The 60,948-nt window shown below is 38.0% G+C and overlaps 1 protein-coding gene across 1 annotated transcript; it reads right to left on the bottom strand.

Moving 5' to 3' along the window:
* Positions 1-15,372: 15,372 nt before the first annotated feature.
* On the bottom strand, positions 15,373-46,505 carry LOC139762407 (N-chimaerin-like). The gene is made up of 10 exons (XM_071687264.1): positions 46,373-46,505; positions 43,580-43,633; positions 42,334-42,532; positions 41,634-41,880; positions 37,754-37,902; positions 35,054-35,190; positions 33,339-33,521; positions 28,151-28,288; positions 26,310-26,415; positions 15,373-20,390 (listed from the first exon to the last, which is right to left on the bottom strand). The coding sequence occupies exons 1-10, from the start codon at positions 46,386-46,388 to the stop codon at positions 20,198-20,200; spliced, it is 1,422 nt and encodes a 473-aa protein (XP_071543365.1). The 5' UTR covers positions 46,389-46,505; the 3' UTR covers positions 15,373-20,197.
* Between the last annotated feature and the right edge of the window lie 14,443 nt (positions 46,506-60,948).

Here is a 60,948-nt window from a genome sequence, read left to right as displayed (position 1 = left end):
GCATTCTAGGACGGTATCAAGGAAGAGAATATGCATTGCAAAGAGATGAATCCATGGTCAGGTTCCAGACAAGAACTAAGATCTATTAGCTTTACCACATTAGGCAAACTTTCATTTGTTATGCTGGCTCTCCACCATTATTTGTTACTAACCTCCCAGGCAAGATGTGGCTGCTTAATCTTGTGCCTCAATGTATAAGGAATTACACTTGTATATACTAACAAAGCATTTGATTTGTAGCTAGCTCAATGACTGTTACATTAACTATGAACTACAATCAGGTTTTAATAACTGCCAGAGCACCAAATTAGCCTCCCTTAAATTTCATAATGAATACCCTTTCATAAAATCAGCGTATCCTGATCCCTACAGTATTTAGTAAACCTTAATAATGCAACCCTATAATGTATAATTTATTTCAATGTGCTACAAGCAACTACAAGAACAGACTATCTTTGATTAAGCCCGACTATAACTTCTTAATGTAGTCTTCTGAACCAAGCACCTATCATGTGTGGCTTTTTTTGTTTAAAAAAAAATCGTTTTGTTAGCTGCAGTGAAAAGATTACTTACTCCTAATTACTGTAAAAAAAGAAAATAAAACAATGTTACAGTGAAGGATCAAAGAATGCAAGTCATCAGCTGGGATAAGCTAGTTAACATTGCCAGATATATTAATTGAACACCACCACTATCTCATGATCTATGGTAGGATGATGTTCCTGGAAACTGTCCCTAGTCAAGGTGTCATAAATTAAGCAAAACACATTATATGATAAGGGTTATGTTCCTCAATAAAATTTTTCTGTAACTTTTAAGCATTGAATATACATGTAACATCTTAAATTAAGAACAATATATTACATTGTCTGTAGAGATGAGGGTGTGGTGTTGGTGGAATAGAATGGGGTGGAGTGAGTATTATTGGGATATGTGTCATCCCCTAAATTACTTGATTCAGCAGTTGCTTCAATTGAAAATGGAGGCAAAATTTTCCGAAGTGTTTTGAAAAAGCTGTCTAATAAAAACTGTGTGGCACACCTCTTAAATTCTCTACAACTCTTCTTGCAGCTATTTGAAGGAGCTATAACCTCAATAGAAAACAGCAGGACACATTCTTGGTTGGGCTCCATATCATTACAGAGGACCACAGCCTTGTCTAAGAGACTAAACTCTTCTGCTAAACCTTTGGTTGCAAAAACACTTGTAGTAAAAGATTTTCTCACTGGTAAAGTTATCAAAATGTAACTCCAGCAACTCAGCCACATATTCTTTTCAACTTGAAAATCAACATTTTTGGCAAATCATAAAGTATGGGGTACTGATTCTGTCTTCTCAAAACCTGAGAAACCATACAAACACTTAGGCCATAGCTTATCCCAGACACCATTAATTGTTCTAGATGAATTCCTGCCAGAACATAAAAATGTTAACAGAATTCATAATTTTTCCACTACTCACTTATCAAGGGCTTACCCTCTTCATCTTTACATTCAAAGAGTTGGGAGAATATCCTCCTCAAGTAATATGACTTTAAGTGGCAATCATGCCTTGATCCACAATTGTTGATGATAACCTGGTATTTTGTCAAGTATCAATGTTTTTAGTGGCTAAATCTTCAATGGCAGAGTTGCACTTTACAGCTGAATAGAATGAGCCAGCTTATTACTGAAAATACTATAAGTAAAGCAAGCCTTCCAGCTAGAATACAAGTCCATGAACAAAGCCTGGGATTATCTGACTGAAAAACTTAATCTTAAAATTCTCCTCGTGACTTATGCCAGTTGATGCATCAAGTGATTTCTGCTTGCCTTGAACCCTGAAGCAATGTTTTCTTCCTAGCTAAAGAATGCTCTGGCTGGCATCCTTTTCTACTTTAACCCAATGCATGATGTGTCTCATATTGTGTATATGCCACTGTGTGAACTTATTCCTCATCTGTTTCCTTGCACTACCTCGCTAACACGAGAGATGGCAATCAAGTATAATAAATAAATAAAATACATATATATATGTATTTTGAGAGAGAGATTTAGTTTTCTAAAAGACAAAAATATACAAGACAATATAGTAGATCTATACTCATGTGTGTGATAAGGCTCAAAGAAGAATAGCCAACAGCCAATTCTGTCAGCTGTACGATGCACCCCTCACCATTTGACGCAATATGTATGCACTTACTTTACTATACCAACATTATAGTTTCCTGACAGTCATACATATATGCAACTTCTCTATACAACTGTGCTATTTCTTCTATTGTAAATGACTGATGTTTCAGTAATTAACTCTCATATATATGTATATTTACATGCAATACTTGCATAGGTACATCACAATCAGCACACAAGTAGTACCCTTTTCTTCCCTCAAGTGGTGTGGGCAGAAGCATGACACCTGTGCCAAACTCTTTCCTCACTTGTCATGACAATGACAGGGCATGGAAAGTGTCTTCCCACCAGACATGCTTGACTTATACCATTATGATGACTGTGTTTCTCTGATCATGTTGAATCTGTCAACCAATTGATGACTGCGTCTTACTGAAGTCCTTCTGTTTGGCTTCTGGTGAGTCTTCACAAATTTCATATGGAAGACATTCAGCACTGATATATCTAGATACATCTAACAATTGAAAGAGTTTGATATACCACGTGCTATTTCTCACACTCAACACAGCCAATGAAAAAATACTCATTTCTTGATTGTACTCCACAAAGTTAGCTATCTTTTTTTCTCACTTTCTTACCATCATGCTTTTCACTGTCTAATATCATGCCTTTATGGTTTAATTTTCTGCAGTTTTTTGTTACTCCTAAGCCTCTTGTTGTCCATAAAATGAAGAAGTCTAAGAACCAGCAAAAAGCAATCCCAGGGCATCATTTTCCTGATAAACTTCCACTCATACATCTCATTTATAGTCTAATATTCAGTTACTTCATGTTCCTTCTTGTGAACCATCATCATACACATAATCTTATAAATTTCATCTCATGCAGTATCAAAGAACTAGGACAGCCTTCTGCTTGGGGAGGTTGGATAAGTTTTCTTTGCAAAACCATACCAGTGATTTGCCTCAGTCATTATCATGCCTTTCAGTTCTTTATCAAAATAATCTAAGAATCAGTCCAGCCCCTCAGAATTTTCAGTGACAGTAGACAAGCGCATTTATACCTGAAATACTTTTATCAAAAAGAAATTGTTCTGGAGTAAAGTTGGCAACATCAGAGCCCATAAGGCAGAAGGCTTCGGACTTCTACATCTTCACGAAAACTAATTTCACTTGATTCACTCCCATAAACTGTCCAAGTCAGGCGTATCTAGTAAATCCATGAAAGGATTTGGTTCTCCTTCATTGGTAAAGCTGTTACACTGTACACTTCAGCCCTGTGATAGTCACTCGCCATTCAAGCAGAAAAACATGGACAAACATGGAAATACCCTCTGATATGCCAGTAAGTGAATTCTGACATATCAACACCCTTATTGCTGCATACACCCTTTTGAAAATTAACATGACACACAAGGGATACTTGCAGTCAAATCCCAGAGGAATAGCATCCCATATATGGAATAGCAGTCAATGGGTCAACACCTGTTGAGGTATAAAACCCCCTCTAAAAACTCTGAGTACTGCTGTGCAGTCTCAGTATCAGCAATGACAGCCTCCCTAGTCATATTATTGTTGTGGAAAGCATGACACTTTTTGAACCTCTCAAACCACCCCTTACTTCCAAGAAAGTCATCTCCTTCCTTGTTTCACTTGCCTCATTCTTAGGTCACTATATGATGACCATTTTACTCATGGTATGTTCCTCTGATCCTGGTCATCATTCCAAATGCTAAGGAGGTTTTCCATGTTCTTCAACACAGAACTTTATCTCTTATACATTTTCTCAGCAATTAGAGGAGTGGCACATAAAGAACAAGATCTTACTGTCTCTCTACATTTCCTCACTGACATTCTCCATAGACACAATGAAATGACTACATTTACTTTGCAAGATATAAATAATAGCAAAGCAGGTACTGGTAGTTCACACAAAATGTGGTATGTATCACACATTACTCATGTCTATAAGCTGACCGCTGGCAGGTGGGTTACAAACTGAAATGCATTTTGCCATATGGTGGGATACAAATTGAATAGCATTTTGCCAAGACATCACTATAAAATACGAGTACAAAAATACTTTAAAATATCTAATTCTTTTACACAAAAATATTACTTCAATGAAGGAAAACTTTTCATATATCTCACAAGTATGAGTCTTCACGTGTAGCAATTCAAGCCTGTACCCTAATTCCCAATTGTCTCTAGTGCAAAATATTATATGTCAAAACACCAAATATCAGGGGATTATGGTATCAAGTTCTTCTTCTCTCTATTAAACAATTACAATGGTATATATATCAGTGTTTCTTTTAGCACACACCAATTTAAATTGATATTCATTTTGCATTAAAAATTAAATTTGAAAATATCCAACTAACCCACAAAATGGTAAAAATAACTAATATGTGGCAACAAATAGCTGGAGACAATGGACAACATCAATACTACTATTTACATTCCATCGTTTCAGAAAGTAAGAATCCCTATTTGTGAAACCCACAATGAACCAAAATAGTATGAGACCATATATATACCAACCACAATGAAAAGATGATATACAGAAGTGAAAGATATAAGTACATATAATCAAGTGAAAATGAGATATAAGTATATATAATCAAGTGAAAACTATTTCCTATTAAAAAGGACAGCATTCTTCCACAAAAGAAATCAGCCTGTCTGAGGCATTTGAATGATGAAAATCCTACCAGTTCTCAACCCAAAGTATCAGCCTTAACAAACCCATCACAAAAGACTGAGACCTGGATCCTCAATTTGCAAACACAGCATGCTACAATTCCTTCATGAGATTCTACATCTGAAATGGTTAAATAACTAAATGCATAACCTGCTATTTACAGCATTTGTTAATTATTCATATTTTTCCTTCCCACTTTATCCATTTACTCAGTACTCTTGCAGAAGATAACTGGGATATTCTGTTACAAGTGTTTCTTTGCCTTCTATGAGAACCACAGACTATATCCTAATTAATTCTATCAATCAATCAAAACAGAGCATAATAGTTGCACAATGTGAGCTTACTAATTCCTTGAACTCATTTTAAACAGCATATAAGCTTTACTCAAGGCTATCAAAGATTTCAAGAAAAGGAATATAATACAACCATTACCAGCAATTCCTAAAAGCGAGGGAAAATTGTGTACTCTTCTAATACAAAAATGGATAAGAAATTTTAGCAGAAGCATTACAGAAGACAGAGGCAAGATTACACTAGATCTGTATATCCACCAATATCCAGTGAGTCATGTGGGATACATATCCCTCATAATCAATGAAAGCATGTAAATAAAAACTTTATATTGTACAATAAAACACCAAAAGACAAGGATACTGTCTTTCTTAATGCCCTCATGGTTTTCATATGCAATCCACAAATGGACTTTTTACCCTTTCCAGGTTTTCATGCACAAATAAGTATGATCGACTGCTGGTCATAAAAATTACAGTCTAAATGCCTGTCACTACTGTTAATGTGCATATACCATACCAGAACAGTTTTACTAAAGCATCTGGCTATGAGCCACATCTACAAATTATCCCTGCTAATCTCATACTCCATCCAGTTTGTTCACACTTGATTTCTTTATGATTGTTTATTTTCATGCAGCTGTTTCCACATTATTCATCCTTATATATCTGTATACCCCAAAACTGAATAAATCCTATTCCTACATATTAAGAAGGATGGGAGCAGGTGGCTAGAAATCCTTCCTTCCTGTATTATCTTTCAAAAGAAGGAACAGAGCAAGGAGCCAAGTACGGAATTTTCCCTTTAAGACTATGTCATCTGTTCTTGATGCTACCTCACTCAAGCAGAAAACAGTAAGCATGGTATGAAGAAAAGAAAAAAGAAAAGAAAGTAATTCTATCCAAATTTGTAATTGCTATGCTTTCTTTATAACTCAAGTTTTCATGCAGAATTGGGGTTCTGGTTCTAATGAATTATACAAGACAGAAAGAGAGCACTACCTCACTGTGCATGAAATGGTGAACTGTGAAAAGAAAACTACTGAAAAGAAATTCAAGACAAACTCAATTATTCTGGAACATTTTGGAAAAAAATACTTTTTATTACAATGTATGTCACAATACATATGTAGATTTTTTGTGCTAGCTATTAGCACATGGGTAAGAGGCGAAGGATGAATCTTGAACAGGAGGGCAGCACACTCAACTTAGAATCATAAAAGTTAAATTCTATTAAAAACTTTTTTACAAAGCTTTACAAAAAAAAAAAAAAAAAAACGACTGGTGTCACTCGACTCCACCTGCTTGTGGTTACACTGCAAGTGAAAAGTCACACTTGGTGAGGATTTATCTTTTTTTATTTTTAAATAAATAGGAGTGCGAACTTGAAGGACTTCCAACTCCAAAGGAGTCCATCATTTCCTTGCTACTTGATGAAGAGCAAACCTAATGCTGCAGGACCCCCATAAGTGAAAGGAGTCCTGGAATTGAAGGGGAAAAAAATGATCACCTATGGAATATCAATAAAAGCATAATGTTTCAAAAGGTCAAGTGCATATGTCTGATTTCAAAAATATATTATATAGACTAGAATAATTCATTTTCTGTACTTGTTTACATTATCACAAATCAGTCTAGTTATGAACAGAGACATTATGATAAAGACTGGTTTACCACAAGGACTTTAAGTGTTTAACGTCGTGAAACATTCATAGTATGTGGCAGTTTATCATATGTTACAGAAAATAGTATAAGGCATCCAGTAATGTAAACATATATATTTTGCTACAGTTATCAATCTAATTAATCAACTACTGCAAGCTGTTATCATATATAAGACACATTATAAGTAAACACATCAATGTTATAATACTGAACATATCAAGACAAATGTGACAGAATTAAGTCTAAAATTCTTATCTACAAGAAACTAACGACATAAATTCATAATATAAACAAATCTATAAACAAGGTAGAGGAACACATCAAAATGTTTGATAACATGATATCCATTTGCTACATAATGTCTAAAAGAAATAATGTGGAAGAAAACTACAAACATTCAACAGCCTGAATATGACTTGCTTAGTGGTCTTCACTGTGAACCAACCATCATTAAAAACACTATTTACTTTAGTAATAATATCAGACCAATTATTAAAAAAGGCACATATAACTTTTAACTCCTCCAAATTCTATTTCTTCCCCTACATAGAGCAATAACTCATGCCTAACATTCTTTTCCACAAAGTGTATTACACATACTATCAAAAGTATTATAACACAGAAATCTAATCATAATACATGAACAAAATGCAAAGCATCACATGTAAAAAGTCATCTTTGGTTAAGTTGTATTGTCATGTATGTTAATAAAGGACTGAAGTCTCATAGAGGAACTTCTCAGTCCAAAAATTTTCATTTACCTACCCCTGATTACAATGCAGCTTCAAAAACCCCACAAAAGGGGTTCAGGGGTTGTATAATTATTCATTATGTTATTATTATACTTAACCGCTGTTTCATGCGCCAGGAAACAGATGAAGAATGGCCCAACCACTCAGACACACACAAACATTTTTTTTTTTTTTTTTGCCGCTGTCTCCCACGTTTGCGAGGTAGCGCAAGGAAACAGACGAAAGAAATGGCCCAACCCACCCCAATACACATGTATATACATACATCCACACACGCAAATATACATACCTACACAGCTTTCCATGGTTTACCCCAGACGCTTCACATGCCGTGATTCAATCCACTGGCAGCACGTCAACCCCGGTATACCACATCGATCCAATTCACTCTATTCCTTGCATGACTTTCACCCTCCTGCATGTTCAGGCCCCGATCACACAAAATCTTTTTCACTCCATCTTTCCACCTCCAATTTGGTCTCCCACTTCTCCTCGTTCCCTCCATCTCCGACACATATATCCTCTTGGTCAATCATTCCTCACTCATTCTCTCCATGTGCCCAAACCATTTCAAAGCACCCTCTTCTGCTCTCTCAACCACGCTCTTTTTATTTCCACACATCTCTCTTACGCTTACGTTACTTACTCGATCAAACCACCTCACACCACACATTGTCCTCAAACATCTCATTTCCAGCACATCCATCCTCCTGCGCACAACTCTATCCATAGCCCACGCCTCGCAACCATACAACATTGTTGGAACCACTATTCCTTCAAACATACCCATTTTTGCTTTCCGAGATAATGTTCTCGACTTCCACACATTCTTCAAGGCTCCCAGGATTTTCGCCCCCTCCCCCACCCTATGATCCACTTCCGCTTCCATGGTTCCATCCGCTGCCAGATCCGCTCCCAGATATCTAAAACACTTTACTTCCTCCAGTTTTTCTCCATTCAAACTTACCTCCCAATTGCCTTGACCCTCAACCCTACTGTACCTAATAACCTTGCTCTTATTCACATTTACTCTTAACTTTCTTCTTTCACACACTTTACCAAACTCAGTCACCAGCTTCTGCAGTTTCTCACATGAATCAGCCACCAGCGCTGTATCATCAGCGAACAACAACTGACTCACTTCCCAAGCTCTCTCATCCACAACAGACTTCATACTTGCCCCTCTTTCCAAAACTCTTGCATTCACCTCCCTAACAACCCCATCCATAAACAAATTAAACAACCATGGAGACATGGTTGTTTATGTATATACATGTGTATGTGAATATGGCCATTCTTTCGTCTGTTTCCTTGCGCTACCTCGCTAACGCAGGAGACAGCAACAAAGTATAATAAATAAATATAAAATAAATATATATATAAACATAAACGTCAATATTCATATATTTATTTTGCTTTGTCGCTGTCTCCCACGTTTGCAAGGTAAATAAACGTCAATACAAGCACATATATAGACATATATATATCAACATATATGCCCATACAAGCATATATACATATCAACATATATACACATGTACATATTCATACTTGCTTGCCTTCATTCATTCCTGTCGTTAACCCTACACACAAGAAACAGCATTCCACTCCCCCCCTTCAGCAAGGTAGCACCAGGAAAAAACAAAAAAGGCCACATTCATTCACACTGTCTCTACCTGTCATGTACAATGCACTGAAACCACAGCTCCCTATCCACGTCCAGGCCCCACAGACCTTTCCATGGTTTACCCCAGATGCTTCACATGCCCTGGTTCAGTCCACTGACAGCACATCAACCCTGGTATACCACATCATTCCAATTCACTCTCTTCCTTGCATGCCTTTCACCCTCCTGTATGTTCAGGACCCAATCGCTCAAAATCTTTTTCACACCATCCTTTCACTTCCAATTAGGTCTCCTGCTTCTTTTTCCTTCCACCTCTGACATATATATCTTCTTTGTCAATCTTTCCTCACTCATTCTCTCCATATGTCCAAACTATTTCAACACACCCTCTTCTGCAGGATCCTTTAACATTGCTACAATCCATACAGGACCAGGAAAATAAAGAGGTCTTTCAGAGCGAGAAAGTCTTCAACTAGACTCTGCTCCTTTCCATTCATGAAAAATGATACAGCCTTGCAATAGGTGCCTTCTGACTCAAGGTGTCACTGCAAGATACCTAATAAAGATGACCTCCACCCAGTCATATACAAATATAATAAATTCGCAAACAGAAGAAATGAGAACTCAGAACAATCGCTGTCTGCTCAGAGAACTCTGAGCAATTATTGGCTGCCTAGCAGCTACAAGCACTCAACATCTACATGATGAAAGAAAGATTCTCCCTGCATAATCCCACTGCAACAAGCTTAGCCTTAATTATCTCTACAACAACACTAGGCCCTTCTCATCAAAACCACTCAATAACCTACCAACAAACTCTAAGCAGAAATAAGAGACTGATGCTTGGCTTTCACAACAGCAACCTATATGCACAACATTCTTAACTCACACATCCAACTGACCAACAGACTCTCAACCCACCACCTACAACAGCCAACCTCACCAGGTGTATACCTTTTGCATAACACTACACCCTTAAAACGAACCACCTGGATCATGAACCACTGAATCTTTTCTATGCCACTTTTGGAGGCAACACAACTCAAATTCTTGTTGTAATAATGTATCTTTATAAACTGTGCAAATCAATAATTACAGTATTACAACAGAGGAATTCAGGTTGTATTGCTAGCAGAACGAATGAGGGAGAAGTCTGCTGCTAACATAGTGCCAATGGCAGATTTGAGTGAGAAACTACAATAGTTGGTTTCTGAGTTTGGAAGAGTGTGAGAAAGGAGAAAATTGTCTGAATGTGAATCTAAACATAATAATTGAATTTAGCAATCCACAGATGAAAGTCAATTGGGGAATGAGTCTGAATAGTGAAAACTTGTAAGAAATGAAGAGTTTTAGATGTCTGGAAGTGGATGTAGCAGTGAATGGATCCATGGGAGTCTGTGAGTCATAGGGTGGGTGAAGGGAGCTAATGTACTAGGCGTATTGAGGAATGTGGAAAGAGATGACACTACCTGAGAGGGCAAAGATGGTCTTGTCTGAAAGTATAGTAGCCCTGAGAGCAGTGTATGGATAGGAGGCTTGGGCTCTAGATGATAATGTATAAGGGGTTGAATGTGTCGATAAACAGATGGATGTATACACACCAAAGAATGGATTTGAACCCAGGGTAGGGCATCCAGCCAACTTGGCCACACAGAGGTTAAAAGTACCTACCTAGGGTTCATATCCAACCCATGGTGTATATGCAGAGGGTGAATGTGTAAGAAGTTAACAGTTTGAGGATATGTTGTTAGGAGGGTTGATTGAGTAAGAGATGATAAAGTAAGACAGAGGTATGGTAATAAGAAGTGTATGGATGAGACAGGTGAAGTGGATAATATTCACTGTATACATAGTAACAATTAATACTACTCAACATACATGCATCATATATACTTTTCTGACAATGAAAAAAGATTAACTAAAATCTAGGCTGTTAACTGCAGCAGGTGTTATATTTGCAGCTTATTTCAGTCTAAGCAAAAGTTCCATTCATGTCTTATTTCAACTGAAAAGTTGATACTAAAATTTTCTCTTACTGAAAAGCTCTATAAGTATCGTAATGTTCAAAATGCTTATCAAGTCTGGGCACCCTCTAGCCCTCACATATAAACCCTTCTCCACCCCTTTGAGGGAGTTCCAATTAGAACAGGCATCACAGATAGATAAGACAGATAGATAGATAGATAGATAGATAGACAGAACAGGCTTCACCCCAAAACCACACACCACAACACTCACTTGCTAAACTTTCTATTCCAGCTGCTTTATGAACCAAGGTTAGTAGTAATCATAATTAGGCCCAAAAATAATGCTTTGTTATAATTAAATAAACATTCTTCAATGATGAGTAACAAATCAAATCAAATGCTTTTTGCTAGCTTCCTCCAGCATACTCTGAAGGCCAATGTTTCTAAAATCCATAAAATTTCAAAATCTGAAAGTTGCTTGGTCCCAGGGATTACAGATTGTTGAAACTCAACCTGCAAAGTATTGAGAAATACCAATATCTAGGGGTATCATAAATATAGATATAAATATAAATATGGGAGTGGGGGGCTGGAAATCCTCCCCTCCCGGTTATAATTTTCCAAAAGAAGGAACGAAGATGTGGGCCAAGTGAGGATATACCCTCTAAGGCTCACTCCTCTGTTCTTAACTCTACCTCGCCAACGCGGGATAAGGCAAATACTTGTGGAAAAAAAAAAATATTGTTTCAAAAGTGTGACTGATTCTGTGGCAAGAACAACATGAAAAGAGATTTACAGATGAGTGTCTGAGGCATCATTTGCATAGATTAGTAATATCATGTCCTTTAACCCTCAAATGCCAGAATCAGCTGCCGTGTCCATCTAAATTTAGAAAAAAGAATCATCCTTTATGATATGAAACACTGGCATGCAAAAGTACGAGAATATGCTTAGGAAATATTATAGATACATTTGTTTCTGCTAGTCCATAACTAAGTGAGGGACTGAGAGGGCTGTGGTTGACATATCTGGCAGCTCCCAGCAGAAGAGAGGGATGTTGTGGTTTTGTAAATGAGCATATACTCAGGAATATTTTGCAACACATTAAAAAGAGTGTGCCGAGGGAGAGAGGGTGACAGATGTGGGAAAGATATCAAAAGTTTTCTTCCATTCTCCTAAAATCAGTTTCACACTACTCTTATTTCATATACAGTCACAACACTGGTGTTAAATAACATGAACTTATTCTTAAATACTACACCACTCACACTAAGAACAAGAGTGCAAAAGATACTGTAGGTGTTCTTTCTTTGAAAATTCAAGCTATTTACTCTCATCTGCTATTAACATCCTCCATCACCCAAGGGTCGCATCAAGAGGAAGTTTAATGCAGCTGCTAAATATAATTCTTAAATTTAAACAAAAAGCAGATAGTGTACCTGGGCATTTTATCCTCTAAGCTGTGTTTTATCAATTTTTTCACGAAAGACAGTGAAATGACTAGATTACAACTTGGAGCACCTACTTTCATATCTACCAAGGAAACATCCTTCTGTAACAAGAAGCATCACTTATGTGGTTCATATAGATAACACAAGTTGAAATAATGTCTCATTTTGTCTGTGATCTGATGGTAAAGTGAGTTTATCATCTTAAGAGATATTATAAACAGTTGTTCAAGAATGCAAACTGAGTTTTGCATATACATGCAAATTACAATGTGGTGTAAATCAATACATATTACAATAAGGTGTAATGAACTATAATGCATTACATCATGCTACTATATCACCAACTCCAACCCTGCTACTCAGCACAAGGAAGTACAAATTTGCCCTGAAATTATTCAAGATTCTGATAATATGCAATACTTTAAACATTCATCATATCCCTCACTCCTCTATCCTACCTACAAATGCTTCATGAATGTACCAAATCTTGATTTTTCCACATAATATATTCAGTCACCTGCATCACAAAAATTATGTACAATCATTCATAGCAGCCCAGTTATGTCTGATAAGTCAACAAGTTAATACTTGTTGATAGATATAGAGTGGACATGAGCAAATGAGGTCACTTCATCTGTTCCTGGTGCTACCTTGTGATGCAGGAAATGGCAAACAAGTGGAAAAAGGAGTCAATGAGTCTACTTCCAAAGTGAAAGCAGGATGGTACATGTAGAATTCTCCGACATTGCTCTGCTTACAAAATGTTTCTCTATATCTATCAAAAAGCACAACAGAAAATCTCGTAATATTTGTGGTCTTTTCATTTTAGATGTAATCATTTACCATTCCCAAAACTTAATACTCACATCCCAAAATCATTTCCATTTAATAGTGATATCCACAAAAAAAGGGCTAATAAACAATGAACATAACCTACATGAAAAGTTTCATAAAAATCAAGAGAATATTCCAAACATCTAGACCATGTATGTATATGTGCTATATGTTCAAAGATACAAGTATACTACTCAACATACAATCATCATCTATGGTTCTAAATCTACTTGTACTTTAAAGGGTTGTCTTTAAGTACATACTGTGTAAACCACATCATACGTATATACATGTGCATGATAATATATTTGTAAACTGGCTAATTAGAAATTCAAGAATTCATCTAAACAAAAGTAAAAACCTTTATGTACATATTGTATTCCCTCCTGTCGGTCAACTTAGTATCAATCTGTTGGCATTCAGTCAACTAGTAATGTCCAATACATCTCATTACTTGAACTAGCTACATTCAGAACAAAAGCAAAAAAATTCACATTATAATCCACATAGGTGAAAATACAGTTCAATTCAAATACAAAGTCTGCTAAAACACTAAGTGACTATAAAAATGAAATATCTAGTATTCTAAAAAGTTTACGACAATTTTAGTGATACTTAATGTAATTCTTAATAAACAATCATGATATATAGGTTTGCCCATAAATCTTCCATAACACAGACATACACACCTCTTCTCAAGAGGCTTCTGCAGCACAAGGCTATGCTACTTCCAGTACTTCTAGTACCAAGGAAATGTGGATTCTCTTGGAGTGAGAATATCACTGACAAGAATTCACTTGCAATGATAAAACTTCCCCAAAGGTGGGGTGGAGGTCACGCCAGGAACGGATGAAGGCAAGCAAGTATGAATATGTACATGTCTAAATATGTCCGTGTATGTATATATGTATATGTACTGTGCATATATGTATATGTGTATGTATATGAGTGGATGGGTCTTCCTTTGTCTCTTTCCTGGCACTACCTCTCTGACACAGGAAACGGGGTGGAATGCTATTTCGTGTATGGTGGGGTGGCAACTGGAATGGATGAAGGCAGTAAGTATGGTTATGTACATGTGTATATATGTATATGTCCGTGTATGTATATGTACACATTGAAATGTATACGTATGCATGTGTGAGTGGGCTTGTGGGCATTTATGGATATACATGTGTATGAGGGTGGGTTGGGCCATTCCTCGTCTGTTTCCTTGCAATACCTCGCTAATGCGGGAGATGGCGGTTAAGTATAATAAAAGGGGAGGGAGTGGGGGGCTGGAAATCCTCCCCTCTCATTTTTTTTTTTTCAATTTTCCAAAAGAGGGAACAGAGAAGGGGGCCAGGTGAGGATATTCCTTCAAAGGCCCAGTCCTCTGTTCTTAGCACTACCTCGCTAACGCAGGAAATGGCGAATAGTATGAAAGAAGAGAAAAATATATTTATATATTTTTTTTTTTTTTTTTTTTTTTTTTTTTTATACTTTGTCGCTGTCTCCCGCGTTTGCGAGGTAGCGCAAGGAAACAGACGAAAGAAATGGCCCAACCCCCATACACACGTACATACACACGTCCACACACGCAAATATACATACCTACACAGCTTTCCATGGTTTACCCCAGACGCTTCACATGCCTTGATTCAATCCACTGACAGCACGTCAACCCCTGTATACCACATCGCTCCAATTCACTCTATTTCTTGCCCTCCTTTCACCCTCCTGCATGTTCAGGCCCCGATCACACAAAATCTTTTTCACTCCATCTTTCCACCTCCAATTTGGCCTCCCTCTTCTCCTCGTTCCCTCCACCTCCGACACATATATCCTCTTGGTCAATCTTTCCTCACTCATTCTCTCCATGTGCCCAAACCATTTCAAAACACCCTCTTCTGCTCTCTCAACCACGCTCTTTTTATTTCCACACATCTCTCTTACCCTTACGTTACTTACTCGATCAAACCACCTCACACCACACATTGTCCTCAAACATCTCATTTCCAGCACATCCATCCTCCTGCGCACAACTCTATCCATAGCCCACGCCTCGCAACCATACAACATTGTTGGAACCACTATTCCTTCAAACATACCCATTTATATATATATTTATATATATTCTTTTTAAATCTTTTTATTATACTTTGTTGCTGTCTCCCGCGTTAGCAAGGTAGCACAAGGAAACAGAAGAAAGAATGGCCCAACCCATCCACATACACATGTATATACATACACGTGCGCACATGCACATATACATACCTATACATTTCAATGTATACATACATATACATACACAGACATATACATGTATACACATGTACATAATTCATACTTGCTGCCTTATTCATTCCCGTTGCCATCCTGCCACACATGAAATGACAACCCCCTCCCCCCACATGCACGTGGGATGGGGAGAAAGAATACTTCCCATGCATTAACCACGTGTCGTAGAAGGCGACTAAAGGGGACAGGAGCAGCAGGGGCTAGATACCCTCCCCTCCTTATATTTCAACTTTCTAAAAGGGGAAACAGAAGATACATTTTTTTTATGCATATTCGTTATTTCCTGCACTAGCGAGGTAGTGTTCCAGAAAAGATGACTAAACTTAGAGGTAAAACTCCCCACTTGCCCACCTTTTCTGTTCCTTATTTTGGACATATGGAGAAAATGAGCAAAGAAAGATTGACAAAGAAGACATATGTGTCAAAGGTGGAGGGAACAAGGCAAAGCAGAAGACCAAATTGGAGGTGGATGAAGGATGGAGTACAAAAAAGATTTTGAGCGAATGGAGCCTGAAAAATGTGGTATATTGGGGTCGACATCCTGTCAATGGATTGAACCAGGGTAAAATAATAATAATAATAATAATAAATGTATCCCTGGGGATAGGGGAGAAAGAATACTTCCCACGTATTCCCTGCGTGTCGTAGAAGGCGACTAAAAGGGAAGGGAGCGGGGGCTGGAAATCGTCCCCTCTCGTTTTTTTTTAATTTTCCAAAAGAAGGAACAGAGAAGGGGGCCAGGTGAGGATATTCCCTCAGAGGCCCAATCCTCTGTTCTCAATGCTACCTTGCTAATGCGGGAAATGGCGAATAGTTTGAAAAAAAAAAAAAAAATAATAATAATAATAATGATATTTTTTCCATACATAATCGCCATTTCCCGCATTAACAAGGTAGCATTAAGAACAGGGCACTAAGCCTTGAAGGGAATATCCTCACTTAACCCCCTTCTCTGTTCCTTCTTTTCGAAAATTAAAAACAGATGATTCTATATGTAGGATTTATGGATCTGGAGAAGGTATATGATAGAGCTGACAGAGATGCTCTGTGGTAGGTATTAAGAGTATATGGTGTGAGAGATAAGTTGCTAGAAGCAGTGAAAAGTTTTTAACGAGGATGTAAGGCAAGTATACGAGTAGGAAGAGAGTGATTGGTTCCCAGTGAATGTTGGTTGGCGGCAGGGGTGCGTGGTGTCTCCACGGTTGTTTAATTTGTTTATGGATACAGTGATTAGGGAGGTGAATGCAAGAGTTTTGGAGAGAGGGGCAAGTATGCAGTCTGTAAAGGATGAGAGGGCTTGGGAGGTGAGTCAGTTGTTGTTTGCTGATGATATAACTTAATCGCCGTCTCCTGCATTAGCGAAGTAGCACAAGGAAACAGACAAAAGAATATATATATGGCTGTGTGGAGGAGGTTGGATTTGTTGAAAATGAAATGCTTGAGGATAATATGTTGTGAGGTGGTTTGATAAAGTAAACAATGAAAGGGTAAGAGAAATCTGTAGGAATAAAAACAGTATGGCTGAGAAAGCAGAAAAGGATGGGCTGAAATGGTCAGTAAATATGGAGGGAATGAGCAAGGAAAGGATGACAAAGAGGATATAAGTGTCACAATTGAAGGGAACATGGAGAATGGGGAGACCATATTGAAGATGGAAGGATGGAGTTAAAAAGATTTTGAGCAATCAGAGACTGAACATGTAGGAGGGTAAAATACATGCACGGGATAGAGTGAATTTGAATGACGTGATATACTAAAATTGACGTGCTGTCGATAGACTGAGTCAGGGCAGTAAGTGTCCACGGTATACCATGGAAAAGTCTGTGAAGCCTGGCTGTGGATAGAGAGCAGTGATTTTGGTGCATTACACACAATAGCTAAAAAGAGTGGATGTTAGCAGATATGGGCTCTCTTTCTTTGTTCCTGGCACTACCTTGCTAACTCAGAAAACAGTGATCAAGTATAAAAAAATAAATACATCATTTTTCCCCTTTACCAGTAAATATATATCAAACATAGGTTCTAATCTCTGCCCAAGGACTAAAATCTTGTAAACTACATAACATTCAGACAACTAAAGGGGTTAGATTACTTTTTTGCTTTAAATCATGTAACATACGTAAAATATAACACATGCATAACAGTTTGTGTTCAACATTTGGAATAGTATGATTAACAGTATGAATAATTAAATTACACATTAAAGCCTTTGTGTACCCTGTTTTTATCCACTATTTCTGATACATACACATCAAAGCCTTTGTGTAACCTGTTTTATCCACTATTTCTGATTCAGAAATCTCTTTGCAAGTTGCACTGATGTAATGTTACAAACAAATAATACTTACATAAAACCTTATCAGTTCAAATAATTAATCTATCCATTCTATGATATAATATTATTAAAACAAAACAAATCAGCACTGCTCAAAAATGAGATGATGCCTCGTGTTTTCTTTGACACAAAATCTGTTATCAAAAATCTAAATCTCCAAAAACTATTAATAAATATTTTACATGCACTCAAGCTGGTCATGAAAATAGCATCCTTTTGTCAATCTATCATTCATCTGCTTTTTCTTCATTCACAGCAAACTGCTCTACGCTGAATTTCCTCAAACTCCTGAGTTGCCGACAAACATTAAAGGCTAAAAACCTAACAGTCTGGTTCATATTTGCTCATAATTGCTAAATCCTTATTTCTCTGTCATACCTGTGCAAAAATTTCTAATCAATTGGAATAAGAAAAAGTATGGAAAGCACAGGGAAAAACATCAGGGGGGGATCTTCAATCAATTCTGTATGAGGCATGGCTTTTCCTGTTCCACAGAGGACACAGCTTTCTTTGCTTTAAGTCCAGCATATTAAATGCGTACCGGTGGGAAAACTACAGTACGAGTAAGTTATCAAGAGCCATGATATGTACATTTATTGAAAGTCTGCTAGCTACAGTAACTACATCTCAAGTTCAGACACTCAAGTTTTACACTTTATAGCTCAAGACTTAAAAAATTTATTTGATTGCAATATATTGATAGATTGTATATAAATTGATGGGTAGGTGAATTCAAATCACTTACAGCACAAAATGATGAAAGTGACCTTGATGTAAGAGATTATCCTCTTATTTCCTAACTTTATCATTTGAACACACTTGTTTGTCTGATAGTGGGCTGAATAAGCAACTGCACAATACCACCAATCCCCTGATGTCATCAAAATTGAGTTTATGAGTGTTTCTACTGTGTATAAGGTTGTATTCTATTTTGCCTTTAATTGTTTTTCATGGCATCACAGTTATTAGGGTATACTTCATATTTTCTTACTTTACAAACATTCAACCCTTCATTTTTTCATTTCCCCTAGCTATCTAGCTAAATCTCTGATGCCTGTTCCAACTGGAACTCCCTCAAAGGGGAGGCCCTAGCTACAATGAAGACAGGGGGTGGTGATATCTGGTGGCCACATGGAATGGGTTAAATGGTATGGTATGGGCTCAAGAACATGTGTCAAGCCAAACATATTAGGTGTGGTATAAAGTAAATTTGGCAAATGAGAGCAATCAACGGAAAGAAAAATTCAGACAGTAAATTCATGAGAACAAGGAAGACAGATTTCGGGGAAAAAAAATCCCATTACGAAGGTAAGCTGTGATAAAGCCTGCTTAACAAACAGCTCATCCTAATAAGAGGAGTAAAATGTAAACTGACAGTCCACACATCTCACAAAGTACTTCACAAAATGATTCATAGTTATGAATGTATAAATAAACTGTTTCTCTGCTATCTTAGCATAAGCATGAATCACTATGCCCTAACCTTCTATACTGATGTAATCACAATGACAAATGGAAAAGCAGCAAACTTCATATGAAAAGTGATTTCCTGATGTTTCTAATAAAATCAATTAGGTTTATAAAAATATGAAAAAAAAATGCCTTTGAGCTGATAAACTAAGAACTTACATTGCTCATGAGACTCTTCAAAAGAAAAAAAAAAATTTCTTATGACATTCTACAGCTTTCCTAGTAGCAAAAGTATCTCAACTGTCAGAATAAGTATGGGTATACAGCGACATTTAAAATTATATCACCCTTTTTAACCTACTGAAGAACTCTATGAGTCACACTCATCATTCAGAATAGCACTTTTATAATACAGTACAGTAAATTTATTCAGATCTTTTAATCACACAAGACTTTTTTGTAACTGCTCCAAAGTTACAATAAATTCATATGTATACTTATCACACTAATAATACCCATCTCATTCATCATTTTCAGTATCAAAATCTTTAGGCCTAAAATGTAGCTATAAATTCTATCAGCATACTTCAAAGAACACTCTTCATTTTGTATGAGTTATGTAAGCTATGGGTCAAATACTTTTGTAAATTAATACTTTTGTGAGCTTGAGATTAGTGAAAGCCTGAAGAAGGCACAAGATATCTGGTGCTAATTTTCCTACCATAAGGCTTTTCAGTGAATCTTAAAATATCCATATTACAAACTTAAGTTATGGAAATACTTCTCTGTGATAAATAATGAGTACCTCCACAATTCTTGGCTCTTGAGCTGTATTCACCATGGCAAGAAGATCTGCTGGCTGAATGTCATCACCCAGAGCAACAGATTGGACGAGTGTAGGGGCAAAGACAGTACTTAAGCTGGTTGCTGTCATTTTGTTAACTGCACTATGTTCATAGACCCTTAAAAGAAAGAGAAATATTCCCATTTCAATATTCTACAACAATTTCAGGACCTAGAGAAATCCCTCCTGTAATATCTTTACCACTATTAGTGCTGCCTATAGCTCCAAAACATATACGTTATAATTTTGGCAAACAAAATAAAAAATTATCAAACAGTATGTCTATGTCAGCACTCTCAATCATACACCACCTCTCCCTCTTACATTGTCATTCCTTACGCAATCAAACCTCCCTACACCATCTAATGTGCTCAGCCATTTCATTTCCATTATGTCCAACCTCTCTTGTTCTTTTGTTAATTCAGGGCCCAAAACTCACACCCATACAACAATGTCAGAACTACTCTACCAATAAACATACTTAATATTTCCATCACACGATGTGACCTCTCTTTCCTCAGTCATCAATGCACCCAAGACCTTTGTACCCTCTCCCACCCTGTGATGAATTTAAGCTCCTTCAGTTCTTATCTGCTGTCATGCTCACTACCAGGTATCTAAAATACATCACAGGTCCACCTCATACTCAAACAAATCTGTCTCACCTTTCTATTTGACCACATTATCATACTTTATTCACATCTCTCAACTTTTTCCTTTTACACACAGTAATCTACCAAACCCAAACATAAGCTTCTGCACTTTTGCTCATGAGTCTGCCACTAGAGCTGTCATCCACACACAGAAACTGACTCACCCCACGGATTTCCCTATCCACAGCATATCATAGACCTAACATTCTCTCTAGGACTCTCATATTTACCTCCCTCATCACCTGATTCATGAACAGATTAAATAGCTATGGTGACATCACACCCATGGTGTACATCTAATGACTACAAAAAGCCTTGTTTGTCCCCCATGTATTTTCAAGGGTGATAAACGGCTAAGGTTTATTGCAGGTATAAGCACACCACTCTCAGGGTCAAATTGTCATACACCTGGTTGCTGAGATGGTGTGAGCACCAGTAACACACCACAGTGTACCTCAGGCTGTCTTGAGGGAATGATGATCTTTCTTTACTAAAGGCTGCCATGTCATTTTGGGAATTTTGCTTCTGAACAGTATATTTCTTCCACCTGTGCTTCTAGATGGTTGGCTCTCACCTTTCTATGGAGGAGAAAACCCGAATTGTTGCCTGGAAGCAGACAATGTAGGTACATAGGAGATTTCTAGGTTCACTGGGTGCTCAGAACACACAATCAGGCAGCTGCATCCTGCAACATATTAGTGCCTCACCTAATTCAGGAGATCAAGATCCTACAGAAACAAAACATGGATCTAAAATACTTCAGGAACCTTGCTAATTCCATGCCCTATTGCAGATGGTAATTAAGGCCAAAGGAGGGATGACAAAGTTAAAACATGTAAATTTGACATCATCTTTCAAAAAGTATGGGGAAGTGGACACTTTTTTTCAGGACACTGCACCTTCACCAAGACCTCTCTTTCCTTTCCACTGAGATACACACCTTACTCTCCTGATAAAAAGTCCTCACTGCATGCAATGGCTTTCTTACCACAGCATATATCTGGAAACCCTTCTAAAAGGCATCTCTCTCAACTCTAACAAATGCTTTTTCCAAGTCCATTAGCACCACACACAAATTCCTCTCTTGCTCTAATTATTAATAAAAATAAAATTCTCCACATACAGCTGGTTTCCACATCTACTTCTGAAGCAACACTATTTCTCCCCAGTTTGAGGGTGAGTGCATGCCACAAAACTCTCAACCACCTCAGTCCCATACAACCTACTAGGGAAACTCAAAAGCCCTGTGCCTCTATAATTCAAGCATTCACCTTTATTCCCCTTGCTATTATGTTATGGCACTACACAGGCATTCTATCAGTCCTCAGGCATCAAAACTTGGGCCCTTACAGTTATACCCTCAACCGTCACGTTCTCCACTCTTGCATTCAAATCACCCATCATGGGAAATATCCCTTGCATCAAAACTGACAAAGCACTCATAAAGCTCCTCCCAAAAGAGCCTATCTCTTTCTACCTCCTTTCATTACAAGATGCACAAGCAATAACAATCACCCACCTCTTTTATTACTTTTATTCTCAGCCATATCTGTCTCAAAGTCAATTCCTCATACCCTTTAACACATTCCACTAGTTCAACCTCCTCTCTTTAGTTCTAGTCCTCACACTAACTTCAGACAACACCTCCTTGGACATTCTGAAACAACTCTTCCCAATCCCCTAGAGCTTTGTTTCACAGTCAGAAAATCCTGATTTCTCTCTTCATACATATCACCTATCTTCCCCTTCTCATTTTAATTAAATCATTGCACATTCAAATATCCCAGCCTGAGCCCTCATGGTTCCCTTTCACCTGTTATACTTCTTTACTTTCCTCACCAGCTGATACATCTGACAACAATTCCTCCTCGTCACTCAGTTCATCTAACAAACTATATATTTTCTGCAGAATTTTTTCCATTGCCTGCTAGGTAACACAAACCCTCTACAAGCTACTAATTTTACCATAAATCAGCAGGCAATTCAAACAGTGACAGGAAAAGTTGAAGGTTATATGATGTTGGCTACTGTTTAAGAGGCAAGTGAAACATGAACTTTATACCTATCATATCTTCTTACTCTTAACAAGACTCATTAAATATGAATCAGTGTCTCCATTCACACCACCTGTATGAAAACAGTTTCCATTCCATCCGATCTCATATCATTCCTCTGACATCCTCATCTGATACATTCCTTAGCCTAAACAATTCTTCCACAATATACCAAAACATAATGAAAGAATGTGCGTGCATTTATTCTAAATCAAAATACAAAACTCTGACTTGGGCATGACAACTTGCAAATGTAAGTCACTTACTTTATATCAGGTTAACAGTATCAGAGCTATGCACTAGCTCTACCTTTTGGCAAAATGGTAGGAGCAACAGACAGAAGTAGTACACAGGAACTTTTAGGCAGGAGCATTAGACATTAGTAGTCAGTAGAAACATCAGGCAGAAGCTTCAGCAAACATTGGGCTAGAGTTGCCCTCTGCCAGTAGCCTGTTAAGGGTGAGGCACTTAAGACTAAGAAGCAGCACTGGAGTTCAATAGTTATGGAGACTCTATTGCCTTGGCCACCCTCTTGAGGGATTCCAGTTGGGAACAAGCATCAGAAATATAAATAGATTGAATGGATAGACATATTAACAGTAATAAATTACACAATATCTTACTTTCATTCACAGTTTTGCACTAACATCATTTACAGTAGGATACCTAGAGATAGCCTGAGGCACAATGAGGAAGGTTGCTGGTGCTCATATTTTTAGAAACACCAGTCTCATTGACCAGATACTTGCTAATTTCAAACTAAGAGTGTCATGTTTGCACCCACAGGAAACCTTGCCCATATATTGCCCAAGAAAGTATTTGGGGGGCAGGCAAGATTTTTTTGCAGAAACTGAAAATGTCCATGGACTAAATAACCAACATTTCACTTACCCAACAAAAAGTATATGGAATCACCCGCTCACATTTCAATAAAACAATATAATGTCAATATTGGACTTGATAAAAAAAAAAAAAGAATTACTAACTTCACAAAAAATCTAAGGAGTTTGTAGCATGCATTTCACTAACACAAGGGAACAAACTTACCAAATTAATCATCTTTAATAAGGTAAGATGTTACAGACTGGTCAAACCCTACTTCACGAACACAACAGAAAATATATAAGCTTAACAACCCAAACTTCACTAACAAAACAAAAAAGTCTACTGAATTAGGATTCTAGATTTCAGTTGCAGAGCGAAAGGTTTACAGACTTTCCGGCCCACATTTTACCAATAAAAGTAATCTATTCCTTTATCAATTCTGATTTCACTAACATAAAACCTTTCCAAACCACATTTATTATGCAACAAAAAATCTACATACTTTACTACTCATATTTTACCGACAAGACAAAAATTCTTAACTCACACTTCACTAGCTCTGGGGACAGAGACGTAAGAATACTGCCCTTGTATGTCACAGGGTGATTAAAAGGGACAGCAACAAGGGCCGTTATGCCTTACCCTTCTTGTACTTGAATTTCTATACAATAAAACAAAAGGAACCAAGATAGGAGAGCTCATCCTCCATGATGGCTCAAGCTGGGGTACTTTACATGAGTAGATTAAATGCAGATGAGAAGGGAGAGATATGTAGTATGTTTGGGGAAAAAACTCGATGTTCTGGACCTTACTAACACAACGCTCAAAGAGAAGGGGAAAGAATGGTAAGCGAGCATACAAGGGATAGAGTCCGAGGTTAGTAAGATGGTGAGAACAAAGGATGAGGTGGCATTTCTGATAACCACATGTAAGGAAAAGAGCTCAGGCTGATGTGGATTAAAATTAAAGTGGATTACTAAATGGGGCTGACTGTGAGTGCCTAAGCAACAAGCTATGAGAGGAGTTAAGAAGCTAGGAAAGTGTTTTAGGAGACAAGGGAGTGTATCATCAATGATGACATGAAGAATTGTGTAACAGTGATGGGTAATGTCAATGCAAGAGTGGGTGATGTGGAAGTTTGAGGTATAATTTGAGGAGCAATGGAATGCCTACTGAATTAAAATGGTAAAAAGCGTGTGGAAGTGTTTTGAAAAACTACTGATAATTGGGAGACCCTAACCTAAAAAAGGGACATACACAAGAATGCATGGGTGGGTTGAGGTAATTGTAAGCACACATTATTTCATTTTGTCTTAACTGATATGAATGTTAAAGTGAGACATTTGGATATAAATATGCTTGACATTTCACAATGAGTGAAAAGTAACTTTTGACAAGGCTGTATCATTGGGTGTAGAGCCTCATTAGAGAACTTTTTGCTCTAAAGAAGACTACATTTCCCTGGTACTGGGAGTACCTCAGCCTTGGGCTAGAGAGTGGATGTTAGCAAATGAGGCCATTTCTTCATCTATTCTTGATGCTACCTCCATAACATGGGAGATGAAGAACAAGGAAAAAAACAAATTTGCACAACATATACCAGTTTTAAATAATCAAATGAAAACTTGAAAGAGCAGATCAAAAATGCAGCTTTTATCACAAAAATGAATATGTTAATGTCAAAGAAACAAAACTGTACTTCCAGTTCAATGTTAAAATGAGACAATTTTCTTATCATGCCTACTTTCTCTGGCATAAAATATTTCTAAACATGTACTCAAGGTCACTATGACAACTATGTTGACAACAAGGCAAAGACAAGCCTACTCACAAGCAACAAGTAGTGGACAGGTCCCCAATATATTTGGCTTACGAGCCATGTGCTATTACACCGTTTAATAATTTTCTGTTTCTGATCTGTTTTCACACATTTTTCATCAATCCTGGGATTAGGGAGAAAGAAAACTACTCACATATCACCTGTGTTTCAAAGAAGGCAACTATAAGGGGCAGTTGTGTGGGTAGGAAATACTCTCCTCCCACATCAGTGCTTTTCTCAAACAAGACCACAGGAAGAAACCAAACAATGATTTTTCCTCTACGATTCTGTCATCTGTCCCTGAAGTTACCTAATTCATGCAGGAAACAGAAAAAAAAAAAATGTGAAAGAGAAGGATCTGTTTTCCTTTGTGACTGCTTTAGGATATCTCAATTTTTTCTAATGACTAAATAATGAGATCAAAATTAACCTTGAAAGCTTGGGAACACAATCTTTTTCAGAAATCTGTCTAGCTCATACTCTCCATATTCTTGCAATCTATTAAAACAAAATGATCAACAAAATGAAAATATAATTACAGAAAATAACCAGTACTTTTGAGAAGTTTCATAGGGTAGAGGTGGGCACCTCAAAAGAGCCCCAAGGGTGCTGTGGTGCACATGGGCATCTATTTGTGGAATAATCTATCAAGTGATACAGAAATACTGAGAAATGCATATACCAACCTGCCAAGGTGAGAGATAATGGCTTTAAGTGTTGCAAAGTGTGCTGGTGGAAGGGTCAAAAGGGCCTCTCGAATGCTAGACAACTGGGCTTCAGGATCACTTAATTCTGTGAAAGGAGACAGGTCATAGGAAAACGATATGTGTATATCAATTTGTTGGCTACTAATCCTATTACATTATAATTCATCCTGAATTAAATTGCAAATATAAAGCCATTAATGGTTGGGTTATCAATATAAATCTTTATTTCATCATACTTGATCACCATTTCCTGCATCAGCGTGGTAGTGCCAGGAAACAGATGAAGAAAGACCCATCCACTCATGTACACATGTACATATACATACAAGTACATATACATATCAACATATACAAAGACATACACAGACATATACAAATATACACATGTACATATTCTTACACACTTGCCTTCATCCATTCTCAGCACCACAGGAAACAACATCATTACCCACTGCTTCCACGAGGTAGTGCCAAGAAAAGAGACAACAAAGGCCACATTCATTCACACTAGTCTCTTTGGGGGAAAAGTACAACCGTCACAACTTATTTAAATCTAGTGTGTAAAACAAACTTTTATATACGAACAAACTTCATCCTTTTACTACCCTATTTTTGCATTCATTTTATCATCTATTCATTCCATATACAACTGAAAGAAATAATACTATGGCACCTACCTAATCAATTACTGTTGTTATCCTGCATCTAATATTAGGAGGAATTTATCACCATTTAAGCTCTGAATGAATGAATAACAGCTTGAGACTGAGTGTGAACAACTGTGGCCTTTTTTGTGTGTTCCTGGTGCTACCTTGCTGAAGCAGGGGGTAGCGATACTGATTTCTGTGGGATGGGGTACCGCCAGGAATGGATGAAGGCAAGCATGAATATGTATGTGTGTATATATGTATATGTCGGTGTATGTATGTATATGTGTATATGTTGATATGTACATGTTTGTATATGTGCATATATATATATATATATATATATATATATATATATATATATATATATATATAAAGAATACTTCCCATGCATGTCGTAGAAGGCGACTAAAAGGGGAGGGAGTGGGTGGCTGGAAATCCTCCCCTCTCGTTTTTTTTTAATTTTCCAAAAGAAGGAACAGAGAAGGGGGCCAGGTGAGGATATTCCCTCAAAGGCCCAGTCCTCTGTTCCTAACACTACCTTGCTAATGCGGGAAATGGCGAATAGTATGAAAGAAAAAAAATAAGAAATATATATATATATATATATATATAAATGAGTGGAGGGGCCATTCTTCACCTGTTTCCTGGCGCTACCTTCCTGATGTGGGAAATGGCGATCAAATACAATAAATAAAAATATTCACATAGATAAGAATTCATACTTGAACCAGGGCATGTGAGGCTGGGGTAAACTATGGAATGTTTTGTGGGGCCTGGATGTGGAAAGGGAGCTGTGGTTTCGGTGCATTATACATGACAGCTAGAGACTGAGTGTGAATGAATGTGGCCTTTGTTGTCTTTTCCTAGCGCTACCTCGTGCGCATGTGGGGGGAGGGGGCTGTCATCTCATGTGTGATGGGGTTGCGACGGGAATGAATAAAGGCAGCAAATATGAATTATGTACATGTGTATATATGTATATGTCTGTGTATGTATATGTATGTATACGTTGAAATGTATAGGTATGCATATGTACGTTGGACGTGTATGTATATACATGTGTACATGGGTGGGTTGGGCCATTCTTTCGTCTGTTTCCTTGCACTACCTCGCTAATGTAGGAGACAGCAACAAAGTATAATATAAAATAAATAAAGAATCTATACTTACTACAAGCTGCCTGTAATTTACAGAAGCAATCACTAGTGATGAGGGAAATAGGCAAAAGTCTCAGGTACAGTTTCAACACTCCAGCAACCACATTGATGTCTCCCACTGCCTTCTCATTTAAGTTCACCCGGTTACCATCTACAATGTATAAAAGAAAAAATAAGACAATTATTTGTAAAGTGTCATTCGGTACAGTAGTAACATACTGCATTCTCATCCAAAAAGGTGTAAGTTTACTCTCATGTTCATGCAAAGTTGGATTGCAATATCATATCTTACTCATAAAACTCATACAAAAATGACAGTATATAACTTCCCTTTAAACTTGTTGGGAGTACTTGGAAGGCAGCAACTGACCAGGGAGGTGTATTGACAGTGCTACCAACCTGGGTATCAGAGGGCTAGTGACGGCTGCCTGTTGAACCAGCACTTCAGTGGTTGTTAAAATGTACTCCTTTGACACAGGTAGCCGTCTTTTCTTTCTGACTCACCTACATGTGGACTGCTGGCATTTTTTCCAAAAACATGCAATCTCTCCTTATCATATATAACACTTGACAACACTTAAATCACACAATTCATTTCTGGTAACTCCGGAATTTCCTTCTGTGAGTGTTATGCACTACCCCTGCATTTTGGCAAAATAATAGCAGCAACATATACCTGGGGATAGGGGAGAAAGAATACTTCCCAAGTATTCCCTGCATGTCGTAGAAGGCGACTAAAAGGGAAGGGAGCGAGGGCTGGAAATCCTCCCCTCTCGTTTTTTTTTTTTTTTCATTTTCCCAAAGAAGGAACAGAGAAGGGGGCCAGGTGAGGATATTCCCTCAAAGGCCCAGTCCTCTGTTCTTAACGCTACCTTGCTAACGCGGGAAATGAAGAATAGTATGAAAGAAAGAAAGAAATATGTAAGTAGCAAGTACAAAAGTTAGACAGATGCATTAGATAGTACTAGCTGGGAGCATTAAGTATAAGCAGCAGATTGGAACATTATGTCGACACATTAAGAAAAATTGGTCAGTAAGAACACTGGGTAGGAGCCTACAAAAACACTGTGCTAGAGTTCCCCATTGCCTGTTATATGTGAGGCACCAAAGGCTAAGAAGCAGCACTGGAATTCAACAGTCATGGAGACATTTTTTTGCTGTAGTTTTCCCCTTGAGGGAGTTCCCAAAGGGAAAAGACATCATAGATATAGACTGATAAATATATAGACAGAGACAGGAATTCTTTTGATACATATTCGCCATTTCCTGCATTAACAAGGGAGCATTAAGAACAGAGGACTGAGCATTACAGAGAATATCTTCACTTGGCCCCCTTCTCTGTACATTCTTTTGGAAAAGCAAAAATAAGAGGGGAGGATTTCCAGCCCCCCAATTCCCTTCCCTTTCAGTCACCTTCTACGACACGCAAGGAATGCGTGGGAAGTATACTTTCTACCCTATTCCCAAGTTTAAGAAAGACAGGGATACGTAGATTAACATTGTAACTAAAGTATACGTCTGTTTCTTGAAATTTTAAGCAAAATTTTGGGTGAAAATTAGGTTGAGACATCTCTCCCAGAAATATTTCTATCTTATTTTATATTCTATTTCATTATACTTTGTCGCCGTCTCCTGCGTTAGCAAGGCAGTGCAAGAAAACAGACGAAAGAATGGCCCAACCCACCCACATACACATGTATATACATAAATGCCCACACACACACACACACATATACATACCTGTACATTTCAACATATACATATATATACATACACAGACATTTACATATATGCACATGTACATATTCATACAGCTGCCTTCATCCATTCCTGCTGCCACCCTGCCATACATGAAATGGCACCCCCCTCCCCTAGCGTGCACGGGAGGTAGTGCTAAGAAAATACAACAAAGGCCACATTTGTTCACTCTAAGTCTCTAATGCACCAAAACCACAGCTCCTTTTCCACATCCAAGCCCACCAAACTTTCCATGGTTTACCCTGGACGCCTCACATGCCCTGGTTCAATCAAGTGACAGCACATTGACCCTGGTACATCACATCATTCTAATTCACTCTGTTCCTTGAACGCCTTTCGCCCTCCTGTATGTTCAGGCCCCAATCGCTCAAAATCTTTTTCACTCAATCTTTCCACCTCCAATTTGGTCTTCCACTTCTCCTCATTCCCTCCACCTCTAACACATATATCCTCTTTGTCAACCTTTTCTCATTCATTCTCTCCATGTGACCAAACCATTTCAATACACCCTTTTCTGCTCTCTCAACCACACTCTTTTCATTACCACACATCTCTCTTACCCTTTCATTACTTGCTCCATCAAACCACCTCACACCACATACTGTCCTCAAACATTAAATTTCTAACACATCCACCCTCCTCTGCAAAACCCTATCTATAGCCCATGCCTCACAACCATATAACATTGTTGGAACCACTATTCCTTCAAACATACCCATTTTTGCTCTCCGTGATAACGTTCTCACCTCCCACACATTCTTCAACACTCCCAGAACCTTCGCCCCCTCCCCCACTCTGTGACTCACTTCCGCTTCCATGGTTCCATCTGTTGCCAAATCCACTCCTCCAGTTTCTCTCCATTCAAACTTACCTCCCAATTTACTTGTCCATCAACCCTACTGAACCTAATAACCTTGCTTTTTTTTTTTCTTTTTTGCGGTCTCCCACGTTTGCGAGGTAGCGCAAGGAAACAGACGAAAGAAATGGCCCAACCCATCCCCATACACATGTATATACATACGTCCACACACGCAAATATACATACCTACACAGCTTTCCATGGTTTACCCCAGACGCTTCACATGCCCTGATTCAATCCACTGACAGCACGTCAACCCCGGTATACCACATCGATCCAATTCACTCTATTCCTTGCCCTCCTTTCACCCTCCTGCATGTTCAGGCCCCGATCACACAAAATCTTTTTCACTCCATCTTTCCACCTCCAATTTGGTCTCCCACTTCTCCTCGTTCCCTCCACCTCCGACACATATATCCTCTTGGTCAATCTTTCCTCACTTATTCTCTCCATGTGCCCAAACCATTTCAAAACACCCTCTTCTGCTCTCTCAACCACGCTCTTTTTATTTCCACACATCTCTCTTAGTAACCCTTACGTTACTTACTCGATCAAACCACCTCACACCACACATTGTCCTCAAACATCTCATATCCAGCACATCCATCCTCCTGCGCACAACTCTATCCATAGCCCACGCCTCGCAACAATACAACATTGTTGGAACCACTATTCCTTCAAACATACCCATTTTTGCTTTCCGAGATAATGTTCTCGACTTCCACACATTTTTCAAGGCTCCCAAAATTTTCGCCCCCTCCCCCACCCTATGATCCACTTCCGCTTCCATGGTTCCATCCGCTGCCAGATCCACTCCCAGATATCTAAAACACTTTACTTCCACCAGTTTTTCTCCATTCAAACTTACCTCCCAATTGCCTTGACCCTAAACCCTACTGTACCTAATAACCTTGCTCTTATTCACATTTACTCTTAACTTTCTTCTTTCACACACTTTACCAAACTCAGTCACCAGCTTCTGCAGTTTCTCACATGAATCAGCCACCAGTGCTGTATCATCAGCGAACAACAACTGACTCACTTCCCAAGCTCTCTCATCCCCAACAGACTTCATACCTGCCCCTCTTTCCAAAACTCTTGCATTCACCTCCCTAACAACCCCATCCATAAACAAATTAAACAACCATGGAGACATCACACACCCCTGCCGCAAACCTACATTCACTGAGAACCAATCACTTTCCTCTCTTCCTACACGTACACATGCCTTACATCCTCGATAAAAACTTTTCACTGCTTCTAACAACTTGCCTCCCACACCATATATTCTTAATACCTTACACAGAGCATCTCTATCAACTCTATCATATGCCTTCTCCAGATCCATAAATGCCACATACAAATCCATTTGCTTTTCTAAGTATTTCTCACATACATTCTTCAAAGCAAACCCCTGATCCACACATCCTCTACCACTTCTGAAACCACACTGCTCTTCCCCAATCTGATGTTCTGTACATGCCTTCACCCTCTCAATCAATACCCTACCATATAATTTACCAGGAATACTCAACAAACTTATACCTCTGTAATTTGAGCACTCACTCTTATCCCCTTTGCCTTTGTACAATGGCACTATGCACGCATTCCGCCAATCCTCAGGCACCTCACCATGAGTCATACATACATTAAATAACCTTACCAACCAGTCAATAATACAGTCACCCCCTTTTTTAATAAATTCCACTGCAATACCATCCAAACCTGCTGCCTTGCCGGCTTTCATCTTCCGCAAAGCTTTTACTACCTCTTCTCTGTTTACCAAATCATTTTCCCTAACCCTCTCACTTTGCACACCACCTCGACCAAAACACCCTATATCTGCCACTCTATCATCAAACACATTCAACAAACCTTCAAAATACTTACTCCATCTCCTTCTCACATCACCACTACTTGTTATCACCTCCCCATTTGCGCCCTTCACTGAAGTTCCCATTTGCTCCCTTGTCTTACGCACTTTATTTACCTCCTTCCAGAACATCTTTTTATTCTCCCTAAAATTTAATGATACTCTCTCACCCCAACTCTCATTTGCCCTCTTTTTCACCTCTTTCACCTTTCTCTTGACCTCCTGTCTCTTTCTTTTATACATCTCCCACTCAATTGCAATTTTTCCCTGCAAAAATCGTCCAAATGCCTCTCTCTTCTCTTTCACTAATAATCTTACTTCTTCATCCCACCACTCACTACCCTTTCTAATCAACCCACCTCCCACTCTTCTCATGCCACAAGCATCTTTTGCACAATCCATCACTGATTCCCTAAATACATCCCATTCCTCCCCCACTCCCCTTACTTCCATTGTTCTCACCTTGCTTTTATTCCCCCTTATTCTAACAAATCCAATTGTAAACTCGGACTCTCTAACCAATGATTCTGCTAAGTTGTGCTTTCCAGGAATGCATCTCCAACATAATGCAGAAACTTGGTTTGCTTTCTAAAAGTGGGAACAAAAGAAGGAAGGATTTATCCTTGATGGTTTAGTTCTTGATGCTAACTTGCTGCAGTGGGAAGGGTAGTGCACATAAAAGAAAAAAAATGTAAAAGCCCAAAATGTTACCTCTTTCAAATGCTAATTTAAGGGCATCTATTTGATCTTGTGAGCCAGGAACTCTGTATATCCCTTCTGATGTCAAGCCTCGAGCCTCCACTTCAGCTATGCACTCTGTCACAATAGCAGGCACTTCAGAAACCAAGCCTGCTCGGCTACCCAAGCTAGTTGTGAGGTCAACACCAAATATGCCTGTAAATCAGATATATTTTGCAATTCATCCACGCAGCCATTGCAATGTCTCACACATTTCAGTTTTAAACAAAGAGTATTCAAAATCATATAATTAAAGGACACAGTACCATTCACATGCAAGTCTTCAAAACTATATTGTTGTTTCCTTAACCAAAACTTTCCTACTTTCAAAAATCTGTAGAGCAAATTTTTCCCAGCAAAATGTTTTATATTATATATCTAATGCACTTTCATGATTAACTTATGTAAATGTAAACCTGAATAACAGCTCCACTATGGGAACCCTGCAAAATCATCATACAGTTTGCTAAATTCATAATTTTGATTAATTGTAAAATCACAAGACCCCTCTCCTGGGGCTCCTGCAGCTCTGAAATGGCAATCTAATCGGAAAAAGGAAAATGGTTAACTCCTTTAGTGTGAGAAGCTCCTCAGGAAGACTGTACACCAACAATGACAACCTTGCAGATGGTGACTTCATTTGCAGTGGAACTACATGCAGGTGAAGTCCGGCCAGCAACACCATGAAATTTACAGGAATACATGATTTGCTTCATAACTGTTTGCCATTTCCCTAATCTTTTAATTCACTATCTCACACATGCCTTACACCCTCCGGCACATTTGGGTACTGAGCACTCTAAATCACTTTTAATCCATCCTTCCATCTCCAATGTCATCTCCCTCTTCTTGTCTCCTTCATTCCTGACACATATATCATCTCTGCCAACCTTTCCTCACTCATTCTTATATGTCCAAACCATTTTAGCACATCCCCTTCAGCTCCCACAATGATAATCATTTCCAACACATCTTCCTTACATTATCATCTACAGCCCATGCTGTGCATTCACACAATATTGCTGGGACTACTATACTTTCATACATTCCTCTCCTCCTGTTCCAAAAGAAGGAAAAGAGAAGGGGAACAAGTGAGGATTTTTAACTATAAGGCTGGGTCATCTGTTCTTGATATCACCCCACTAAAGCATGAAAAGGCAAATATGTATGAAATACTGGAGATGAAAGAATGGAGTAAAAAAAATTTTGAGTGATCAGGGCCTGAAAATGCAGAAGGATGAAAGACATGCAAGGAATTGGGTAAGCTGGAACGAGGGATGTGGTGTACTGGGTTTTAACATGCCATCAATAGACTGAACTAGGGCATGTGAAAAGTCCAGGGTAAACAATGGAAAGGTCTGCAGGGCCTGGATGCAGACAGGGATCTGTGGTTTTGAAGCATTACACATGTTAGCCAGAGAATGAGTGTGAGCGGATATGGCCTTTCTTCATCTGTTTCCTGGTGCTATATCCACATATACACTGACACGGGATGGCGATCAGGTGTGGGGGAAGGGAAGAGAATGTAAATGTTATCTTTTTTCATTTCCTTCAAGCATTTGTGCTGTTTCCTGTGGAGCAAGGTGGCATCAGGTATGGATGAAGGTGAATAATCAAAAATATGTATATATGTATACGTATGCTCTCCTGTGGCTAAGATTCTGTCTTAATAATCAAAATACACTCACTCTGTAGATCTTTAAGGTCTGGGCAGCAATCATTAGGGACTTTACAACTGCACTGCTTGTGGGCCTTGAAGCTGCAGTCTTGACATTTGACACCCTGAGACACAAAACCCCAGAGGAAGTGACCACAAAATCCACACCTGTAACACACAACTATGTAAAAATATAAAAAACAGAAAGAAAGAAGTAAAAAAAAGAAAAGATTTCAAACAAACTGACAAACAGATACACTGACAAAAGCTTAACCATACATGCATGCACACAGAAACAGACAGCAGAAAACTAACTTAAAAACCTGTTAGAAAAGATATGAAGCATTTATGTTATAGATACATGGATTAGTGATACTATAACAAAGCGTATTAGTAAAATCAGCTAAGTGAAGAAACAATGAAGAGGGGGGAAAAGATCAAAAAGTTATTGTTTGGCAGTAAAAAAAAAAAAGAGAAAGGAGGCCCTATAAATCAAGAATGCCACTATGAAGGACAATACACCAGATGCTTTCTGGCCATCAAAAATATACTAATCACCTGTACATCTTTTTTTCCTAAACTAGTGATTATCCACACATGGGCCACTGGCATTCTGAATACAAACATACATCTTTCCTTGCCATAAATAATACAACACTTAACTCACACAACTCATTCTTCATAACTCTAGATTTTCCCACAGTGAGCACTATGTGCTAGCCCTGCCTTTTGGCAAAATGGTAGGAGTAATAGAAAGTAGTAGGTAGAAACATTTAAGCAGGAGCATTAGGAAGTAGTAGTCAGAAGGAACATTCGGTAAGAGCCTTTGCAAACACTGTCCTAGAGTTGCCCTTTGCCAGTGGCCTGTTAAGGGTGAGGCACTAAAGGCTGAGAAGTGGCATTGGAGTTCACCATGTATGGGAGACTGTTGCTATGGCCACCCCTCTGAGGGATTTCCAGGAAGGAACAGGCATCAGAGATACGTCTTCCATTATCTAAATAGATCTACATACATTATCTCTATACAATTTCTTTGCTACTTGGGCAGTGCAAAACTTATGTACTACTCCCCATGGCACTTTGATATGTACTGGGCTGTTGAATTAAAAAATATGGTTGAAGGATGGGGAAACATAGTGTAAGATTCCAGCAGTTACTTTGTGACTCACAACTCTGCTGTTTATCTTGTCTGGGATTTTCAAATGCCCAAAACCATATATGGCATATTTGCAGTCAACTGCTGAAGGGGGCCCATGCTGAGTATGTCGCATCAGCAACCAGTGGTATAAATATGTTCTTCCTCTAGGGAGAGAGTGCAGAAGACAAAAAGCTGAGAGCAACCAAACCCATGTTACCTGTAAATTAATGTCCATCTTACAGAAACTTTAATGCAGCAAGTGATATCCATGATAAAGAATCCTAGACCAACCTTCAAAACTTAAGGAGAATGAGATTCAGCTTTCTCATTCTCTCCATGTGGCACCCTCTTCTGCTCTCTCAACCACACTCTTTTTATTACCAGACATCTCTCTTACCCTTTCATTACTTACTCGATCAAACCAACTCACACCACATATTGTCCTCAAACATCTCATTTCCAACATATCCACCCTCCTCTGCACATCCCTATCTATAGCCCATGCTTCGCAACCATACAACATTGTTGGAGCCACTATTCCTTCAAACATACCCATTTTTGCTCTCCGAGATAATGTTCTTGCCTTCCACATATTCTTCAACGCTCCCAGAACCTTCGCCCCCTTCCCCACTCTGTGACTCACTTCTGCTTCCATGGTTCCATCAGCTGCTAAATCCACTCCCAGATATCTAAAACACTTCACTTCCTCAAGTTTTTCTCCATTCAAACTTACCTCCCAATCAACTTGTGCCTCAACCCTACTGAACCTAATTACCTTACTCTTATTCACATTTACTTTCAGCTTTCTTCTTTCACACACTTTACCAAACTCAGTCACCAATTTCTGCAGTTTCTCACCCAAATCAGCCACCAGCGCTGTATCATCAGCAAACAACAACTGACTCACTTCCGAAGCCCTCTCATCCACAACAGATTGCATACTTGCCCCTCCCTCCAAAACTCTTGCATTCACCTCCCTAACAATCCCATACTCAAATTAAACACACCCCTGCCACAAACAAACATTCATTGAGAACCAATCACTTTCCTCTCTGCCTACTCATACAAATGCCTTACATCCTTGATAAAAACTTTGCTTCTAGCAACTTACCTCCCACACCATATACTCTTAATACAACAAGTTTGTATATAAAAACTTTTGTCTCTGTCCATATATAAACAAATAAATTTCACAGGAAATAGTATAAATACCAACATAATAAAAGAATTACATAGCAAAAAAAATGCTGACCTATAACAGCTACCTGACTACAGCAAAAGACGATATGCCTGTGTGTGATGCGATCCCAAGGAACTGTGAGCTTTGCTCAGCCAGGAGTGAGTGGTTCAATGATGACTTGATGGCAGTCACTCATTCACTGAAAGTGGGCCCAACAGGCAAGCAAAAGACTTCAGTGATCCAAACATCAACTGAAAAGGGTTAGTGACCGAAAGCTTCCCCAAAATCATTTGAAAGGTTGGAAGGATCCAGACCCCAATATTCCGCAAGGAATACCTCACTGCTCACAGGACAAATACTCAGTCTGCTGTCAGTAATAATCAAGCTATATCACAGCAAGACCTAACACTTACCAGTGAAGCCCAGCAAATGTATGAACAACAAATCGATGTGGACGTTCTGTTGTGAGATCAGCAGAGTCAACAACATCCCCTGATGGTGGGTTCAAAGGTGTTGTTACATTTGGGGTTGAGTTATCAACTTTCTCAACTAGCTGGTTATTCTGTAAAAAGTAAGACAAACATAACTTGAAGTTCAGCCTGTAGAGTAAGTCTGAAAACAGCATTAATCATCACAACACTCAAGCAAACTACTGACACGGCAAGGGGAGATGTACTCTGATCCCTCTACAGATCTTGCTAAAACTCATCTAATTCTTAAAAAATGAAACCCGTTTAGACTGAAGCAAGTATACTACCTCCCACTTAATGTTTAAGAGAATATATAACCTACTGAATTAAAGAACCAAACATTCTAAACAGATCACAATGAAGCCACAAGAACTGCTGGAATGCTTTATGTACCAAATCTGAAAATCTTTGTCAAATATTTTCATCAATGCCCCATAACCTGGAACTTGCTATGTATTAATATTCTGGATACCTCATTAACTTCAAATATGGTTATAACACATTCACCACAGCCCTAACCAAATTATCATTACCTTACCTCACTGTATAATACCAAGCTACTAGTTCTTCAAGCCTGCTGCTATGAATCTGACAGCACTCTGAACTCATTGCAAATAATCTTATCAAAAGGTCAACAATCTTATCAAAAGGTCAACAGTAATCAAAATTTCCCATCAACATTTTTGTGTCATGGATTACGGGAAAAGTAACATGTATCTTGGACCACAGCTAATCTTTGGTTTTCAAGTGCCAACAAAATTCTAATTTCAAAAGCATAATGACAAGCAATAATCAAAACCTCCATATACAAATTATACTACACATCCCTCAACTGTAAAGCAGTCACAGAAACTTTAGTTTTTGGATTTAAAAAAATCTTTTCCCACTGAGGTGGTGCCCAAGAGCAAGTGAGATACTCCTTTGGGATATCAGGGTAAGCTTCATCCTAGATAATGGTGAGGAAAGCTCAGAATGTGGGAGGTGGGCTGTGAGAAAGTAGGCAGTGGTGGGAAGAAGTCAAGTTACTAGAGAAAGAAAACAGAGGTGTATGGGTGATGCTTGCTGGAAAGTAGTGCTAATGATTGCAAGATGTACAAAAAGTGGCATGAGATTAAGAGGATGGTGCAGGGGTTGAAAAAGATGGCAATTGACAGTTTGGGTAAGCAAGTATCAGCAAACTTCTGGGTGAGGAGGAAAATTTTTCTGGAGGTTAATGGTTAGAGAAAAACAAAAGAACAAATGGGAACACTGGTGAAGGGGACAATTGGAGATGTAGTACCAAAGTTACAGGTATATGTAAGACAAAGATGAGAATGAGTGATTGCTCTCAAGGATTGCTGATTATGTTTAATGATATGGTGGCTGATGTGGATGAGGTATGTGAAGTGACAGTCTTGGCAAGTGGACTAAAGAAAAGTGAGGTGGTGGTGAAAGCCTGTCTCTGATGAAGTTTGGCAATGCTACCAGAGAAAATGGGATTGCAGTTGAATTTTTCAAGAGAGTAGTTGACTTTCTCACTGATTAGTTAGTTAAGAAATTTAACATATGCATAGTTCAAGGTCAAGCATCTTTGGCATGGCAGAATTATAACTGCATAGTGCCAAAGTATAAAGGCAAAAGGGTAAAAAAGTAAATGTTCTAATCACAGAAGTATTAGTTCGTTGAGAGTACCTGGAAAGTCAATATAGAATAGAGGTGATTGAGAAGGTGGTGGCATGCAAAGAGTTTCAAGTTTCAGAATGAGGAAAAACAAAGCGGCTTTAGTAGTGGTCAAGGATGTGTGAATCTGGTGTTTCCTCTGAAGAATGTGTGAGAAATACTTAAAGAAAAAATAAGTATGTGGCATTTATGGATCTGAAGAAAATGTATGATAGGGTTGATATAGATGAGGGAGGAAAGCTGCTAAAAGCAAAGGAGAGGTTTTTTATCTATATAAGAGTGATATGAGTATGCAAGCGGGAAGAAAGGAGAGAGAGTGGTTTCAGGTGAAGGGTGGTCAAAGGCAAGGGTGTGTGATATCACCATAGCTGTTTGATCTGTATATGGATGGAGTTGTGAGGGAAAGAAAAGCAAGGGTCTTGGAGATAATAACAGGTCTACAGTCCATCATGGGTTGAGGGGCTTGGGAGATAAGTCAGTTATTGTCTGCTGATGACATTGTACTGGTGGCAGATTCAAGTAGAAACTGCAGGATTTGGTTTCTGAGCTTGGGAGAAAATGTGAAAGGAGAAACTTGAGAGTAAATATGAATAATGGCAAGGACTGTTGTATGTGTTGGATGACATGGTGGGAGGTTTTGGATGTGGAGGTGTGTTGAGTCACAGCAAGTGGTTTGCTAAGAAGAGGTGGTGAGGAGTGGCAATGTAGCTGGTGCAGATGGGATTACAGTTGAGTTTCTTAAGAAATAAGGGTGAATCTGTTGTTGACTGGTTAGTCAGGATTTTCAACATATGCATGGATTATGGTGAGGTGCCTGAGGATTGATGGAATGCCTGTAAGGTGCCAATGTACAAAGGTACAAAGGTGAATATTTGAATTACAAAAGTATAAGCTTGTTGAGAATACAAAGTAAGTTATATAGGAAAAGAGTGATTGCATGGCTGGTCACATGCAGACAGCATTAGACTGGGGTGGCACTGTGTAGTTTAAGGAATGGTAGATGTGTTAATTATGTATTTGCTTTGAAGAATTTGTGTGAGAACTATGAGAAGTATTTCATTTGTTCAGACATAGACAACAGAGGTCCAAATGACAGCCAAGTCAGAGGGCCAGGTCATTATACTTCATATCTATCCTTATCATTCTTTTTACAAACTGTATAGCTTGTATTATAGTGCTTACTGCTGCAATAATACTAGAGTTAATTAAACTACATGATCTCATACTATCTGCTTTTCTGTGTGAAGGAACGACTAGAAATTAGATAATGTGTACAGAATTTCAAATTACCCATCACAACCAAGTCAAACCATACAGAAAATCATTATACAGTAAGACTTTTCATTTTCTCAAATCTACAAGGTTATTGCAATCAAGTATAACAAAAACCTCAACCTTTCTGTATCAGATTGCTTTAATGGACTTGATTTTGTCAATTAGATACTAGTTACATCTTTAAATCACTATTCTGATATGTTATATCTGTATGCTAATATTCTGACAAGTTAAATCTTTAAGTCAATATTCTTTCATTCTTTCAGAATTTTCAAACATTTTCTTATCAATACTGAAGTTATCAGATCATTTCAGACTTTCATATTCCAACAAAATACTGTGGTATTTAGCAATAACATGTACCCATCAAATCATTCAGTCCAAGAGATTTTACTTCATTTTTGTAGAACTTTTCTTGTGAATTACTTTTCCTTTGCAGTTTTCCTTCAAATATCACCATCACTACAACTTTCATGCAATCTACACACACTCTGTGCGTAGATTTAGCGTTTGACTCAATAATTCACCGAGTCTAAAAATATACAATGGTACTAAATATAAATCAAATTCAAGTTTAAAAACATACACTCATAATGAACATAAATTATATAGCTAACTGAGGTTGGGGTTAACAGCTAAAGAGGAAGATGATATATGAAATTCAAAGTTACAACGAAGGAGTATAGCTGGAATGTCACAAAAGAAGACTGTGTACAGTAGTACAAAGATTGGTGTTTGAAAGGTTAGGTGGTGGTGGGAAAAAACCATCTGATTTTTCAATGAAACATCACAAAAATGAAGAATATGACATTTATATCAAAAAATAAAAATAAAACATGGACATCAGCAAAATAGTTCACATAAAGTGCCTAAAAAAAGGCTATCATACCTCTTTGTTTCCTGCAAGCCTGCTAATCTGGATGTGCTTTCGAATGGACTTGGTAAGAGTATAATATGGTGAGTTGACATAGGAACCAGCAGCTATGTTCTTGAGATGCTCTCCTGCTTTCAACTCTATATACATAGTGACAAGGCCATCAGCAACTAAATCATGTAGAGTATCAAAACGTTTCTCACCCACATAATGTTTCTTCCCATCAAAGAACAAACGAAAGTGCTTAATCTGATTGTTAAACCTGAAAGGAAATTGGTACATCATACATCAATCTTGATTTTCGGTTTCACAGATTTTATCAATACAATAATCAGAAAATACAAAACACCAGGTTTGATATCCCACTGGGAAGAGTGACCACATGATGCTTGAATGGGTGCATAGTTCTTCACAGGAAACTTGCCATCATTCTCACTCCACTCTTAAAAACTTATACATACAATGTAGCAAAGGTTACTATGAAACATAGAATCAATGCAAGAAGCATGTCATATGGAAAAAACACTGCCTGTAACATTTTGAAAGGCAAAATTGCATGTACAGCAACCTAAATTAACAAAGATGTCCTATTAAAAAGTAAAATACATGGACACACCCCTCTCACTGATTCTTTATATTAAACGATCAACCAATTTTGTACCTAACATACCTCAATGTCAAGCAGCAGGTATGCACTCATATATTATTTCCTTACCGCATACTTAGCGTGTGAAATCCATCCGCCTTCTCACTGTGCCTTACAAGGTAAGTCCCTTCAAGTGTGAGTATGTCTTGACACTGGTGTCGACCTATGCTTCCATGGTATTCCAAGCCATAATAAGTGGGACTGTCAGGTGGTCGATCTGTGCACAAGGCTGCAGCTGGCTTCGGAGCATCCTGTTGCAGCTGATACACTACCAAGGGAAACACCTATGAACTAAAGCTCATAACATGTACATGTAATGAAATTCAGCTTGCATGATCCACTATATATAAATCAATATGACACTTGTATCCACTAATATGAAAATCAAAATTATTCCACGATATCATCCCTTGGAGTTTGTAACATCATTTTCAAAGATATTACTATGCAATATATCACTCAGGATGACCTCTTTTTCAAACAGATATTACTGATGTATCTAAACTCACAGTATAAGACAGCAGATACTCTTCATGAAGTGCAAAAGTAATCTGTTATCAAGTAGCATAATCGAGAATGCGTAAATATCACAGTAAATGTTTTAATGATAAACTATAAAAGATGTATTCTACAAGGCTGAATCCTACCTATATGCCCTTTAATATAAAGGAAATCCTCTTTCTACAGGCTCATGGGCTGTACAGTACATTATCTCTCTCTCTCTCTCTCTCTCTCTCTCTCTCTCTCTCTCTCTCTCTCTCTCTCTCTCTCTCTCTCTCTCATTCATGTAACAATATCCTGCAAGTGCTTCATGCTAGCCCAACAATTATGGCTAAACCTCATCACAGGTACTTGAAGGTATGTATTCTCTCTCTCTCTTTTAAGTAACAAGGTATATACAAAATCATACCCATACCCAGTGGTCATAAGTATGAGAAAGAGGAATTACTGTAAAATTAATCTATGCTCAGAGAAAGGGAAAGATATCTCACAGTCAGAAAAAAATTCAGAAAAATATTAGAAAACATATCTACATATATTACAGCATAAAATGATTCAGTGTACCACGCTTCATGGATTATTACAGTACAAATACAAAAATCATCAGCATGTGGAAATTTTTCAAACATCTATCAGCTATATTCTCCATTCTTTGACAATGATTATTACAGTACAAATACAAAAATCATCAGTGCATGGAAAATTTCCAAACTTCTATTTGCTATATTCACAATTCTTTGAAAATGATTTCATTAATAGAATAAATTATTCTTTTCCACAACATAAGAAACAAAAATCTTCTATATATACTTACAAAAAGATTTCCACAGTGATGACACTCGTCGATGTTGCTCTCCACTTTTCCCATCTGTGAAGGTAAACTAAATCAATTTATAAAAAATATGAGTCACTTTCACAAATATCTGTAATTCAGAAATCAATCTATATACATCTCTGACACCTGTTCCCTCAATCAACTAACATATAGATTTTAAAACAGTAATAGAGCATGTGCAAGCATAACCTTCACTATTTGGTGCTATGAACATCACTACCATTATATAGCAAGGTGCTGTAATGTCACTTCTTTTCATACTTGACTGCCGTTTCCCATGTTAGCGAGGTAGTGCCAGGAACTGACGAAGAAAGGCTACATCCACTCACATCCATTCTCTAGCTGTCGAGTGTAATACATCGGAACCAAAGCTCCTACAGACCCCAGATGCTGCAGAAGCCCTTGTTCAATCCACTGACAACACACTGACCCCTGTATACCACTTTGTTCCAATTCACTCTATCCCACACACACCTTTCACCCTCCTGTGTTCAGGCTACAACTACTCAAAATCTTTTATAACTCAATCCCTCTTGCTGCACTTTGGTCTCCTTGTTCTCTGTGTTCCCTAAACTTCTGATATATATATATATATATATATATATATATATATATATATATATCCTCTGTCAATCTTTCCTTACCCATTTTCTCCATATATCAATCTACAAATCTAATTTCCCTTCCAATGTTTAACTCTACATGTACTGTCGGCTGTCTTCGCTAGCCACAGATGGGAATCCAATAAAGAATGAGTTATTAAAGCTGCCTCAAGGAATCAGTACTGCAACATGTGTGGCCATAATGGGCAACTGCACAGCTTTTCTAAAAACTTGACATGTTTGTACCAACTACTACTGCATCCTTACTACCGTTACTTTGGATTAACCAGACTATTAGATATATGTTTTTTCCAAAATTACATATGCTGTTGCTGCTTTACTTTTAATTCACATAGGGGAGAGAGAGAGAGAGAGAGAGAGAGAGAGAGAGAGAGAGAGAGAATGTGGTTTACTGAAACCCACATCATTCTTGATCATCACAGTGGCCATGTCAATAGCCTATCCTTGTAATGTCATGCAAAGGCCATGTCAACAGCCTTGACTCTTGCTTTCTCTAACCTGATTCATCTCTTGGAAAAACAGGTACTCCAAATTCATATGCATATTTTAAAACTTATTCTCTTATGCAAAGCATATCAACTGGTATGATATTCATTATGCCAGATATGATGAAGTGCCACAAAAATGACATTTGAATTTGTAAGAAATACATAGTTATGGTATTCTAAACTTATCAATAGTGGTATACAAAGGGGAAACATGATTATACATTTATGTTAAATGTGACAGCTGGAAGAAATATGATCACGTTAAATGTGGGGTAAGAGTAAGTGAAACACTAATAAAAAATCAACAGAACCCAAGAAAACCTAATTTACTTAACCTTTCCTAGATGCTTAAAATTACCTTGTCTTCATCATCATTTGGATAAGTTATAAGTAAAAACTTACACTGAAAAAATCACTACTTATGCTTTGGATTTGTAGAAGCGCAGGTTATGATTACAGATACCTGTGAAGGACTGTTCTCTTTAACTTATAAATTTCATTACCTAATGACGTGGAACATTATGAAGGAAAGGGAAACTGTGGGGTAAAATCTATCAAAAGTGTTGACTTCACAGAAAAAATATACACTTAAGATAACATACCAAATGTAGTTCCCTACCATTACATCAAAAACCATTCCATTCCCATGTGTTTGAGTTCCACAGTGTTTACTACCATAATGAACAGTACAGGTACTGAGAAAATTTTCTATCATACTTTGCTATGTCCTATGTTAATGAGATGGTGCCAGGAAACATGCACAATGCACTGAAACCATAGCCATGATATGAAATACATATGAATGTTATGGTGTCTCCACATTTAGCTACTGAAAGGCATGTTGACTGTTTACTTCATCTCAGTACATGCTACCAAAACAGTGTAAGGAAGATGACGACAATGTTGTTGATATATTTCAATTATGATACGTAAAAAATTAGGGTAAATCATGAGTGAGGTTTTAAATGATTCTGTTGATTACTTGTACCTTCATTTGCTTTTGCCCTAAATTTTCCTTGGTCACCATAATCCTCCTTACTCATGTATAATTAGCTTATCTAATAAACAATGTTCAAAATCACACTTTCCTAGTCTAAATCACATTTATGGTTTAAACAGTATAATGATAAGTTTTTCTTCCAAGATCATGAATTTCTGTGGTATCCCTAAACTGGGATTTTACCAGCAATACAAAGAAAAGGAAGTGTTTGAAATGGAGCAACTCATTTGGATGCACCTAAAAAAAAAAAAAAAAGTGAAATCACTCCAAGAAATGCATATTCCCAGTAACACTAAAAAAAATCTAATCTACTCAGCTTAGTATGATATAAAAGAAAATAATGACAAGTATAAAGGATACATCAATGAGGGAAGTTTTAACTTACAAGTTACAGGACTGATGGCATGCTTTCACCCAACATGAAGTTAACTAGCTTAAAGAAAACTACGAAACATCTCATATCAACAGGCTTTACATATCACACTGAAACCAAATGCATGACATGGAATATTTTTTCAAATAAACTGAAGTAGCTTTATAACTCAAAAGTTTCTTGGCGGACTACAACCGATGTAAACAAATAAAAATCCCAGCCTCCCCGCCACCCATCACCCTCTCTTCTTTCGTATTTTCTACTACTACAGATATTTTTCATGCTTACCATTAGCTGCCGACATTGCTAATCAGCTACTAAGCACTACCATTCCAAAATAATGGCAGAAACACTACTTTCTATACACATACAATCAACAACAAAGTTCAGCTGCCATCCTAGCTTGAGATGTTATTCACACTGATTGGGGATCCGCTGTGACGTCACAGCCTACTGTGTACGCCCTTTCATTAAAACTAAATGAATGCAAGTGTAGATACAAATAAAGATATAAAGGAAGCTTTTGAAATACGGAAATTAATGATGCAAACTTACATTGGAAATACGTGCATGGCAAGGAAAGATGAATCTCGTGGTCTCCTATGAATATTTTATTTTCTTATGTTCTTCCTCCCCTGCCTGATGTTTGCACCTGCTCTTTCTATAAGAACTCGACGGATTTAACAAAACGTTTACAAACAGTCCAGTCTTAATATCAGTGAAATAAGTAACATGCACATGTTTCTATCATGAGAAGAGAAAGCTGACTAAAACCTTGGTAGTTCAGCGCTGTTCTTTAATTAACGGACTGCCATCGTTACCTAGAAACCAATTAGTCGTGATTAAAGATTTTATGCAGCATGACATTTCAACTATATACAAGAACTAAATTGCACAATTTCGGTCCCTGGATACTATAACTGTTTTAGTAATCTTTATGTTTATTTTTGATATTAGTGTTCCACACCTGCCTCGACAACAGCAAATGATATTCTCGTTAGACTGGGAGCTATGCCTTCATTTTCTTTTAACGTTGGTGGCTCCAGTCACGGACAGTTTACATCAAGGCGAGGCCTCAATGGAAACACAGAGATTAATGAAAGGGACGTAGAGATAAGGGAAAGTATTTACCTGTGTTAGAGGAAGAGAAAAACCTGTCTTTTAAAATGTGCCTGGTCAGAGCAATTTAGAGAGAGAGACAGTGAGAGTTTCAAAGCTTCGAGGTGTGGGGAAATAATATAGTATCTCATTCCCATCTATGTTCCATTAATAACAACGTTTGAAATTTTGACATGTTGAGTAACGACTCATCCATTTTCTAACTCAACAATATCTCCCCTTCATTAGGTAATATTAGTACATGATCAACCTTGATACTCGCATACGAAAGGCCAACAGGAATGAAGAGAAAGGACGACGGACCTTACACAGGTCAAAACATTTCAATAGCCTGGTAATATCTTTTCTAACAATTCTAATGCTTTCAAAGACTTTCTCACCTCCCCCCTCCCTCCCCCCGTCAGTGTCAAGGGTATAGTCTACACTGTCAAAGTTTGCGAACTTACTATTCAGCTCCTGATATATCTCTTCATCCTCAAGTTCCCTCCGAATCCCTTAGCCTGATTAGCTGCGTCTGAACGGCTAGGCTTATATAGAGTCGTGTGTGAGTGTGTGTGTGTGTGTGTGTGTGTGTGATAACTGTGATAAAGTTTTTACACGTTCTGCCCTGTGTTTTAACTCTCAAATGTAGTATACGCATAGGCCCCAGCTTAACCGTGTGTGTGTGTGTGTGTGTGTGTGTGTGTGTGTGTTAGATGCAACACAGAGCTACGCAGTCATCCTTCCATGAAACAACAGAGCCTGAATTTTTTACAGCCTGTGGATAGACCTCTATCACGCTAATCATCATGTTAACATAAAGCTAATGATTCGGACCAGGAACTAACTCTTCATATAGTGTGCCAACACACAAAAGAAAGTCTAGGTTTGTCTAAGTCTCATTTCATTCGTAATAATATAAATTTCAGATGCTAAATATCTAAAAATTCTCTGATTTTTTAATTACTTCACTGTGGAGAACAAACTAATTTGGCATGACGTACACTCCTTCCTATGTTATATTAAAAGATTTGTAACTACATCGCTTAATTAACAAATGAAAAGAGATATATGACGCCATGTTAGATGCACAGCTTGTGGCCGAGCTGGTCATGATAAGAAAAAAAAAATAGTACTCGAGAGGGCTGTGATTGGCAGAGGGGATTGATGTGTTGCGTTGGTGACTTGATAGTGGCGTTGTGTTCCAAGCGTGACCAAGAAACCCACCTCGTTCCTGCTGTTGTTGGCAACGCCAGCCAGCCAACCACTCTACGCCCTTCATCGAGGCTGATACCGTCATAGGTGAATGTCACTAGTATTGCTGGGTAGCTCACCTGAACTAAAACTGATACTTTTGAACAGCCCTGGTTAGCTGAATATTTCTAACACAAGTGGATAGCACAGGTAAGTGATACCGATCCTGCTCATTAACATGGATGAGCTTATGTTTGTACAGCCGGATATTCCTGATGATCTAACACTAGTACTGCTGGATAGCCCAAGTGAGCTACCACCAGTACTTTTAGTTAGTCCAAGTGAACTGCCACTTGTGTCGTTGTATAGCTCAAAGTTTCCGTTGTACAGGCAGGATGAGTTATTATTAGTACAGCTACGTGGTCAACGGTAGCTAATACGAGTACTGCTACGTGGCCCAGGAGAACAGATACAAGCACAGCTCTTTAGCCCATGCAAACCAGCTAACTATTTCAGCTATTATTGGTTGTAAGTGCTGTGCACCTCACTGTAATGATTTTAGCATCTGATTTTTCCGTGTCGTCCATTATTATATTCTCCGTGATGAAAACAAGACAAACTAGTTTATATATATATATATATATATATATATATATATATATATATATATATATATATATATATATATATATATATTCCTTTGTGTGCAGTCTTGTATCACAACTTTTAAGACAGGAAACTGAGAGTACATTATCTCCACGACTTCTTTAGATTGAGTAGCATGAACTCCAAAAGAACTATTTCAATTTAAACAGATACAAGGACGAAACTGTAACGGGATACTTTCCCATAATGAAACATGTTCTCTATGACCGATGTGTTTTCCACTCAGTCTTTCATTACAGCCAGCAGAAGGGGGGAAAAAAAGAACACCAGAAATGTCATACTACTTTCTTCTAAGCAACCAAGTGGCATCGATATATCAAAAACTGCACTTGGTTCATAGTCGCTAGAGCCTTCTGCTGGGCTTGCGCTCGAGGGAGAAACCCTAAAATAACGAGTTGTCAGTTGAAAATCATTTCTAGGTTAAAGGGAAAAAGCTTACCAACGCGTCGTTGTGCTTTGCTTTAACATAGGATAATAAGTGTGAGATGAATCACCGCGCGAATTATATTAAAAGACGTTTAGAAATAAACTAAACCATGTGACAAGTGTCGCTGTGTGGGCAAGTCATGTGAACTTCATCAGTTCATATGTAACTGCAACACGTCGGAGACGTGTGTTAGTAATGAACAACGGAAGCACCTCTTCGTCAGGTATGGCGTGAAGGCATAGGGACTGGTGACACGTGTGAGGCTTGCCATGGAGCCGAGACAGGAGACACAACAGAAGGCGAAGCTGTCGTGGCTTTCGTCCGTTACGAACTAGACCTTCCTATGCAGGGTATTGACAGCCAATATCTAATCGGAACTAAAGGGCGCTTTCCTGTACTCTGTAAGTTCCACGACCCAAAAACAATATTCCTGGCTAATTCAAGAGATCGCTCGGTAAGCTGTCCAGTCACTGATTATAGTTGCCTCACGAGAGACAGCACTCTGTCACAGTACGCAATCTACCCAGGCCTTTGACGAGCACAGTGTATTTAAACTTCGTACCAATTACGTGAGAAAAAAGGGTACCAATTACATATAAGCTAGCAACAGCTGACAAAAAAAGAAAGGAAAAAGTCGTACCCTTCTCTGACAAGTTTGGTATTCTTCCAGCTGTAAAAAGAACATTAGGCAGTGATAACGATGTTATATGCTCACTACTGTCATGTATATAGTTATCCATATCAAATCTATTGCCACATCATTTTAAAAAAGTTTGCATACCACTAAACTTTCCCGTGACTTCATCAGCAAAAATAATCAATGCTCAACGGTGCGATCCTTGGGTATAATTGCCGGACCTTTGACGTATCCGGTAAGTGTCAGGTCACCCATGGTACCCTCAAAGATAATACTTTCGTATTCAAGAGTCCTTCTGTCATGCTCAAAGATTGTACTGTTGTGTTCGTGAGTCGAATCGTGCTTTGTCTATCATGCGATCATGGAAAAGTCCCTCTATACGGTTCCTGCTGAAGCCAATAAAGGTAGAGTGATGGATGGATAATGTCTTTGTCTAGGTTTACTCCGTCACTCTCGTGCAAGACTTTTTAGGTTATCAACATACACGTTATCATTCTATAATGTGCTTGCTTCTACTACTGTTTAATGTTTTTGTGTCCTTTTGACTTCTTGTGTGTATGTGATCATTATTTTAGCTATTTAAAAAAAAAAAAAAAATACTACGATAAATCTTACACAAAATGGGCAGAACGTCACCTTTTTTCAATACCGATTTACCTCTGTAATTTTCACTTTGCTGCCGCTTAGTGTATGGAAACTTGAACATAACATCGCAGCTATCAAGAAGGCAACCGTGCTCACCAGCTGGGATGTTAAAACTGTTCTTGAAAGCAACGCTTTCTCTTTTAGTTCGGTTGCAAACATTAGGTTGATATCATAAGAAAGTTTCTCGCCGGTTAGGAAAGTATGTAGAAAAAAGTAACAAAAAAAGGTGGATAAAAATTCAATTGCATGCGGGGAAAAAGAATAATCTTGGAATGAAGTTCGGACGATCAACAGTAGAGACAGGACCATATTATTCATCGTACTGTAATTTTCAGTCAAAAGTATATAACTTTGCCTTCAAAGTCCCCACAAGGACTAACCATTCACCTAAAATATGAAAATATCATTTAGCCTAAGCATTAAGTTTTAAGAGGTAATTTATGAAACGCTGTACTGAGAAGGTAGAGAGCGCTAAATATTCCATGTAAACCACATACTATGAGAAAAGAAAAATTTTAACTAACATATTCTTCGTAAATTTTGCTGTAGCAAATTTTGTTTTATCTGTTATGAGTTATCACTGGGCGTTATAGTTTGTAAGACTTGGACTACCGTATTCTGTTCAGTACAGGGTGAAAAATATTATGTCATATGTAGTAAGAGAAATTATATTTACCTCAATGTTTTAGGTAGCATCTGTTTGACATTTGGATCCGTTTGTAAATATCACCAGCACTTTGTAAGCGAAGTATACTGTTCAGGGCAAAACACAAACTGCACGTGGAATTGTCCGTGGAACAATCATTTGCCCGTTTCCATTTTGTGAAATATTAGAAAATATGTGCGTCACGATATTTAGATGCTAACCGCTCAAGTTTCAAGCCTTGTTAACTGTAGTGGAAGTTCTACCTCTTCACTCGGTCTACAGGCTGCATGACCATACAAGCTGTCAATGCGGGGATTGCGTGACTGTATGGCAGAAACGACTAAAACTGTCGGGTGCCTCTAATATAAAAGACCGTATACCAAGGCGATAACATCGCCTTTCCACCAATAGGCTATTGTCTCTTGTACCATATTGTATCATCCTTAATAACAATACACCGCTTCTTGCACTTGTATCATTCTCGTACCATATTATGTCATCATTATTCACAGTGTCGCAAGCTCCTTCATACAATTACAACGAAATAGATTTACGCTGCTCGGTAGAAAAGACCTCATGTAGTTGTATGATTCGTGTTTTGATTCCTTAAACGTTTTCATGTGTCGATAACAGTAATACACTTTCTTCCAACACTTTTACCATTACCACACACACCGGAACTGATCTTGGTACCACCCCAGCGTTGTGGTTACTTCTCTGAGGCGAGTTAGTTGTGCTCGTTTGAGTTCTGAATGATGCATCTCTTCGACTTCATCGTATGGTAGGCAATTTAGTATTTGCACTTTTATCGTGTTGCGCAAATACATTATATTTTAGCATATTTATGATATAGATATCTACCGTTGTTAATGTGTCCTTTTTTCCTTTATATATGTATTTTTTTCTTGCCAGTTGTAACAGTAAGATTTTTCAAATAAACTCCATGCAGGCTCTACAAAGGACTGTTCTATATGATGCTTGTTTCATGCATTTTCATAATATCAACACCTTGGTTTTGATATCATTAAATCCCTGAATTCCATTAGATGATTTCCTTTTTCTGCTGTTTTTACAAATTTCGTATATTATTTACTCTCTACTTAGGTAGTTCATCGCAGTGCACATCATTTTATTATCATTTTCATTATCGATCCCTGGGTACCTGAAAATCCTTCCCTCTTGAAACATCGCTCACTCTCAAATACTAATAGAAAAATTTGACATTTCCTCAACGATGCAGTTCCTGATAATACTTCGCTTAGGCGGGAAATGCAAGCACATATCAAATCATTATAATTTCAATCATAATTTTGTTCTGTATTCCTCATTCCTAAAGCCTGTCTTATTTACCATGAACCAATTTGTCCGATCATCTCACCGTGGCGACATGATTGCAAGACCGGAAGATTTAGTTTTGATTTTGTCAGGCCTTCGATCTTGTTAGTTTTCCTCTAAAAGTATATTCGTAAATCACTTACTTTAAGATTAGATCTCCTCTGTACTCCTTTCCATGAACACCCAGTGTAGAAATCTGCTTGGTAAAACCTTCCCGTAAGTCGTCTTTATCTTTTGGAACATTACAAGACTCAGAAAACGTTTTCTCATTTCATTTGCACCGTTCAATTGTTTCTGGAACCCATGGAGCTTTAAGGACACCCACAATGCTATGATCACGATTCTCGTAATCGTCCAGTATCGATTCTTTGTTCTCGGAACCATTATATATAATCTCCAGTGAAGGTTACACGACGTAGCCCTCATCACAACAAACGGCAACAGCAAGACTACAGTGCTTCCAACATATTTTAATTCTTTAGGTATACAGCTGTACATCAGGTGCGGTGTAGGATAACTTTAAGCTGTATCTAGGGCAGGGCCTACAGTATAAATATTTAGGTAAATCCACAAACACAGAATACATTCCAATAAACTCTAATACAGTAAGAAATTATCATACCACTGCCTGAAGTGTTTGCGCCATCACGCGTTTATTGAATAATGATAATCAATGTCATATGAACCTACAGTTTTTATCATAACGATATTCGGCCCCAAATACCTGAGAATTATCGTAATTCTGCCTGTTGTAAAATTTGCTCATAATATCAACTGTATAGTTCAATCATTGTGGTTCATTTTCTGGACCTTTATTGCACTTCGCCCTCTTGTGTCATCGTCAATATGTACAATAAGAGAACTTAATTTAGAGCCTTTTTGTGGCAAATCTAAAGCCTAGTACTATAAAAAAAAAAAAGTAAAGAATTCCTACTGAAGCCATAGACAGATTCATCATGGCACTGAATCAAGGATTAACCTCATCAAACACCATGATTTCTTAACTCGTCGGTATTATTGCTAATGTAACAATGAAGTAAAATTAAACAGCAATTTTTTTTATACAATTTACATAAATAGAACAATTCGTCGTGATGACACTACTGTTCATTTTATATATATATATATATATATATATATATATATATATATATATATATATATATATATATATATATATATATATATATATCATACAGTCGCCGTCTCCCGCGTTAGCGAGAAAGCGCAAGGAAACGACGAGGATTGGCCCAACCCACCCACATACACATGGATATACATAAACCGCCCACACGCACATATACAAACATATACATTTCTACGTATACGTATATACACACACACACACACACACACACACACACACATATATATATATATATATATATATATATATATATATATATATATATATATATATATATACATACATGTATATATCCATACTTGCTGCTTCATCCATTCCGTCGCCACTATAAAAACAAACAAAAAACATTCAACATACTTGCTAAATTTCACAGGCGATTGCTCTACTAGGATTTCAAAAATCAGTAAATACATATATTATATAATATACTATAAACATGACATTTGCACACGTAAGGAAGAGGCCCACAAGAAGGCTTTCATGAACCGAGGAGTAATAGCATGACATACCACACACAACACAATACACACAACCACTCCATGTGCTTTTCTTTCATGTATAAACAAGTAAAGTACATAATCGTCATGTACCAACGGTTAGGTGTTCCATTACGCCCTTATTTATTAATAACATCCGGGACATGACCGTGTTGCCATATCGGCGTCACCACACTAACCAAATCCTCCCAGTAATACAATTAGAGCCCCAAGAGATCCACTTTACGTGCAAGCAAAAACGTAGAGAACTCAAACCACCACACTATGAAAAACAGAGAGCATTTGATTTCTTACCCCGTGTGATGGGACTGATGGCTTTCACCTTAGATACCCATGTATGAATTAGTGTTGACTATTAAGCAAGTAAACAAACCTATGTCAATAACGATAGACATGTAGGCTGGCAGATGAACAAAGAGACATGGAGGAACGTAAAGACGGGTATAGGCAATCATCAGACGAACGAACCGTCAAACACGTACTCAATAAAAGAGCCACGCATCCATGAATAGACACGCATCCATAAATAAAGACCAAACACAGCGTGGTAGAATTTTAATGAATACAGCGCACATTCTATGCATCATAGGCAAACTACTGCCTGAAAAATACACATAACTAGCGTTCGTCGCAAATTAAACATCTGAACATGTATTTCATATCTACACATCTCTGACTCACAACACCGGTTTGATTAAACATCTGAACATATATCTTATATCTACACATCTCTGATTCACAACACCGGTTTGTGACAAAACCTGCAAAGCGTGATGGTATCATCACCTACACAACTGTCCCATTATCTCTTTAAAACTTAACCACTTATCAATGTGGGTGTCTTCTTTTAAACAACGTCCCATCGTATCATCATCACCAAGGAAGTGTGACTCAACACTTCAACGACATACATACAACGTAGTGTTAAAACTCAAGCAAAATATCTAATTACTCCGAGTCTGAACAGCTTGTCCCTGTCAAAGAGAAGAATGTCATATGTCACAAAAAGTGATGTCTGAATTTTTCCATTCGAACTCGCTAGTCGCCTCTCTACATACATATGATCCGTGGCGTTTTCAGCAACTGGATTAATGTGCGGGAAAAGGAGCAAGTGCTATGAGACTCACTGCAAAGAGATAGGACATCAACATCCCTAGACGAACAATTATCAGAAAAACAAAAGTGTAATCAACTCTGGTTTAGGTATGTGTAGTTAGGCTACGGCAACAAAGATGCAAGATGCGCCTGTATATATTTAGATTCCAATCATATTCGCCCAAATGGCGTGAACAACTCCAACATATTAATGCAAAAGAAGTGGGGCTTTTAAGATGGTTATTAACTGTGGTTTCGTCATATTATGTATTTTTCTCCGGTTTTCTTAATAACCGTGGGGTCGCGTTGCAAGTTTCTGTTTATAGCAACGGTTCCTCACCCCACCAAACGCACCCTCCGACGTGCACCGTACCTAACCCGTTTCAAGGCTTCGTTTTTTTTTTTTTTAGGTCCTCAGCACAATCATGTTTATTCTCTGCCTCTGCTATTTGGTGTTAACCTTCATCCCGACAATGTATGTTTTACTGTGGGGTAACGAAGGGATCGTGAGAAATCCATTTTTTTTCTTGAATAATTTCAAGTTAATTAAGAGTAATGTCTTTAACATCTGAAGAGGCTCTTCACTGTAGCTGCTTAAGGAAGAAGTGCCCTTGTAGCAGCTGGTCCCCTCGTTGTAGGTGTAATTAGTGTTCCCTTTGTTTGTTAACCTGATCGTATTTGGGAAAAAAAAAAAGAAACACCACTAATAATACTTGATCTTACATACTGGGAAGGCTAACCTTTAACAAAAGGTGTGCCCAGGCTCCGTTCGAAGGATCAATATTGTTGCTAGGCAACGAATGACCAGCCCACCGTCGGTTGTCTTGTTGTAATAGGTAATAGAGGTCCAATACTCTTACTGAGTTAATCAGATCCACTTTAATAAAGATTCTTCGCTAAAATTAAAAACAACATATAAGGGCTAAAATTCTCTTCACTTCCCCCCCCCCCCCCTGCCAAGCAAGCTTATTGGCTCCACCCACCGCAATCTACCATGTATCTTAGTTTAGTTTTACGAGGATGTTTTTAGAAATGTGAATATTTTTCTATCAGTCTTACGATAACATTCAGATTTAAGGCCAATGAGCTTGTACAAGAAACGCCCGATCCAAGACCGATTGTCTGTACATGACATTTGCAGATTAGGGGTAGGGTAACCGACCCATCTGTTACTTTGTAGTTTAGGTCAACCTTAGTTGGGTTCATGGCTAAGAAATATAAGGAACAAGACATCTTCGGTAAAGTCAATAAGTGCTATGCAGAAATCAATTCGTTTAGAACATGGGCTGAAAACGGGATGCAGGACTTCACAACCCTACTAGCATGTGACGACGGGAGAATGTAGGGGAAAGGTTGCAGCAAAAGGGGGGAGGGGGTGTCCATCACCTGCTGTTTCTCTCTCGTGACCAGATCCATAATTCATCCATGTAGTGTTTCCCTTCTAGTCCTATGAAATTACGGTCTTTCAGAGAGCAGACTGAGAGTAATGTCGCCCGCAGAATAACTGAAATGAATCTTGTGTTAAAGCTCACCACAGCTATGTGCACATATATATTTTTCCAGATATTCACTATTTCCCGCGTTACCAAGGTAACGTCAAGAACAGATGACTGGCGCCTTGGAGGGAATAATCCTCACTTGGCCCCCTTCTCTGTCCTTGTTTTGGAGAAGTAAAAACAGGAGGGGAGGATTTCCAGTCCTTCGCTCCCACCCCTTTTAGTCGCCTTCTACGACACGCAGGGAACACGTGTGAAATGCTAACGGTGTTAGTACTGCGTGAAAGTTGTTCTGACAACGTAGACGCTGTGTGGCAAACTTTGGAGCTTATCATCGTTCATGGTACAGCATACCTTCTGTCGCAATGGAGTGCTTAGTAGCAATGTAGAAAGGCTTAATGGAAATCTACGCAGTCTGAAAGCTAATTGTAATATACAAAATTTAGAGGACGGCACAGAAAGCAGAGAAGATAAATATGCCGTTTACCGTCACACCTTCTTTGGACCTCAAGGGTCGTAGCGTTAAGCTCAAAAAGCCAACCTAACGAAACACGCCAAGGAACACCATGGCGGGCGTTAAACTGATAATATCCGTCGGGACCTTCCCCGCTCACTGGTAAACACAACGCACCGCACGCATTAAACGCTGAAGTTTGCAACGTGAACATGGTTACCCTCTGTCGACATATACTTTTTACATAAATTCAAGTTCACCAGAAGCAACGTCATGTTAGTGGCTGCCGTGTTTCCAACCTTGAAATTCTCCCCAAAGCAAGTCATGCAACGTCCTGAATTATTGTTAATTGGACAGGATGGAGGGAGGGGTTCCATGTGTAGGCAGCAGATGTGTGCTTGTTAAACAGGCCCCGTAATCACATCAGGCCTGTTGCATACATAAGCGAATACAGACACGCTCACATAGATACACAGACGCGAATACACTCCTACAGATTATCACACACGCTCAGCGAAAGATGGCTTTAATGTGAATACAAGTTGACGGAAAATAAGCTACAAGAATCTGTCTTTATCTAATGTGTACATCGCCAGAGCAAAACAGGAGAACTGCGAGAGAAGAAATCTGCTAACAAGTATTAAAATCGTACTCATATACACAGATAAGGAAATCATTGATAAGCTGTTCACATCATATAATAGACCGAAGCTGGATTATGTATGCCTCTTTAGACTATCTAGTCACCAGATCTAAATAAGCACAAAAGTATAATTGGGAGTCCAGAGAACATGGATGATACCTGGATTAAGAAAGGCGAGTTATAATGAAAGGTTAAAGACTACAGAGTGTCCGCGTTGGAGGAGAGAAGAGAGGTGGTTGACCTATCAGTCTGAATCAACTAGAAGAAAATGACAGTAAACAGTTATTCAAGAGGTGCAGCACCAAGAAGCAATAATGAGAAGTGAGAGGCTGTTCATGAAAGATGCAGAGAAGTAATAGTTTAGTGTAAGGATGGCGGATGGTTTGAATGGTGAGCAAGATCTTATGTAATCTTTTGAAAAGCATGTGCTCTCCCAATTGAAAAAAAAATGCCCTTAGCCCATTTAAATTGAAAAATGAAAATCTACATTACCTGTTCGAAAAACCTTTATTGCAAATCAAATCTTAACACTCAAGCGTAGCCAGCGTAGCAACGAGTTGAAATGGGCAGAGAACAGACATTAAAACCATCAATATGTTCACACGTTACACTTGCTCCTTTATAAGTCTGTCTGACCAATTTGTCTTTAATCCGAAGTTTTTATCAAACCTAATATATGTTTCATGTATTTTGCCTTAAAAAAATACTATTGTGCTGTGATCTTGGCATAAGGTGTGAAATTTCAAGTAGCAACAAATGTTGCAAATCTTTTATTATATATCTTTAATGATAGATTAACTTTGATGTTATTTTGGACATTTGGAGAAAGTCCTTGAAACAGTTGATGTATCTAAATATCTAAACGAAATTCAAGTTTCCGTAGACATATCTTAGTAAGATTGCTTTTGTTCATTTGGAAAGGATGTTCGTTCTGCTAGATTGCATATGGCATCAACAATACGTTAAAATATATATCAGCATACTTTAATTTTCTGTTGACAGTTAAAATGTCAACCCATTGTTTCCCAAAATAATCTTGATGTTAAAAAATTGTCGTTTCTCTCGTGCGATCAGAAAGCCCACGATTATTCAACACACTATTCCCTTTTGATTACAGTACACAAGCCAGTCTAAATTACTTCTTACAGTTAGTTACCCATTCTACAATATCATATTGTAAAAATGAATAGTGTCTGGTGTATTCAAATCTGTCTTTTGTGTTGAGCCATTACATATGAAACAACCAAAGCAAAGCTTACCTTAGGTTGAAAATGGCGCGCTCGATATTTCTTCAACACCTTTGTGCGGGAAGGAGGAAGATTTCAGATTAAATTCCACAATCATCTTCAAACACGGATGTTGTTAAACATATCAATTCAAGAACACATTTTCAGGCTAACTGGCTTAGTATGAAACGTGGGAGTACAATCTCACTGCTCTTCATCGACCCACTTGAAATAAAGCCGTTAAAGGCTGCATCCCCCCGCCACCCCACCTGTGGGTGCAGTCATAATTGCATAATATTTTGTTGAAATGGAATGTGATCACTGCTTACCTCAACTGCACCTATAACTATCATCAGGAAAATCAAGAGACGACATATGATCTTAGAATCATATGTTAATGCATGTGAAATATCATAGAGATTTACATGAATAAGATTTGAATAAGTATTTGAAAATAAAATAGATCAATGTATATATACATATATATATATATATATATATATATATATATATATATATAAGGCTTTTGTAATAATTTCTATGATAATTTCATACTTGAAGGATTTTGGAAAGTTAAATCTTTGAAGCTTGTGGTGTATACTTCAGCCACGATTACATGTTCTTGTAAATTGCTGTGATTCTCAAATTAAAACTTCTTTTTCGTCTTTTGATCTAAAATTATATGAATTATGTAATGGCTATTTACTGCTACTTTAGAACTAATTTACTGAGTTTAAGATTTTTAACAGAAAAAATAGTAATATGCAAAGATACAGGATGTTGGAATTTGTCTCGACAAATGGAGTTCAGGACGGCCTGCGTCAGTTGGCTTTAACTTTAAAAGTTTGAGTATTGGTTTAATATAAAAGCAAGTGACATTTGTGACTGGTGTATACACGTGTGCGTCAAATATGGTATTAAATGAAGGTTTGTTTTTGTCATTTGAGTTAAGGATTCTTTGTTTTGCTTCTACATTGTCAAAGTCAACTTTGCATACAGTTGATTGTTGAACGACTTGCATTTTCTTGTTTAGTTAACTCTTAAGACCTTTATGAATTCATGATAAGAGCCAAGGATATTGCTGGTTATTCTTGAGTATTAAGATAGAACAATATGCGAAATATGAACGTAAAATCTTGAGCGTGAGGATATCGTTGTAGTCTTGGAAAATGGACGCACGTGGCATAGAACATGATAGAATGTAACGAATATTGTGCTATTGGGTTTCTTCCGCAAAAGAATGCGGATATTTTAAGTGTAACACCTCTTACTCCGTCGGTTTAAAGGCCTTACGAAGTTAGCAAGGCTTTGAATAGAGGAAAATTGTGCGAAATTGGAAAATTACCGTCCAAGGGACATATTTGAGCGTACCTTCACTGGTATTTGGTCGGAATGTATGGAACGGTAATCGGTTGTATATAGGTGTACAAAGCATCCACAACCACTGTGAAACAGTTACACAAGGGGAAACGTAATTGAACGACCCATGTAAGGCACTTTTCTTTTAACTTGCAATGTACTTTTCCCTCTTGCTTCCTGCCCCTGACCAGCATGGCTTATCACAACGATAAAGGAAGGTTTTCCTGCTTAAGCGAATGTCAGCATAACAGTGTGAACACTGATCAACAATGACAAGTAAAATCGTATACCAAGAAAAA

The sequence above is a fragment of the Panulirus ornatus genome, chromosome 43, assembly GCF_036320965.1.
Source record: "Panulirus ornatus isolate Po-2019 chromosome 43, ASM3632096v1, whole genome shotgun sequence".
In the NCBI taxonomy this organism is placed as follows: domain Eukaryota; kingdom Metazoa; phylum Arthropoda; class Malacostraca; order Decapoda; family Palinuridae; genus Panulirus; species Panulirus ornatus.
This window is presented reverse-complemented; position numbering and strand designations above follow the sequence as displayed.

Excerpts from the sequence above, each read along its gene's own strand:
- LOC139762407 (XM_071687264.1), bottom strand. Across the intron at positions 33,522-35,053 it reads AGACCTTAAAGATCTACAGA|GCATATTTGGTGTTGACCTC; the intron begins GTGAGTGTATTT and ends TCTGATTTACAG. Across the intron at positions 26,416-28,150 it reads TAAATTACAGGCAGCTTGTA|AATTAAGTGATCCTGAAGCC; the intron begins GTAAGTATAGAT and ends CTCCTTTCACAG.